General features: G+C 36.3%; 1 pseudogene; it reads right to left on the reverse strand.

The window, feature by feature from the left end:
• Window positions 1–8,330: 8,330 nt before the first annotated feature.
• On the reverse strand, window positions 8,331–50,760 carry LOC123586646 (annotated as a pseudogene).
• Between the last annotated feature and the right edge of the window lie 21,329 nt (window positions 50,761–72,089).

A 72,089-nucleotide genomic window follows, 5' to 3' on the forward strand; every position in this document is an offset into this window, starting at 1 on the left:
TTTGTGTTGATATTTTAGAGACCAGAGACTTTTCAATTTGCCTTTGTCTAAAATAGAGTAAGAATAAATTAAGATTGTTCCTTAAGAAAATCGAGACATCTTTAATGACTTTAGTGGTTCAATTTTCCTATTATTATTGTTATTGTTATTATTCTGAGACCAAAACCTTTAAATAAAGAATTGTTACTACTCTGGCATATTTTCAGATAATGCAGAGAAAATATGAATAAGTAAATCAATGAATTAATGCATAAGAACAAATAGAAGAATTCCAGGGTCCTTCTACAAATTATAGAAAAAAAAGATTATTCCTCTTATGAATGTGAATATAATTAATATAGGTTTTGCTTTAATATATATATTTTTTTGCCTGGTCTTGGCACTTACGAAAATCACTTAAGCTTTCAATGTTTGGGATGACGATGCTCACAGGACTAATGGTGTCAGGCTCCACCTTCTGATAGTGATATCCTGAGGTCGTAAGAGAGATTTATAAAGACTTTGAGCTCCCTAGAAGAAAAGCTGCATATGAATTCAAGTGGCAGTCACTGCCAGGACTTAAATATACTACATCTAAGAAAATCTTTGGTTTACTCTTTTCTTAAATTTCAGGAGAAAAAGTTAAGAAAACTCATATTATGACAGGAGGCAAAAAGCCAGAAGTAGTTCAAAATGGTTGATCCAAGAAAGAAATTGTATTGAGCTGTGGTAAATGAGCAGGGTAAGAATAACTTCAGTGAATTTCATAAAGGTCAAAGACAGCTTTGAAGACAAAAGTCCCAAGCTGTGTTCTGTAGCTCCTCATGAATTTTTTGTTGTAGAATCCCGTATATGTGGACCAATTTTTTCTAGTGGGTTATAATAAAAGCCACCAAGGCAAGTGTGGGCAACTATACAAATTAATAAGTATATCTATAGATAAATAGCTCCATAAATGCCAAATACATACACATGTGAGAGACAGGTACAGTTTGTGATTTTTTTAAATTCCATTTTACAAACTTATAAACTTTCTAGACAGAGTGAGAAAGATATGCAGATAGTATGAGACTGTCAATGTGAGAAAGATTAATGAATGAAGAATATTTTTGCCATGGTTTAAAACAGTCATTAGTTACATGTCATTTAACAAAATCCAGCTACGTAGTCAATTATAGACTTTGCTCATTTCTTTACATTGTGTCTCCTTTTTCTTCTAAGATGGTTTATTAACAAGATAAACTCCTTGTGCTATTTGAGAACAAAGGAGGTGAAAATCATATCTCACTGTGTGCCTTGTGTCTCTTTTTAGTATCACTAATGCCTGTGCGCAGTGTTTGGGGATTAAGTATTTTTTATTGAATTGAACTGAGTGCTGTCCATATGCTCAAGAAATACCACCAAGATGGTTTCTCAAAGGGAAGGTTATGCAACTTTAGTAGCAGCTTAAGAGAGGCATGGACATCCTTTAAACTATTAGGGTAACTATGGTCTGCATTAATCAATACATAACAATGAAATGTAATGGCATACCTGTTCTGGGAAGACCACATTTGGAGGAATGCATCTATTTCTCAATCATGCATTTTGGAAGGTCACTTGTGTACGATGTAGTTGGAGAAAGGTTTGAGGAAACTGGAAAATTTCAACCTGGAGAAGCCTTCTGGGGGCGTTTTCTTTCTTTTAATTTTGTCAGTTTCTTATGAGACATGATTATATAATGTTTTGTGGCTCCAGAGGAAAGAATTAAATGAGTAGCTACAGTTAGAGAGAAGCACATTTAGTTGTATCTAAGAAGGAAATTTTGATTTTTCAATATTTTTAGTAGTTAAATAAAAATAAATACATAATTCCTTCTGCTATTACCGTTTTATAAATGTACCAATGTATTCACGCTAAAGTAGAACAGACATAATCTCATAGTAGAGGATATTCTGTTAATATGAATAACTTTAACTTTAAGAAAAACTCAGGGCATTCTTCTTATTTCTCTCAATCTGTCATGGGCCAATAAAAACATCATGATTGGCCCTGATCTAAAGACTAATTTTGGGAGCCATTGGCCTCAATTCTGTGAATTCAATGCAAGGGCAAAAGACAACTATTGGTAGTAGTAGTTTTAAAAACAAATATTTGAAAGTTACTTTAGAGTATGAAAACATATTTTATCTTTTATTAATGGCTAAACAAAATATTAATCCTTCTAGAAATGGAAGAGAAAGATAGGGTTAAAAAAAAAGCCTTCACTTGCGTAGAGCCCTCTAAAATGCGTCTGGCTATTTCTTCTCTTTGCATTAGGCTCTATTTAGATGTTGGTGCAAATTGGTTAGTGAAATGGACTTTTCTGCTTCCTCATTTTCTCTTCATTCTTTTGATGGGCCGACTGGTTTCAAATATCATGAACTATAATGATAGGCCATAATTTATATGTCAAAGTTAGCAAACTCTAGATGAATGGTCGTAAGAATGGCAGAATGTAGTCAGTATTTTTCAAATGTCCTACAGCCTTTTTCAGCTTAAGAAAGAAATGTGAAGCTATACAGAGAGCTAATAACTTCTTCCACTGGAAAGTAGCCACCTTTCTATCCAATTGTAACTAAAAGAAAATGTATTTAATTTACTATTTCAATTTACAGAAGTGCATCCACAGCCCAGACCTCAGTGTAACATAGAGTATATATTTCATTTCAGTAAGGAAAGACTGAACTGAATCAATATTTGAAGGACCTGGCACTGTATGGAGCTCAACAGATTCTGGATCACTCAGACAACCAGGCTATTGGTCTGTTGGAATGCCTGAGTATGTGTTCCTCACTCATTGCCCTACATATTTAAAAATGACACACCTATGAGTGTTATTATCTGAGTGCACAAGAGTCCCTATGAAATCTGATGCGTAATCAATTGCTAGTCATCGCCTCCATCATCACACATGCAGCTTGCCTGATGCTTAAAGCAGAATCATTAATTTCAGAGCCTTATTCTTTAGTTTCTGGGCTGAACAATTCCCATATTCAAAACAATTCATTTATTTCCAGATTGCAGGCTAAAGTAATCTATTGGAACAATGTAAATAAAGTTCTAAGTTTCTTCAAAACATTTCTTTAGAAGTATTCATGCCCCACTTTTCTTTTCTTTTCTCTCTCTCTCTCTCTCTCTCTCTCATTTTTTTTTTTGAGTTTCCATGAAGTTCTAGGAATTTAAGTAGTAGCAGTATTACTCACTACCTTTGTTTAAGCACCCCCAAAACCTTGGTTTCTGTTATGCACTCAGTCAGTCAATCTTGTTTCTGTGTTAAAAGTAACGTACTTTTTCCCATGGTCATCACAAAAGTAACATAGTGGTTCCAGCGGAAGAAAAGATAATCACTGTTATAGAGGATCATCCCAAAGCCACTGCTGATAGGAATCTCTTTGCTAAGTTAAGCAAAAGGAAATAGCACAAAATGAGTCTTCTATAAACAAAGACATTCTGAGATCTAACTTAGAAACTTACCTTCAAGATCAATCCTCCATCATGGTACCCTGTTTTGTAAGTGTGTTTTGTTTTTGTTTCTGTCATCCCATCCCCCAGTTCTTCTCAAAACTTTCCATATTCTCAGTAGTGTGTGTGTGTGTGTGTGTGTGTGTGTGTGTGAGAGAGAGAGAGAGAGAGAGAGAGAGAGAGAGAGAGAGTGTGTTTTCTCCCTTCTTAGAATCAGTTATACCATAGCATTCTGAAGGGCAGTCTAAAATATGTCATTGGAGTTCAGGGACATGATCAAAGTCGTCTATGTAAAAGTTTGTGAAAGGCGTGAGGTAGTCTGAAGGAAGCATTCCATGATTCTTTCATGGTTTGGCACTGGAGCTCTGTGATAGGCATCCAGAATAGGATTAGCAAAAATGAAATTGTCTCCAACTGAAGGGTGTATACACTTACTTTCATCTTTATCTTAAGACTCATTACTTTCTGATATTGGCTAAGGTATAGCCACACTGTTGTTTGAGTGCCAAACAAAATAATGTGCTAGCTGCTTAGTAAGAAGCCTCAAACACAATCGTGTCTAGAATGGAATTTTATTGCAAAGTAATTTCTAGGCATTTATTTGGAATGAAAAAGAAATATTCTAATAAGTTGTTAAAAATATCATTTTAAATTGTTATTTCTTTTTTGAGAATATTTTGGTATTTTGGACATTTTAGCTGATCTATGTCATTTTCCCTTCAGTTTAGGAAATTTTCTAAGATTTGAGGCATAATTTTTTATAGCAGATGCTTCTCTTTGTTTTCAAGTAAGGCATTTGGGTATTTCAGGAGAATTTTTTATTATGCTTAATCACTTTCATGCTCATTTGATTCTAGACCCTAAATAGACTCTAGTTTAATCAATGAGCCTTAGGCCAAAAGAACAAATGGAATATTAAATCTGCACAGACAGAGAGGAATGGAGAGACCGATTAAGAAGATATGAGGAACTCACTCATCAGAAAAGATGAAGAATGGATTAAGGCACTATCTGGAGAAGGTACTAGAAAATTACCATTGTGGGGTCAGTAGAAGCATTTTTGCAGTATTCTAGAAGTGCTTTTGTTCTAGTAGGAAAATAAGAGTCTATATGGCAGAGTCACTTCTGTGGCCTTACTCGCACATAAAAATTAAAATTCCAGAGATAACCTACCTTATTTTTATTATTTCTAAACTATAATTAGGCTGGGAGATAAATTAAAATATAACTATCTAATTTTAACTATTTTACAGATATTCCAAAAATGTCTTTCTCTCTCCTAAAAGATTATCTTTTTATATATGGAAATATTTAAATAGCTTATAATTTTTCTTTTACGTATAAATCGGTTACCAATTGTTAATTTCTTTAGCATTGTGAATCGATTTGAGAAGCTCAACGAAAGGTTTGGACCCTGCCCCAGATAAATGCTTACATACTCATACAATCTTAGAAACAAATTTATGGCCTTTACAAAATTCTTGAAGTTCATCCATGAATGTGTAAGAAGCCCTACATTAGAATAAGATAAGATTTCAGGTTAGTTGACAGCTTATCATGCTTATCATGACCGAAAAAAGTTTTGTTGGTGAAAGGAGTAAAAACAGCTGACAAGGCACAGAATCCTGGTTGTAATCTTTAGAAACGATTGGGTTTATTAGCTAGCCTCTAATGAATGTTCAGGGTTTTTGGAGTTTCACCACTTCAGTTTTAAAGTGAAACTTCACTGCTATCCTATGCCGCATTTATTTGAGAAGTGAGAATAATTACCAGTGTGCATTCCAAATAGAGTCCAAGTTAATTTCTATTAGTGACAGGACGTGCAATATCATATGTAAACAACAACAACAAAAGACTACCTAATTAAAAGATTTCAGAAGGAGATTTCAATTTTCTAAATGTTGGTGCTCATACTAAATAATATGTCTCAACTGAGCCAGCTTATATCTTTGCCAAGTTTCTGTCATTTGGCAGGTTGTTCCAACATTTAAATTCAAATATTCAATGAAAAGAGCTCTGAAGAAAGGACATTTTTTTTCTGAATGAACAGTCTTACCTGCCATCCGTGTATAAAATGAACTCTTGCCCCACCCCTGTTATCATTGGACAGCCAGTCATTAAAAATTGATTGAGTGCCCACTGTGTGCTAGGTATTGAAGTATAGCATACAATTTTTATCTTAAAAAGCTGTGGTCTACTGAAGAAGCAACTAGGATTTAGTGTGATAAATGTTATCATGGGGTAATATGGGGCAATCTAGGTTCTCACACTTAGTTGTTATAGAAGATTTATTGATCCTGAGTATGTCTAAATTTAGACATAAAGATGAGTAGAACATAGGATGAGCAACACAGAGGTATTTGGAAAAATGAAGGTAGAATGGGAAAGTGACTTTGGGACCTAAGAAGAAGATATAACAAGTTTAGAGTACAGAAAGCTAAGGATTTTGATTCCAAAAGCAATGTGAAACTAGTAGGGAATTTTAAGCAGAAGAATGACATACACTATTTTGAAATTTAGAAACATCACTCTGTAGTAGAAAATAGTTGGAAAGTTGGATGCCACTGAAAAATTGTAGGTAAAAGATATTGGTGACCTCAGTAAAGGTAGCTAATGGACAGGAATGGAGTATTAAAAGATTCATCAAAATTAACATGGGAACAATTGTGGGGGAGGGGGAGCAAAGAGTAAAAAATGACTCCCTCACTTCTGTTTTATGTAATTTGGTAGTTTTAACTTCTGTTTTTATGTAAATGGTAGAAAAATCTACAGTGAGTGGCAGAGGAGGTTTTAGAAGGAAAGAAGATGTGTTCAGTTTGAAGTATGTTGCATTGTAGTTGAATATGGAAAATCCACAGAATGTCCAGCTAGTAGGTAGCCATGTGGACTTGACTTAGGCTATGTATGTAGGTGTGGATATTACTCATATAGACACAAGCAAATTATGGTGTAGAGAGGTTGAGATCAACTAGGGAGAATGGAGATGGAGAAACAGAGACAGCGATTGGGATTGAGAGAAGGCAGGGAATGTAAGGGAAGAGATGAGATGCAGTCAGATTTGAGGACAGAATTCCTCAGATGCCAAGTCTTTAAGGGATGGTGGAGAAAATGAAGGCTTGGAAGAGGCAGCAAGCAAATGTAAACAAATCTATCTGGTTGCCCGGCTGCCAGGGAAAAGAGTTCATCAAGAAGGCAAGAATTACCAGCAGTGTCATATCCTACAGAGGTGTCAAATCCCAATTAAAGTACAAATGAAAATGAGTCACTGGATTTCTTGACAAATGTCATGAACGTCCCGACAAACATGAGCTTCCGAGAAGAAACTTAATAAAGGTAAATGTATAAGCTGAAATATTGCAGTTTGAGAAATAGGAAATGAGGAAGTGAAAGCAGTGAATGGAAGCTACTCTCTCAAGTAGATGGCTGCTAGTTGGAGGGCAAATACCATTAGACAATGCTCACTTAAAAAAATCTCCTATTTTGCTCATATGAGCTGCACTTTTTCATATATGTTAAACAAAATTCTACCAGCTATGTAGTATTGTTAAACTAGAATTAATCCACTAAGCATAGGTTAGAGATTTATTAGGCTTGGTATATTTTATTTTCCTTCCTCCGTCAGGAAAATCAGGATGTTTGCAATCACTGTGAATACTATTTGGCTTTTATTTTCATGTGTAATGTCAAGTATGGGTATAAGAGTCAGAGACAGATAAAAAGAAGAGAAACCCAAGCATATTTCTCTTGGGTTTGGATCAGCTGAGGTTCTCCCTGAAGGAAGGAAGGAAGCTTATTAAAATGAAAGTGCCTGTTCCCTTTTAATTATTATTTCAAAATGTCAGATCACTGGCTTGAAGGCCTGACTAGCTGAGCATTAGCCCTTGAAGCAGTCAAAAGGCACAGGCTAAGAAAGTAAGTTCGAGTGTGATGAAATCTCCCTGTTCTATTGGATTCTAGCGATCAGAGCCATGGTAGCTGCCATGGTAGAGAGCTGTCCCCGAGAAAGTTCAGCAGAATCTGGGTGCCAGTGCATTTCTGTAGAACCCACCATTAGCTTAGAGTGCAGAGATATTGCATATCAAATTTACACAGCACAAGGATTCTGATCATAGGTCCTTCATCTTTGTGAGGGAAACAATGGACTGAATTTCGCATCCAATGTTGACCTGATGCTGTAAACGTGTAAGTTGATAAGTTAAGAAATTTGTCAGACTCACGATAATTATTTTTAAGCATGTAGTGATTCTGATTCATTGGTCACCTTGTTGAGAGTGCCATACCATGCCATGACAGCAATGTACTGATAAGGTAATTAGGTGAAAATTCTTTGATCATTTGAGTTGAAATAAGGGAAGTGATCTAAAATATTTCAAAAACTATTTTCAATATAATTGGTTGAATTAGTATCTAAATCTGCTAACTCATCTAATATACATCATTATAATGACATTTACTTGTCTCTATTTAGCTAGCAATTTCCTTCCCAACTTATGGGGGATGAGGCTGCACTATAGGAGTTAGGAGGTTGGGATCTAGAATCAGACAAGCTTGGGAGAATTTCTGTTCTAGTATTGACTAGCTGGGCAGTCTTGAGTGAACTGCTGCTTTCCTCTGTGCCTCAGTATCCACATCTATAAGAAGATGATAGGAATGGTAGTTCTTGCCTTGGGATATTGCGGGGACTGAATGAGGTGACTCAAACCTCGATGTAATAAGCATTCAGTAAGTGTCACTGAGTCTGACTTTGGTATTTGCTGCATGCTCTGATTCCCAACAGTTCATAAATAAGTTACCTTGCATATCTCACAGGTTGAGCTGGGGGAGCAAGCAAAATAGCCATAGCCTCTGAACGAAGGAGCAGGGCAGCTTCACACTGGGCAGGCGCACAGGAGGACACGATCTGCCTCTTGCTTCAGCTGCTGCCAACTCTCCCCAGCTGTGCGTACAGATGGGGCTCCTCTCTCCTGCAGTGACGGGGCTCACATTGGCACAGGCTGGATTGCTTGTTGCTGCATGTACTCCTCTTGCTGAAGTTGCTGGGCCAGCTCCAAGTCGCTAAGGCCCAACAAGCCAGGTGGCCGCTCCCACTTTTTGCTTCCCGCCAACTTGCTCAGGGAATGACTTAAGTTCAAGTCAGAGTCACAAAAGCAGCTGTCACCAGCCGCATTGTGCAACTTTCGCACACTACTTGCTCCTCCTATGCAAAGTCCTGGTCTGTGACCATTCGGTACAAGCGACTTTCATGTTTAGTCAAAGTTTAGAAAGAGACACTAAGTTCACTTTCCTGGGCAGCTGCCATTGGCTCACAGAGACTATTGTAAGTCCTCGCTGTGTCTCAGCGGTCTCCAGGAACTCTCCGCAATCAGGCTTTCTGTTAGGAGGTTGGTATCGCTGGCAGGTGAAGATCTTCTCTACCAGCTGGTTATAACGCACTTTCCAAACTGCACTCGCAGCCTCAGAAGTCCGGGGATCAACAAGCTAGCCGTGGTATAGATATGCCTAGCAAGTCAAAGGTCCTGCACTCCGATGCACTCCGATGCACTCAAAATCTGAGACTCCTGTGAATCACACATTGCCATCCAGACCTGTGGCCGGTTTAGGCAGCATTGTCACTGCACTGTCCACACTCTGCTGAAAATAAAGCTGAAGTCCCTCTGATTTTTGGGGATTGGTGGATTGGAGACCATCTCCAGGATGAGCTAGTGGAGCTCATTTTATATAAAGATAGTATCTTTACCAACGATTGTTGTTTTGGGTTTTATTGGCCCTTACGATGTGCTCAAAGAGTTCTTTTAAAGTAATGCTTTCAATGACTTTTTAAATAATCGTCTAAAAAATGTTGTGCGTTCATATAACTTATTTTGATTTCTAGCCTCATTATCTTTCACATTACCTTTAAAGTATAGTGAAGTGAAAATATTTAACATTTGAGAGAGAGAGAAAATAGAGAATATTTCATCTTCTGCTATAGAAACTAAAATACATGTGTGTATATTTATGTATGTGTGTTTGTCTAAACACATACATATAGACATATACACGTGGGTTGTATATACATATATGCACATGCATACAGACATATACACATTTATGTATATGCATACATATGTATGCATGTATATATGTGTGTAAGTAAATTAACGTTATAGGCATATTTTATGCTGCGTGAAATAGAGGTTTTCCCTTATATTTTAACAATGGAAATGTATAAATTTTAAAATGGTAAAATATAAAAAGACAAAATGACTTACTTAAAAGTAATTATTATCTTGGACAATAATTTTATCTTCTTCTGACAACTAACACTAAAAGACTTCAAATCTGGGATGCCAGGGTTGCTCAGTCAGTTAGCAGTTAAGCATCTGACTCTTGATTTTGGCTCAGATCATGATCTGAGGTTTGTGACTTTGAGCCCTGTGTTGGGCTCTGTACTGACAGCACAGAGCCTGCTGGGGACTCTCTCTTCCTCTCTCTCTCTCTCTCTCAAAATAAATAAATAAACATTAAAAAAAGACTTCAAATCCATCTCGATGTCACGTAAGTTATATATGTGACTAACATATTCTGTGTTTCTCCTGAAAGAAAAATGAAAGAATCTCTACATAATCTGATACTAACTTCATAATGGGCTCAAGTGAAGGAAATGTGAGAATTGGCAATTCTGAATTTCATTGTTATGAAGTTTGCTTACTCTTCTCAGCCCCATATAGTTAAATTTCACTATTGAATGTTACAAAGAATTTTGATTAGAATAATTGAAATGACTTTTTTCTATAAAAATATTGTCGACAATTTTTAATCACCTTCGACAAAAATTATTCACAAATGTGCATCAGACCATCATCAGCAGAATTTCAGTAAAGACAAAAAAAAAAAAAAACCTCTGTGTGTGTGTGGGGGGGGGGGTGTGGGTCTATGAGTGTTTTAATCCATTAGAAGATTTAGTCTGGTCTGCCTGACATAAGGGTGATAGGTTTCTATCTCTTAGTCTAATTAACACCTTTAATCTTTTTTAATGGTTAGGCATTCTCTCTTTGGTTTTGAGGCATGCTAGAGATAAAAGCACGGGAGGCTGGAGGTTAATCCTTCCTGTACTTTATTTCTTAATTTCTGCCACAGGGATTCCCTTTCTATCATGGCTATTTATTCAGGAACCCTGATGATATGCTTTGAGTAAGAGACAACAGATAGTTGGTTTAGAACTATCATTCAATATTCCTTAGATATCAAATTACAGGGGCTGTAATTAAGAGCTGTTACATGAACACAACTCCAATTTCTTATATGTCTTTTTTATTATTATGTCTCAGAAATGAATCAAATTAGTGCTTTTAGAATTGATATTGAAACCAGATAGCACCATACCTTGGATTATTCCAGCAAAAAGGTAACAACGGTGGCAAACACTCCTCAGATTTAGTTAATTAAGGATGTTATAGATAGATACTAACATATCGATGATGATTTGCTTTTTCTCACTAAAATGAAGAGTGTTGAATTTCCTAGTATTGATAATAGAAATCTAGTAACTCAAATTTGGCAATCAGTACATAATAGAGATTTGACTTGTCATTTTAGAATTAGGATTTTTTAGGGTTATATCTTAAGTTTTTTTTTTAAGCTTATTTATTTATTTTGAGAGAGACAGAGAAAGAGAGAGTGAGCGGGAGAAGGGTAGAGAGAGGGGGAAAGAGAGAATCCCCAACAGGCTCCGTGCTATCAACACAGATCCTGATGCAGGGCTCAAACCCACAAACCATGAGATCATGACCTGAGCTGAAACCAAGAGTCTGTTGGATGCTTAACCAGCTGAGCCACCCAGGCTCCCCTGTGATTAATATGTCTTACATAAGGTAATGTTTTGACCATTTGCCTCAGAAGCCTTAACATCTTTTCAAGACAAACTTTTTTTCAGAGTTTTTGAAAATATACTGAGATTTTATTTGTAAAAATGCATTCCTCTTCAAAATATTCCATTTGGAATTTTAGGCAAACTATAGATTTTTAAATATTTTCAAATTAATAAAAATCTCTTCAATAGAGTTATATGACTTGCGATTTCAGCTAAAATATTATATACTTGATATATATACTTATATATCTTTAACAAATTTTGCTGTAATTGAACCAATATGTCATCTCTTCAGAACTGTAACTGAGGAAGAGTTTTTGAAAATGGACCATTTCTTGAAAAAAAAAAGAATTAAAATATTCTCAATTTGACTAGAATTATTAATGTAATATTCCTGTATCACACACACACAGATTCTAAAGATCTTTAAATAAATTTAGGTAGAAAAAGCCAGGAGTCAAGGAGTGCTAATTAAATATTTAAAAATGGGACAAATTCCCTGGCTAACGTACAAATATAGGAAAATTATAAATTAAAGCACTTTCAGAATTCTCGATTATGAGCTATTTAGAATGTTTGGTAAAATATATGTGTGGAATACATTTGCAAAGAAAAGTATAATGACCAGCTCTACCCTTACTTCCTGCTATGGGCAATGTGTTTATATTATGCATATATGACTATATAAGGTACAATATATTGATCTAAAAGAGATTTACTTTCTTTCCATAACATTCTCTTTAGTGATTTGTGAGGGAAGAAAAGAATGATGAGTTATATAAGAGTGGTCTAATGAATTTGTGCATTACCTGCTTTGTGTCTTCATAAATGTAACTTGCCCAGTACAAATAGATGATTAGTATTCATTCTAAATTTTCTTTACATTTTTTCGGACTAGCAACTTATGTGCTTATTGAGGAAAATCTAAGTACAAAATGAATTTTTTTTTTGTCCTGTCTCCTCTCCTGCCATTCTACTTACTAGTTACTTGTTCTTGACCAGAATAATAATTGACCTAGAGTAACTGTTGAATTCCACATCTTTAACTGACAAATGAAGATAATGTCTGCTTTAAATATTGTGTTGTGTGTACACTAAATATAATGTTTTTCAAGGTCCTAGTATACAGACTGCACTTAACAAATATTAAGGATGCCTTCTCATTTGAGAGATTTCCTATCTTTTAAGTAGCTTCGTTCATATCACATAACCTAGTTTGATAGTTAAATGGATATAATATGGCACCTTTTGCAAAGCCAGAAAACCGTGATTTAAATAAGTATTACCTTTCCCAGGGAAGATTGCCTTTGTTCTCCTTTTTACTTACCTTCATTATTTTTATTTATTTCCTTTTTAAGTTTATTTATTTATATTGAGACAGAGAGAGAGAGAATGCCCATGTGCACATATGAGTGGGGAGCGGGGGTAGTGTCAGAGAGAGGGAGAAAGAGAATCCCAAGCAGGATGCACACTGTCAGTCCAGAGCCCCAGGTGGGGTTCAAATTCATGAACCATGATATCATGACCTGAACTGGAGTTGGATACTTAACCAACTGAGCTGCCCAGGTGCCCCCTCATTAGTTTTTATTTTTATTTTTAGGTGTCTGAACCAAACGCTTTGCTATCTTTCCAGCTTCTTTTCCTTTTTTTTTTTTTTTTTTTTTTATAAATCATTGTCTCATAGCACTATAGCAAGTTAATCTGCAATAGAAAACAGAAACCACAGCACATGTTAAGTCTGCAGGGAGATTAGATAGTGCAGTTGGATGTGTTGTAGTGATGTGGGTCACCCACAAGAATAAACCTTTGTGCTCTACCCCTCACTGTCCTGTCAGGAGCTAAAAGACCTAGCCCCTGGCTTTGTTTCCCTTTGGAGGTTTCCCTTTGGAGGCCATCTTCATGGGAATGGTCACACACATGCAGGAAGGTCCCATTGTTGGGGTTTAATGCTTTGCTCTCCAGTCTTAAAATTCTTGAGAATTTTATCTGTACATTTACAGCTTGTAAGTGAAGTGATATGGGACATTGGAGCATATGGCCAGAACTTAGAGCCTGGCTCACACACTCTGCTCCTCCTCAGGATGGGTTCTCAGGCCAGCTCCCAACTCCTTGTCCTCTGCTTCCTCAGGCCCTGGGCCCTCCTCCTGCCCCTCTCCCATGACTGCTGTTGCCCTCTGCCTGGGGCAGCCACTCATATAAGACTCTCATTTCTCTTTCTTGCTTTGAGCTCCATGGGGCCTGGGCAAGGACTTGGGGTGGGTTGGGATAAAGGGTGCCCACCGATGTTTCAGGGCAGGCAATGGCAGCAGCATCCCTGCTCCAGTAGGTGACTCAGTGGTGTTGATCCTGCCACTCATGGTCCAGGGTCCAGGGGCACAGTGTGTACAGATGTAGGAGTTCCAATCTCTAAGGATGCCGGTAGGTCCTGTCTATGTTGGGTATCAGTGGTGAGAAGGGGAGGTTGACTTCCCTGTGCAGTCAGGTCTGCAGGTCTGTCAGATGGCTTTAGGTAGGCATCCTGGAAGTGGTGGCTTGCATGCCTATCAGGTTCAGGTGGGGTCCCTGGGCTCCTGCAAGGATCTGTACTTTGTGGGTGAGTATTTCTATGGCAAATGAGTGTGACATTAAATAGCAAATAAAAGCAACGTGAGAGGTCAAAAAAGAAACCACAGAGAAAGGGACACGTTTTATATTTTATTACCTTTAATGATATATATATATATATATATATATATATATATTTTTTTTTTTTTTTTTTTTTTTTTTTGAACAAGAGATTTTCATTTTTCACCGAGCTGAAATTACATAATAGGTCCTACCTTTTGGTTTGTTCTCTGAATCTTCCATTCACCTTCCCTCCCTGTTCTCTCTTTCAACCCAACGGGTTACTTTGAATCCTAGCCAGAGAGAGCTAATCTGCTGAGGGTCATGTGCAGCTACATTGCCCTGTGACTTTGCATGCCCTAATGGTGCCTGAGTATTTGTTCCCTAAGAAACAGTGCCTTGAGTCAAATGCTAACTCCAAAATTTATAGTAGTAGTTCTAAGGGGTCCTTAAAAGTGTATTGGAAATATTCACGCATATTCCTACCTTTGACCTTACGATGCTAATTCTTAATGTTTGTCATTTATTGTTTTTTACATTTAATCAATATTTCTTGATTGCTTACTAAACACCATGCACTCTGCCAAGTACTGGGGATACATTCATTTATGCAACAGCTATTTATTGAATGTTTACTAGACTCTGAGCTCTATTCTAGAGATTAAGGATACAGTGGTAAACACGAGAACCAAGACATTGGTTCTTGTGGAGTTTATATTTTAGTGGAATGAGAAGCAGTAGACAGACAATAAACAACTAAATAAATAATGTCCAACTTTTATAAAGTTTAGCAATATTTAGAGATTCCTGAATTGTTTGAATTTTTAAATTACTTTTATAGACGTGCACACACACACACACACACACTTGTTCTTTTAGTTACTAGAAAATATAGATTGATTTTTCTAGCATGAGGAATTACTTTTTCTATGTATCCTGTATTATCAATAGCCAATGGAAGTTAGTGATAGATATAACCAATAAGTCCCATGTGTCTCAAGGAACACAGGTTAAGGAAGACAAAAAAGTTGAGCAAATTATGAAAAAAAAACATAGGTATTAGGCAAAGAATTTTTGACATTAGTTTGTAGATCATATAAGACACTAAAAATCTGGGGGAGACATGGTTGGGAATGAGACTTCTTAAGAAATTAACATAGTGGTAATCTATTTGGTGGCTTGGCTCACATAAAAAGTAAAGGTGAGGGATCAGTTATGATGCCATTGAAACTACACAATTGTTAAGTGACAAAAGTTTGAATTAGGACGAGGACATTTGGATTAGACATAAAATGTGGGTTGATGTGTTTTGGGATGGGTGCTATGGAAGACAGAAGAATAAAAAATGATTGACATTTTGGGGCGCCTGGGTGGCGCAGTCGGTTAAGCGTCCGACTTCAGCCAGGTCACGATCTCGCGGTCCGGGAGTTCGAGCCCCGCGTCGGGCTCTGGGCTGACGGCTCGGAGCCTGGAGCCTGTTTCCGATTCTGTGTCTCCCTCTCTCTCTGCCCCTCCCCCGTTCATGCTCTGTCTCTCTCTGTCCCAAAAATAAATAAACGTTGAAAAAAAATTAAAAAAAAATGACTGACATTTTGACCCTCAGTGATAAAGAGAAGAGTGGAAACTTTCACAGAATCAAAGATAGATGATGAACTTAAAACAACAACAACAACAACAACTAACTAAAAACCAGTGTGTACCCCTGGCATCCCACCACCCAATGTTGTTAAAAGCTGGAACCTACCATTTTCCCTCTTCACTAGCTCCTTGACTGTGTCAACTCAAAATTTGACAATGTGGTTGACAGTCCCATTTGCCCTAAGAGGCCAAATAGCATTCACTGTCATTGCAAATAACAGCATTTCCTCAGTGAAGGTTGAACTAAATTACTTTAACAGGGCTAAATTAAAAATCAAACATGTTGATGCATTTAATGTGAGGCACAGAGGACACAAAAGATCATCAAAAATGAGTGACAGTATTGATTGTCATAAACAACCCTTCATGGAATAAAATAGATTCAGTGCTGACCCCTTGAAATGCAGTTACCCTATTTCTAGTATATTTACTCATGGGTTATATAGTTTAGGAGAATTATTTCTTTTTTGGCCATACTTTACTTTTAATGTGTTACCTTAACCTTTCTTTTCTTACCACAATCTATTTTTCTCTTAAATGAGGATAGTGGTGATAATAATAATTTCATATTAAAGTTTAGAATTATATGAAAGCCTTTCATTCTTTTACATTAAATGTATAAAATAGGTGAAATGTATCTAATTATACTGGCTTCACAGAAAAAAATCTTATGGATTTTAAATATGTTCTGACAAATAACTTGGATATTATGAAGCAGCAACATTTTTATGACTCTGCCCAACTTTTACTTATTTCCATCCATTTTCTAATGGAAGTATGTGCCATACCTCTGCCTTAATATTTCAGAAGTTTGAATTCTGTAAAACAGCACAGGATGGTCTCTTAATTTGGTTGTGTTATAAAATATTGGAAAACATCACGGGATTATCTGAGATTTGTTTAGATTAAATTTTTACAGAAGACCTTCTTAGATTATATCCAACAATTCATTTCTAAGAAAATTGAGATGAAGTTAAAAGAATTTCTGGCAGAAATTCTGGGCATTAATATAATTCATTATTGAAAATTTGGTGGTCTTCTTTCACAAATTTATAAAAAATGTTTTTAATATGTATTATTTATTTTCATAGACAGTTTCACCAACTACTAGAATAACATGTTATCATCATAAGGCTCTAGGTAGAAGAATTTAAGAAAATTCCTACATACAGTGTCAAGCTGTGGAAAGTATTGCTCCAAGAGTTTAAATATGAACAAGTACAACTTGGTTTCATAAATTTGTGATTGATCCAGCCATAGTAGGGTATTATAAGAAGTTAGGAGTATTTTTTTAAATAAATGCCTAAGTCTTTTATGTGTTTAATTACTATAAAATGTGTTAATCATGCTTTCCTACCTAATATCTGAATTGCATTACTGGGTAGGATATGTAGCAGATTAAGAGTTCTTATTTTTTTTCTTACTGTATATTCAAAATGTAATTCAGCCCTGGCATACAACATTGCATGAATCATATCCCCACTCTTTAGCCTAATATCCCAGTAAATCCATAATTGTGCCTCCAGACATTTCTGCCAACCCTACAACAAATATATCCCATCTTTAGTCCATCAATTAATTACTTTACCCAAGTTTTCTCTCTAACACATGGATTTGATTATATCCCTCCTATGCTTCAAAGCTATGTCTATAGAATAAAATTCCTTTTTGTGATATTCAAAGCCCTTCAGAATCTGGCTTTGGCAACCATTTTATTCCCTCAAAAAATAATTACTACACCCTTACTCATGCTGGAAACTGTGTGGCATCAGGGTTTCTGGGGACAGGGGAGGGGAAGACTGGTCTCTGCCCCCATGTAGTACATCGTGAACAAGCAGTTACAATCCAGTATGGTCAGTGCTTTATCCTTGTGCATATGTAAAGATCAGCTCAAATTGGAATGGTGTCCAAGACTTGTTTAATGTTCATCAGAAGGAAAAGAAATGAAAGGATCTTCTGGAAAAGGCAAATCACTTACACAAAATCGCCAAGGCATTACCAAACATAATGTGCTCCAAGAAAGGCAAATAGTTCCATACATACACTGGTGGGTAGGGTTTCAGGAGAGCCTTGGACAGGTAGGATGTTGGAGGGAATGACAAGTAGCTTTCTGTTCAAAGGGATGTTGTCTTTATCAATCTATGGAAGGAATCAGTAAAGGGTTTTTGAAAAGGTACATGAAAGATTGTCTGTGGGGAAATAGAACAAAGGAGAATATACAGAATAAAATGAGGATCTGTGCAGAGGCGAGCAGGTAGTTGATCTAGAAGGTGTCAGCTGATAGGATATAAAGGCAGGGCAGACCAGTGTAATGTAATAAAAGCAGCATTGTCATAATTTCATGATGAGGAGAGGGAAAAGGAGGAATGCAAGATGACCTCTCTGTTTCCAGCTTGTGCAAATGGGTCAATGCTGCTATAACATTCCAAGAAAGAGAATGCAGAACCAGGAGGAAATCTGGATCAAAGTAAGGCAGAGAAGAGATAAAAAGATTGGTTTGGATCCTGTTGAGTCTGAAGTCCCACTGGGGATGTGAGTGGAAATGTTGTACCATATGTTACTGGGTAGAGATGCCTCTAGTTCAGGAGATAATTATGAACTTAACTATTGCTCTGGGAATCATTGGGAAGCAGCTGAATAGGGGCAAAAAGTGGCCAGTGATAGTTCAGAAGCCATATTCAAGACAAATTTTTTTTTCCAGATCCGATTTATAGGTAAATTTGGTGCACCCTTTATTTGCTCCTAATTTTCTCTCCTTTTTCTGTTTATAAAGTCCTCAATGAATTTGCTCACTTTTCCTTTTAGACACATTCTCCACTAGCAAATATATTGCAGCTGCTACATGATGTATCAATGAAGTTTACAGCTATCGGGTTAAAACAAATTGTTAGGATAAGGTTATTATCATAAGGTTATTATTGTAAGATTATTATCATAACTTTCAAAAGTGATAGCATGTTTTTGTCTCTTGTTTAATTAATTAAGAACCCATCTTATGATGACCTTTTCCATTTGAGTTGCAGCATTCATTGAAGGTGTACCAATTTTACAAAACACACCTTCAACACATTGTAGCCCTCAAGTCTTCACTACTTAAAGTGAGAAATTTACTTCAAATGCATATAGTTTTTACTTTGATAATATGCCTGAATTATGGTATGTATTTATTGTTACTATAGATTTATTCTTTGTTCATCCCCTTAATGTCCACTACCACGTATTAGTCTCTATTTGACCCAATTCCACAACTACTTCAGTTCATTTACTTGAACGCCCTAAATCACCCACAGTGTAAAAAGAGAAAACAATTCCAAAGGATTAAGCTAAAGCTGATTTTAAAAAATAGGTAACTATACATCAAATTCTCATTCATAAAATCTAAAACTTTGGTAAATTGCTCTCAGGAGATGTAGACAAAAATGCAAATCTCACTGGCATTCAGTGAAGAGCAACATGAACATTTTTTCTAAAGATAAAATTCTGATAAATATTCTAATATTTTCACAAAGACAACGTCATAAATAATAACATTATAAAAATAGTATCCAAATACAAAGAACCCACAACATAAGATATATAAGTGTAAATAGAGGGAACTGTATTTCTCCTTGTCTAAAACTACCTAATAAATCAGACAAACAAGGAAACACTTCAGTGATTCTTACGTGTGTCCCTTCTTTCAGCCATGAATCAAAATGTTACACAGTAACATTTATCCTTCAGTAAAAGAGCAGTTTTAGGTTTACAGATAAACCAAAGAGAAAGTACAGAAACCTAAAACTGGTGACGGATGTTGAGTTTTAATTCTTTCTTAAGACCTATATAAAGTCTGTTGATTTGTGTGGGCATCCATGTCAAGAAGATTTGAGGCATTGCAGAGCTGTGCCCTTCCTGTGCTCGATTTGCCCATCATAAAGAATACAACTTCTTGAACTCAGTCATCCAGGCTTCCATGGGCTGACACTACCATGGAATTTAGGAGGAAGACAAATGATACCATAGAAGTAAAACCTGAGCTTGAGTCTAAAGAACAATGCAAAGAGAGAAACAACTTATATAGGACCTTTCCCTGCAACATGAGAGCATATCCCCGTATGAGAGAGAGGACTAGACTCAGGGAAATTGGACTAAACTTGTCTCATACACTCACCGTAAATCCTTTATATATGTGATGATTATTTGCCTTTCAGAGTTTATTTTGAATTTTTAGGGAAGAAAAATTATTCTGTGTGATAATGTAATGATGATACATGACATTATTCATTTGTCAAAACCCACAGAATGTACAACACAAAGAGTGAACACTAATGTAAACTCTAGAATTTAGTTAATAATAGTGTGTCAATATTGGCTCATCAATTATAAGAAATGTACCATACTAATGCAAGGTTTTAATAATAGAGAAAAATGTGTGAGGGAGGAGAGAGGCATATTGGAACTCCATACTTTTTGTTCAGTTTATGTGTAAACTGAAAATTGATCTTTTTAAAAAGTCTATTAATTAAAAAAAATCAAATCACTCTCTGTGAGAATACAAACTCAAAAAATTGTAAGGAAGGAAAAAATTACCTAAAATCTTACAACTCAGAGATAACTGCTCTTAAGATTTTCTTCCTATTTAAGTTTATTAATTTTGAGAGAGAAAGAGCATGAGTGGGGCAGAAACAAAAAGAGAAAACCTGAAGAGAAAATCTCTTAGCACAAAGCCCGACTCAGGGCTCGATCTCACCAACCATGATGAGATCATGACCCGAGCTAAAATCAAGAATCTGACACTTCATGGACTGAGCCACCCAGGCGCCCCTTACGATTTTCTGGTCATCATTATTCATTGTCTATTTCTGTCTCTCTGTGTCTCTCTCTCCTTTTCCTTATCCTCTCCCACTCCTTCTCTACCTTTTTCCCTTGTATTTTATTATTTTTCAGAATTCAAGGTAGAAACAGAAAAATACTGCCCCTGCCTGTGTTTTACGCCTGGTTCTGCTTCTAAATAAATGTATGGACTTAGGCAGGTTATCTAACCACTTGTACTTCAGTTACCTCTTTTGTAAAATAGGAACAATTGCAGTTTTTACCTCATTGGATTGTTGAGGGGATTGGACATAATACTTGATAAAAGCTGATCTTGCTGCCTGGGGCATAATGAGTACTTATGCTATTCTCTTACTCCTTCATATTCTTATTCTTAATACAGTGTTATTCCATGTCAATGAGATGGAGTGTGTATCATCGTTTTTAAGGCGGCCAACTCCATCCATTATTTTTTATCAATCCCCTTTTAATGAACACTGAGTTTATTTCCATGGGCACAGGAGCATGGGTGGCCTTTATATTATGCTGTAGTAAATATCCTGATCCATGAATCTTTATTGATTTATTATCTCCTTAGAATAACTTTCTATTCATGGAATTGCTGAACTCCCAATTAATTTTAGGATCAATTACCTTTATGTGGTGTATTTGGCTCTCTGTGAACTTTCACTTACCTGCTTCTCCAGTTTCACCTCTGAGCTGCTGCTTCCATTCCTCCTTCACCTTCCAATCTTACTGAGATAACTTGCAGTTCCTCCAATGCACTATACCCTTTTTTTCTTCTTTGGGCACTTGCATAAATTGCTCCCTTTGTCTAGGACATAGCATGCTTTCTCTTTATCATCTATTTTCTTATGTATATTTCTTACTAGGCTGCAAGCGTCATGAAAACATCTATTTCTGTCTTTACAGGGTATCTCATCTCACTTTTGACACCAACGGAAGTAATGCTTCTGGTGTTCCAGACCAGAAACCCCCTGCTGTCCTGAAATAAATTAAGATCCTGATTTAATTATCCATATAAATGAGATTTTATAAAAATTGGTGTGGTTATGTTGTGTATATCTCACTTACCAGTGTAGCTTCCCATGGCTTATTGAGACTCTGAAAGCAGCACATAGTTTCTGGCCCAGAGTAGGATCTTGGATTTGGGAGGCTCCGTTCCGTAAGAATTTATGCTAATAATCTACATGTTTGTCTTTATATTTACCGCATCAATTTCTCCTGTTCTTGAACCAAAGTCAGCATCAGAAAGACCATGGTGGGGATGGCTTTCAAAACTTTCTGTCTTCCTTTCTCATGTGTATGAGTCCTGAATAATCCCTAGGACTGTGAATATGATGAATTTTATTTTTGTGATGAGCTTGTCTTAAATGCCGCAGTTGACCTTAAAGAGATTATCTGCGTGAGACTTAGCTAATCACAAGTCCTTTAAAAGCCAAGAGTTGTCTCCATCTGGTTGTAGAAGAGGAAGTCAGAGATTGGATGTATAAGGAGTTGACACACCATTACTTACTTAAAGATGGAGAAACCATGTGACAAGGAATTTTGATGATGTCTAGCATCTTAGATCAGCCCCAGACAGCTGGGAGCCAGCAAGAAGACAGAAACTCAGTCCTATAACTGCAAGAACTATATTGTACTAATAACAGAAATGATATTGGGACTGGATTTTTCTTTAAGCCTCCTCCATGAGAACTCAGTTTATCCAACACCTTGATTCTAGCCTTGTGATAACATAAAGCTTAGCCAACAGATTTATACAGTGATAAATGGATGTTGTCTTAAGCTAATAATTTTGTGGTTATTGTGACACACTAGAAAACTAATACAGTGGAGGTGAGGAGCAGGAGTGGAAAAGCAGAATAAGTGCCCAGTTGTCCCTGAAAAATATCTCTGGTTCCTATTTTGAGAATTCTTGAGAGTCCATAAGTATTTGTCCGGTGAATGAACAAGAATCACATCAGAGGGGGACATAATAAAGAAGACACACACTGGGAAAGAACTGTGGCCTGCAGTGGGTGGTACCAAGGCTCTGCACAGCTACAGAACCCCTGATTTCCTCTCAACTGATGATAAATGACAAGGTTCTATTCATGAAGCTGATAATTGGGAGCTCGAGACTTTTAACCTCATTTTTTTTTTTTTTACTTTTAAACTTAATGACTGTTAAAGTTTTCTTTATTGACTAAAAACATTTCTGCAACTGTGTAAAAGATGTGATAGGGACTGGGATGAGGAGAGAAATCCCCTCTCCAGTAGCGTAAGGTATTATCCTGAATACCAATGCATGTTAATGGTAGGGAAAAGACCTCCCCACTGGTAAGGGAGTCCTCACCTAGTAAGAAAGTAAATTAAATTCAAAGATTCAGAAATACTTATTAAATACTATTAGACATATAGCAAAAAAATATGCATATTTGTGTACTTGAGAATACATTTATAACCATAGATTGGAAAGAAAGAACTAAGAGAAATATCTGATGCCTTATACCAGAGGCATGAACTAGCTCACTAAAGACATTATTAAATAGTCAGGGATTTTGTGATCTAGTGGTCAAGCCATTGGTGGCTTGAAATCAGTCTTTTACTTTTTTTCCAGCTCTATCAAGATATAACTGACATATAACATTATGTAAGTTTTAAGGTGTATAATATGATGATAGAAACCAGTCTTGTTGGGAGTAATCAGCAAACACTATAAATCAGGGCTTTTTTGGAAAAAGTTGAGCCGTCAGCACCCTAACACTTCACTGCTTTGTTTCCATATAATGTGCCACGTGCCTTCCATGTGTAACTTAAAATCGAATGATTGTGCATAGGTAATTCAGATGCTAGTAATATGTAGATGGCGTAAGTACATTCTAAAGAAATCTCCAGTCAGAATTAAAATGACCTGAGGATGGAATTAGTGGGGGGGGGGGGGGAACTTCTTGAGGGTATTCGTATGCAGGCAGGACTTCCTGTGTCAGCACTGAGGGAAAGAAAGGGATTTCCAGATAAGTAGAGAGTATTATTCAAATCAGAGATGTGAAAAGAGCAAAAAAATCATAGTGATATGACTGCATGGGTGTATTCATTTCATTTCCTATCACAGCTGTAACAAATTGCCACCAATTGGCTTAAAACAATACGAATTTATTATCTTACTGCTCTGAATGTCATAGTAAAAAAACATGGGTCAGCAGGGTTGCATTCCTTCTGGAGGCTCTAGGGGAGAACTGTTTCCTTGCAACTTTTGCTTCTAGAGGCTGCCCACATTCCTTAGATTGTGGCGCACGTCACTTTGACCTCTGTTCCCTTTGTGGCATCTTTTCTCTGACTCTCCTGCTTCCTTCTTTCACTTAGAAGGACACTTGTGATTACATTGGGCCCAACTGGATAATCCTGGATAATCTCTACATCTCAAGAACTTTAATTTAATCATGTCCGCACAGTCTCTTTTGCCATGTAAAGTAACATATTTAAAGGTTTGGGGATTTAGGCTATGGACATCTATCTTTGAGAGGCTTGTTATTTTGCCTAACACACTGGGTAACACTGGCCAGTTGATTATGGGCCTTACATGGCAGACTGCAGAGATTAGAGATTTATTGATATAGAGCAAGGGAGTGATTTAGTGAAAATAGTATTTTAATAAAATTAATATTGCGACAGCTGGCTCATCAAAACTGGAAACCGTTTCTGTAGTAGATTATTCATAGTAATCTATGTAAGGGTGATTAGAGCGTGCACTAGGGGCTAGCACTATTGTTAGACTTTGGCGTGGATGGATATAAAAAAAGTTATCTGCTTTTTCTAATATATATGTAACAGCTTTTTTGAGACAGAACTCCTATCTCATACACCTAGTGCATTTGAAGTACATCATTCGATGGTTTTTAGTATATTCACAGAATTTTACAACCATCACCAAAACCAACCGTAAAACATTTCATCACCCCTAAATAAACACCTGTTCTCATTAACAGCAGTTTCTCGTTTCTCTCTAATACCTCAGTTGAACACAACTGCTGACCTCTCTGTCTCTACAGATTTGGGCATTTTACAGAAATCATACAATATGTGGTCTTTAGTGACTGATGTCCTTCATTAGGCTTGTTTTTAATGTTCATCCGTCCTGTAGCATGAATCAGTTTTTTGGTCTTTTATTGCCAAGTAATATTCCATGATACAGAGATGCCATATTTATTTATCCACTCATCAGTTGATAGACCTTTGGGTTGTTTCCATTTTTGTGCTAAAATGAGTAATGCTTTTAGGAATGTTTGTGTACAAGTTTTTGCATGGACATATGTTTTCATTTCTCTTGGTATATACCTAAGAGTTGAAATGCTAGGTCTTATGGTGACTATGTTTAGAGGAACATTTTGAGGAACTGCCAGCCTAATTCCCAGAGTTGGATGCAACATTATACATTCCAACCAGCAGTGTATGAGAGTTCCAATGTTTCATTCCCTTGCCAAATTTGTCAAAATATGTCTTTTTAATTTTAGCCATCTTAGTGTGTGTGAATTGGTATCTCATTATGGCCTTGATCTGTATTTTCCTAATGACTAATAGTGTTGAAGGACTATCATTGTGTTTATTTGGTCATTTGTATATCTTCTTTGGAGAAACAGCTATTCAGATCTTTTGCCCATTTCAAAATTGTGGGTTATTTATTTTTTTACTACTGGGTTGTACATTTCTTTACATACTCTGGATACAAATCCCTTATCAAATGTATTATGGAAATATGTTCTCTTGTTCTGTGAACTGCCTTTTATTTTTCTTGGTGCTATTCTTTGAAATACAAAAACGATTTAATTGAATGAAGTCTAGTTTATCTATTTTTCTCTTCTCACTTTTGCTTTCATGTCATATTTAGGAAGACTTTGAATAGCCGACGTTCCTGAAGATTACTCCTGTGTTTTCTTCTAAGTTGTAACTCTTACATTGAGGTTTATGATACATTTGTATGGTGTGAGGCAGTGCTCCAGCTTTATGATTTTGCACATGAATACTCAGTTATCCCAACACCATTTGCCAACAAGACTATTCTTTCACGATTGGATTGTCTTGGTACCTTCGTCCAAAATTAACTAAACTGTTCATGTGAGAGTTTATCTCTGGATTCTCAATTCTGTTGCATTGGTTTTTGTGTCCACCCTTATTCCAGTACCTCACCCTCTTGATAACTATAGCTTTGTTGAAATTGTGAAGTGTATCTTCCAACTTTGTTCTTCCATTTCACGACTTTTGCCTATTTTGGGTACCATGAATTTTTACATGAATTTTAAGAACAGCTTGTCAATTTCTAAAAAAGAATACTGCTGAGGTTTTCAGTGGAGTACATTGAATCTGTAGAACAATTTGGGGAATATTGCCATTTTACCAATATTAAGTTTTCTGATCCAGGAACTCAGAATGTCTTTGAATAAATAAGTTCAAATCTAAATAAAGATCTCAGTTTCCTTCAACAGTGTTTTTTACTTTCAGAGTATATGTTCTGTCTTTATTTTAAAATTTTATTCCTGGGGTGCCTGGGTGGCTCAGTTGGTTAAGCATCTGATTTCAGCTCAGGTCATGATCTCACGGTTTGTGGGTTTTCCCCTTGCATCAGCCTCTATGCTGACAGCTCAGAGCCTGGAGCCTGCTTCAGATTCTGTGCCTCCCTCTCTCTCTAACCCTCCCCTGCTGATGTTCTGTCTTTCCCTGTCTCTTGAAAATAAATAAATGGTAAAAAAATTAAAAAAAATTATTTCTAAATATTTCATTCATTTTGATGACATGATAAATGGAATTGTTTTTTCTTAATTTCATTTTTTGATTGTTCATTTCTAGTGTATGGAAGCATAAGTGATTTTGTATATGATGTGAATTCTGAAAGTATCTAGAATTCACTTATTACTTCTAATAATATTTTTAGCTGCTTCCTTATGATTTTCCATATATAAGATCATGTCACCTGTAAGATTAAAGAGTTAATCTTAGTTTTCTTTTCTAATCTGGATGCCTTTTATTTCATTTTCTTGCCTAATTGACCTGGCTAGAAACTTCAGTACAATGTTGAATAAATGGGCTGAGACAGGACATATTCTTGCTTCCAACCTTAGGGAGAATTCTTCAGTATTTTATTATTAAGTATAATGGTAGCTTTTTGTAGGTGCTTTTGTAAGGTTGAATAAACTCCCTCCCATTTTCAGTGCATTGAGTGTTTTTGTCATGAAAGGATGTGGGTTTTGTCAAATGATTTTTCTGAAACTATTGAGATGATTATCTGGCTTTTGTACTATTTTCTATTAAAATGATGTATTATATTAATTGATTTTCAGATGTTAAACCAACTTGCATTCCTGAGATAAATCCCACTTACTCATGTTGTATAATCCTTTTTATATGTTGCTAGAATCTATTTGCTGGTACAATCAATCCTCATTATTTGCAGTTTCCATATTTGCAAATTCACTTACTCACTAAAATCTACTTGTAACCCCCAAATCAATGTTTGTGGCACTTTTGTGGCCATTTGTGAACATACACAGAGCACTGAAAATTTTGTTAACCAATGTGCACATTTCAAGTTGAAGTTGAAAAAGACAATATTCTTTTCTTTTTTTAAATTTATTTTTGAGAGAGAGAGAGAGAGAGAGAGAGAGAGAGAGAGAATGCATACAAGCAAGTGGGGGAGGGGTAGAAAGAGAAGGACACACAGAATCCAAAACAGGCTCCAGGCTCCGAGCTGTCAGCACAGATCCCAGTGTGGGGCTCAAACCCACCAACTGTGAGATCATGACCTGAGCCAAAGTCAGATGCTCAACGGACTGAGTCACCCAGGCACCCCGAAAAAGACAATATTCTGCTTTCTATTTCATCTTTCATATTTTAAACAAGTATCCTTTTGTGGCCTATTTAGTGTCATATTTTCCATGCATTTGTGCCATGCATTTGTTGATGATTTGGTGTTTAAAATGGCTTCCAATATTAGTTCTCAAATGCTATCTAAAGCTTCTAAGTGCAGGAAGGTTGTGATGTGGCTTACATAGAAAATGTTTGTTAGATAAGGTTTATTCAGGCATGAGTTATAGTGCTGTTGGCCACAAGTTCAACATTAATGAGTCAGCAATATATATTAAATAAAGTGCCTTTAAACACAAACACACATAAAACAAAGCTATTATTGATCAATTGATGAAAATGTTATGACCAGAGGCTCTTGAGAACCTAACCCTGTATTTCTCTTATGAGCAATGGCTCACTATTCACTTATTCAGGGTTCTCAGTGACTCTATAGAACATAACTTCTGCAAATAGTAAGACTCGACTCAAAGGATTTTTTGGAGAATTTTTGCATGTTTATTCACTAGAGAGTTAATTGATGATTTCTGTTCTTGTGATGTGTTTTTATAGGTTTGATATCAAAGTAACCTTATTAGGTCCTAACCTAATGTACTGGGACATGTTGCCTCCTCTTTTTTGGAAGAGTTTGTGAAAATTTGTTATTAATGTTTTATCTATCTATCTATTTATTTTTAGTGCTTGGTAGAATTCACCAGTTGGTGGGGGGAGACTGGATATTGACTTCACTTTGTAGAAAGTTTTAAAATTTTTAGTTGTGCAGAAATTAGAAAATTTCTAATTGTTCAGAAAAAAGTTAACATAGCAGAATTAAGATCCTTGGAAAGGCTAATTTATAGCCTTTGGCTGGTATCTGGGAACTTGGATTTGGGGAGGGTTCCCACCATTCTCAGAACTGATAAAGAGTGGCTCACTCTGCTTTACCTATTTGTGCACACAATGTGGTTTATGCTGAACACCTGTATTTCTTCTGGGAGTCTAGAATTTTGATATGTACTAGGCAGATGCTGTCTAAATGGCCAGTCCCAGGATGTTGAGTCTCTCGTGAGCTTTTATTAATCAACATTTCACATGCGTTGTCACAACTTTTTATTGGGAGAATTAAGCATGCACTTTGTGACTTCCGTGAGAGATGACCCTTGGAAACTTATGCCTTGTTTTCCTTGGACTTTGCCACATGTACTTTTTCCCTTTGCTGATTATGTTTGGTATCCTCTCACTAGCCATGGTATCCTCATAGCCACGGATACAATCATATGCTGAGTCCTGTAAGTCCTCTTAGTGAATCACTAATCCTTAAAGTGGTCTTGGAGATCCCCAATTTTTATTCAATCTCTTTACCTGTTGAAGGCTAATTCAGTTTTCTTATTTCTTTAAACTTCAATATTTTGTTTTTATTTTTCAGGAATTTTTCTATTTCATCAAAGTTAACTAATTTATTGGCATATAACTATTCATAGTATTACTTTATAATCCTTTTCTTTCTGTAAGGTTAGTAGTAATGTCCCCTCTTTCATGCCTCAATTGAGTCCAACTAAAGGTGGTCAATTTTGTGGATCTTTTCAAAGAACCACTTTTTAATTTCATTGATTTTCTCTATTATACTTCTATTCTCCATTTCATTAATTAACACTCTAATTTTTATTATTTCTTCCCTTCTGCTTGCTTTAGGTTTAATTTTTTTTTCTTCTTTTTCTAGTATTTTAAGATAGAAAGTTAGCTCACTGATTTGAGACCTTTCTTATTTTATTGTTATTTTCATTGTGAAAAGGTCTTTATATAATTGGATAACTAGAAGTTAATATTTCTACTCCTATCAGATGCCAAGTCCTGTACACAGCAGCAATGAAATATCCCTTAAATTAGTTACCTTACCAGTTACCAACACTCAAGCCCTGCCATGCTATTTTTTTTAAAGGAGATATAATTGACATATATTATTTTTAAGTGAATAACATAATGATTCTATATACATATATATTGGAAATGACTACCACAATAAGTCTAGTTAACATCCATCAGTATACATAGTTAACAATTTTTTTTCCTTATTGATGAGAAGTTTTAAGATCTGTTTTAGTAACTTTCAAACACACAATACAGTATTTGCTGTAGTTATCATGCTGTACAGTATCTGCCCAGGGCTTGTTTGTTTTATAAGTGGAACTTTGTACCTTTTGATCACCTTCACCCATCTCTCCCACTCTCAACACCCACCTCCGGCATCAAGCAATTAATCTCTGTATCTATGAGATTTTTATTTTTCCCCCAGATTCCACATATAAGTTAGATCACACAGTATTTGTTTTTCTCTGTCTGACTTATTTCACTTAACATAATGTCCTTCGAGGGAGCATTTTCAAGCTAATTGATTCTTTTGTCTGTTTAAATCTACTGTTGAGATTTTTAGAGAATTTTTTGTTTCAGTGATCTTGTCAACTCCAGAATTTCCATTTGGTTCTTTTTAAGTTTCTTTCACTTTGTTGATATTCTCTATTTGATGAGACCTTGTAATGATGCCTTCATTTACTTGAGGGTGATTTCCTTCGGTTCTTTGAACGTATTTATGATGACTGCTTTGAAGTCTTTGTTAAGTCTGACAACTAGACCCTCTCACAATTAGTTTCTATTGCCTGCTTTTGTTTCCATGTGTAGGTCACACTTCCCCATTTCTTTGCTTGTCTCATAATTTTCAGTAGTATGCTGTAACAACTCGAGATCCTATCTGCCCTCCTCTTAAGGGCTTTTTGTTGTTGCTGTTTGCTTGCTTGTTTGTTTGTGGACGTTCCTGACCTATTTTAGTAAAGTCTGTTTCCCCATAATATGAAGTCTCTGGTGTCACTCTTTAGTGGGTACAAAGTTGGGCATGCACAGTCACCCTGAGATGACAGTGGTTTTATCAGGCTGTCTTAGACTTTTCTTATTTTTCTCTGGTCACTCCAATACTAGGTTACTCTAATTGCCAACTAATTGTGCTACTGTTTTTTATGACACTCTGGAATCAAAGTGCCCACACAGGCCAATTAAATTTGAGTCCCTTTACAGGGATAGTTTTGAGACCAACCTTTAAGGTTTATTCTAATCCCAGGAGAGTTCTTCCTATTTTTCTCTTACCCTGATTCTCTTTTATAGACTAGCTGGTGTTAGGTCTTGCTTGTTGCTCTCATGGATTTCTTAGCCTCTTCTTACTGATTACTACCAAAATCTCCCTTAGTTTTGAGAGCAATCTTAGGCTTGAACTTTAGTTCCTTTAAGAGAGATCCTTGGAGGTCTCTGTCATGGCCTACCTCTCCCCTTGGAAAAAATCTCTGAGCCACTGCTCTAGAACTGGAAGTGGAGACGGTAGCCCACTTCTTCAGAGTGACATCCCTGCTTCATTGGTGGGGTACTAAGGAGGAGAAGTAGCCTCTTGTCTTTCCCACTCGTCTTTCCCCATGTGAAATCTCCCCCATATAAGCAACCTGGGGTGTTAAAAGGATATTATTGTCAGTCTGCTATATCTGAGGTAAAACATCTGACCTACAAGTGGGGGCTTGGTGGAGAAAGGGAGTCCTTGAACTCTTAGATGCAGTCATTTGGAATTTAGTTTCTGTAAAATGGAGCTAGGGGAAATGAGAAATGCTGGTGGCCTGCCCCTTCCAAGGAGCTATCCTAACCCTTGTCTAGGAGCATGGGGGAGTGGGAGTCCTATCTTCTTGGCCATCCCTGCCCAAGTAGACCTTCTGTCATGCTGAGCTGGGAGTGCGAGAAGGAGGGAGACAGTAAAGGCTCAATAGCCACAGACTCTTGTTATTTTTTTTTTTGTCTTTATTTTTTTTTTAATTTTAAAAATCTTTATTTGTTTTTGAGAGCGAGAGAAACAGAGTGCGAGCTGGGAGGAACAGAGAGAGAGGGAGACACAAAATCCAAAGCAGGCTCCAGGCTCTGAGCTGTCAGTACAGAGCCTGACGTGGGGCTCAAAATCACCAATTGTGAGATCATGACCTGAGCCAAAGCAGGACGCTTAACCAACTGAGCCACCCAGGAACCCCCCCCCCCACCTTTTTTTGGTCAAATCTACTGTTGCAGTACATTTTCTTGAAAAAGAAATGTTTTTGGATTTGTTGTAATCCCTGGGACAGCTTCTAGATATTTAAAGTTCTTTCGTGTATGTGTATAATTTCCATCAGTTGTTTCACTACGGAGGGGGTCTGCAGAGCATCTCTTGCCACCGTCGCCAAAGTGGTCAACCCTCAGTGTTAAGAAACTTGCACTGGTATTACTTTGGAATGAAGGAAACACAATATGAGAGAGAAGAAACAATAGTTGAATAACCTCGAGTAAATTATTGAACCTCAGTTTGGTCACCTGTAAAAATGCACACAATAAGAGTTCCTACATCATAATGTTATTTCATGAATCAAAATTAGACAGTGAATATAAACATTTAGCATAGTGCCTGTCACACCCCACATACCTAAAAAATGTGGTTGAGCAACTGAATGAATAAACATTTGGAACGGAATAGGTGTCTTCCTTGTTAATCAGTCCTGCTCACAGGTCATGTTCCCTCCTTCTTCCCTAACCATCACCACTTTGCAATTTTTATCATTAGATTATGCCAATGTCACTGTTTGTAGTAGTCATCTCTACACCACACTGGGTCACTGTCATGCTCTCTAATATGTCTTCTTTGATAGTTCTTAATAATTTCAATGTCCACACAGATAAACTTTTTAATGCTTTGGCTCCTCAGTTCCTTGACTTTTCCCCCACCAAATGATGGTGTTTCCTTCCCTACCTGAACCTTACCTCCATGTTTATTCCTTTGACCCTTTTTTCCCAATCACAATGACTCTCCATCAACTATATTTTAAATATCCAACTCTCTGATTCTCAACTCCTATCTTTGAGTCACTACCCTTAAAATCCCAACTACAACATTTCTCAGTGCCACTGAGACCTTGTTAGCATCAACCCTGACAGCTTTATACTTTCCCTCATCTCCTAATAATCTTTCATTTCCTCCATACCGACCTTAGATTTTGTATTCAATCATTGTAATCTCTCCTTTGCATATATCGTCAGCCCTCATGGCTCTCTTGTTTCATCATGTTATCCTGATGAAACTATAACTCTAGTAAAGTAAAACTTTCTTTCTGTGATGCACTTGTACATATACAGTTCGATGACATGGAATACACGGCTATGATAACTGATCTCACTTTAAATTAGTTATCAATAGCTTCAAGGGAGTTTCTTTTTTTAATTTTTTTTTTCAACGTTTATTTATTTTTGGGACAGAGAGAGACAGAGCATGAACGGGGGAGGGGCAGAGAGAGAGAGGGAGACACAGAATCGGAAACAGGCTCCAGGCTCTGAGCCATCAGCCCAGAGCCTGACGCGGGGCTCCAACTCACGGACCGCGAGATCGTGACCTGGCTGAAGTCGGACGCTTAACCGACTGCGCCACCCAGGCGCCCCTCAAGGGAGTTTCTTAATGTAAGCATACTATATTTTCTTCATCCACTCTCCCTTCCACTCTCCTGGAGGATTTTTCATGATTTCTTCTATTTCTTCAACCTGCCAATACCTCCTCCTTCATTCTTATTTCCAGCTGATGTCTTAGCATTCCCCAACAAATGCTATTGTTGGAGCATTTTAAAGAGAATTTCTGTAAGTTCCTAGTAATGCATCACCCACTTAAGAGTACCTATACTATTATATTCCAAAGTACCTCCTTTTACCGTGTTCATTTATGTTTCTACCCAGGCTCTGTCTCCATCTGTGCATAAAGACCATACTCTTTTGCCTGTTCTGGATTTCTCCATACTTCCAACAACATCATGTTTTTTCTGTCTCATGCCATATTGGCATACTACTAATTCACTCATCATAACATCATCACTTGATAACACTTAGTTCTACGGCTATGTTCCCAAGTTTTACCTTTTTTTTTTTAACGTTTATTTATTTTTGGGACAGAGAGAGACAGAACATGAATGGGGGAGGGGCAGAGAGAGAGGGAGACACAGAATCGGAAGCAGGCTCCAGGCTCTGAGCCATCAGCCCAGAGCCTGACGCGGGGCTTGAACTCACGGACTGTGAGATTGTGACCTGAGCTGAAGTCGGACGCTTAACCGACTGAGCCACCCAGGCGCCCCAAGTTTTACCTTTATAAACAAAACTTCTCCAGGAGTTTCTCAGTCTGCTGTTACCAGTTTCCTTCTTGCCATTCTCTTTTGTATTTACTGTAATCAGGTTTTTCTCTCCTAGTCCATGGGAATTGCTTTTGTCAAGGTCACCAAAGACATTCATATTGGTAATTTTAATTGCCAGTTTTCATATTTGTACTATCTGTAGCATTAGACACAACTGATATCCTTCTAGAATCACTTTTTTCTCATAATGTCCATCACTTCTCTGACATGTCTGACTACTTCTCATTTACTTTGCCGGTTCCTCCTTATTTTTTCTGAATTCTATTCTAAACTCTGATTCTTTGACCTTTTTTTTTCCTACCTTTATTCACTTCCAAAGTCATATGATTTTCCTCTCATGAGATTTAAATACCATTTTTAGGGGCGCCTGGGTGGCGCAGTCGGTTAAGCGTCCGACTTCAGCCAGGTCACGATCTTGCGGTCCGTGAGTTCGAGCCCCGCGTCAGGCTCTGGGCTGATGGCTCAGAGCCTGGAGCCTGTTTCTGATTCTGTGTCTCCCTCTCTCTCTGCCCCTCCCGCGTTCATGCTCTGTCTCTCTCTGTCCCAAAAATAAATAAACGTTGAAAATAAAAAAAATTAAAAAAAAAATAAATAAATACCATTTTTATATTTATGACAACAAAATTTGTATTCTGCAGCTGGGATCTTCCTCTTAACTTCAAATCTATCAATCCAACTGCCCAGTCAACATAACATTTATCTATCAGACAACTCCCACAGAAAATGCTTCAAACCCTACCACTAGCATGCAGTTTCTGCTCACTTACCTATATTGGTTAGTGGTGGTGACATATTTCCAGGCATTGGATCAAAAACTTTGGTATTAATCTTGATTCCTTCTTCTTATGTCTGGTCCATGGTTTCATCATCTCTCTCCTGAATCATTACAGCATTTTTAAAATTGATGCCTTAGCTTCTGCATTGGTCTCTGTAGTGTATAGTTGACAGCCTTTAAAATTTTAAGCCCACCTCTGAGATTTCACATATCCCTTCTTTGCTTTATGTTTTCCCGTTAACACTCATTTCCATGATTTTAATGTTTTACTGTTATCCTGTTTATTATCTCTCTCCCTCAATACCAGACATACTGCATGAGGGCAGGTAATTTTTATTTTTATCTTTTTCACTACTCCATTTTCAGTGCCTTTAGGAATGCCTGGCATATAGGTAGAAGTGTGAACAGTTCTTTTTTTTTTTTCTTTTTAAATAAATAATGAAGGGCCCTATAATAAATTTTGGAGAATGGAACAGGAGAGAAAGGAGGAAATAAGATGTCCAGGAGGCAAGAATTTTGGTATAGAGGAGATAATTAAAACACTTGAATGGAAAAAATATGTAAGCGTAGAGGAAAGTCAGCAGATAGACAGCAAAGAGAATCACTAAATTGGAGCATAGAAAGAAGAAAAAGCCCAGTTTGTGAGACAAACAGAGAAAAAAAATCACAGACAATATCATGGAAACTGAAAATGAGATAAACTGTATAAAGTGTAGTGGAGAATTTGAAGAGGGTCAGAATAAAGAAATTCAATTCCATTAGAAAAATGATTTAATTGAACAGTGTCAGGATATTGATGGGTCCATAAATCAGATGACAGGAGATTAAGGAAGTAAGGGATGCTTGTAAGAGCAGTGGGGTCTGGAGGTAGGTTGCTTGTTTAAGGATCTTAGCTGTAAAATAATGTCAAATAATAGGACAGTGATTAAAATGGATCAGTAGTTTCAAATAAGAAGAATTTTCAAGGTTTTGGAAATTCAAACATATTTCAAGGAGAAATAAGAGTTAAAGAAAAAAAAACTAAAATAGAGTGAGCACTAGTAGGGATGTGGTCTCTTTGAAGGATGGATCCCATCCAAGACAAAGGAGGTCAGGTTTTACTCTGAGAAGGGTGTGTGTGTGTGTGTGTGTGTGTGTGTGTGTGTAAAGGGCATCATGGGAAGGGAATTGCTGTGTGAAAGTGAAAACAGTGAACTAACGGTCAAAAGTACTCTTAGATATTGATTAGAAAATTCAGTATAGGGAGAACATAGTTTTAAGTGTCTAATATTAAACTGACATTGTGAGTTGCCCTTCACTTTGGTGGGGGCCTCTCATGAAGTCAGTAACTCTGACTCTCAAGTAACCAATACGTGTGCATAACTCTGCAAGCATGTAGAGAGATTTTGTGGTCAGTGCACACATAATCCAAAGAGTCCGAAAGCTCTCAGGCTGTGAGTAGATGTTAGTCTGAGGCAACCACAGTCAGTGCTTGCTTGGTTAATAAAGTAGTGGGGTTCTCCCTCTGGACTATCTGCTCCAGGCAAACTCCTCCTTTGACTCTGCCTGAGGCAGGCCTCAGGTCTGAATATAACCTGGGAGGAAAGGAACTGCTTGAAAGCCCTGGTTCCACGACTTTTATTTCTCTGATCTTGCCCCCTTAACCTGCTGATGCCCCAGGTTTTTGTAATCTGTACCTTACCTTCCTCATTGCCCATCCTGAGAGCTTAATAAGTGAGTAGTTTTTATAGTATCTAAAAAACATAAAATTTAAGCACTGCCGATGTGGGTTAAGATGGAAGATTACTCAGTTTATGAAAAAAAAAATCCTAGTGATGATTGTGATGTTGAATATGCTGATTTACTTCCAAAAATATATTTGTTCGTTTTTGAGTTCTGTCGCAGTAGTTATTTTAATACAAAATTGAATGCTATTCCTGGCTGGGTAGAAAAAAAGTCTGGTCTTTGAGGGGGTCAAGAATAATATTTTGTGGTGAAGACTGATGTTGGTTTAGTGCAGTCCATTCATTGTTATTACTATTGTTATGTTATGTAAATAAAACTGGCCTTTCTCTTCAGTGTGGTGGTGTCGTGGATTTAATTAAATTTGAAATTAGGGAAGGGCAGGGAGGCTTATCAGTTTTAAAGAAATTAAAAATGGGTTCTAACAATTTAGAGTGTAAAGCATTGTCGTCTGTTTAAAGTTAAGATATTAAAATAGGTTCTTTAATCAACCACTGTTGTATTAACAGATTCAATCCATTAAAAGCATTCAATAGAACTATATTTCCTACATAAAATTATCCCACATCAGCATTGCTGCATGGTATGGAATTGACCAATGAAATGATTTTTACTTAATTGAAGGTCAGAATAATTCGGATTTTTGAGTAGGATACAGAAATAGTTTCTGGTCAGCTATAATATCTGGAGTAATCTCAAGTAACATAGTGGGATAATGACCATTTTGCTATTTAAAATCTTTCTATTAAAGGCAGTTTGGTTTTCAACTAATAAAAATTCCCTTTTTTTTTTTTTGGTGGTACTTTTCTGAGTTGAGTGTTTTACCTTCCTGGAACATGGAGTTTCTGTCCAGAAAAGGAGATAAATGTGGGGTTTTTTGTTGTTTGTTTGTTTGTTTTGTTTTGTTTTTGCTTTTTGGGTTTTTTGTTTGTTTGTTTGTTTGTTTTTTCACTTGAGCCCAATGTCGGGGCATCTGTGTTCAATATTCAGTACTTACATATTAAATACAGTTCATTCATTACAGATTATTTGCCTCCCTTTCTAATTACAGAAGATTTGTACCTAGTGAAAAGTCATTATTTATAATCTTTGGCCTATTTAGTTAGGGCATTAGTTAAATCTTTATTCTTTCATATTATGAGGAAGTAATTATGATAGAAGAAAGAAATGCTGATTTAAAAATAGAGGCATTCTTACGTGGTTTTTTTATGGGAACAAAAGGGTTTTAAAATAGTTTTAGTTTAGATTAATTCATAATGCAGTGTACAGCTAAGAAAAGAGTTCATGTTTGTGATTAAAATGTGAAAAATCCATAAGCACTAACAGTGAAATTATGATGCCCAGTTGATCATGCAAATTTGACTTCACTGGAACTTTTGTGTATTCCTATAAAACTAAAAAGACAGTTGGTCATATCAATTATAGTATAAATAATGATCAGTATCAGCTGAGTACAGCCAGTGAAATCCATTGTTTTCAGTTAAGAGAGCTAGAAATTTTTAATCCACATTATAAGAACTATCTTTCTTTCATTATAGTTCAGTAACTATCACTTTATTTTCTTTTTTAAAAACAGCCTATGTTTATTTTTTCACAATTAAAAAAACATTTTCAACATTATTTAAAGTAAGAGAACAAAATCTGGGATTAAAACAGAAACAGCTGCCCATCTGTCCCATCCCCACACAATTGTTCCAACTGACAAGCATTTATTCTGAGACTTTATTTCAGCAAATGTGGAAAATTGTGCATTTGCAAATGACTAAAAAATCATACTGATATGCTGGTAGCATTTTATGCTGCCTCCTTCATAGATGAAATATGGTATTCTTTTCTTAGAAAAAAGAGAGAGAGACCTTACTGTGTCACGTGATTGATTGCTGTAGAGTTTTCCTTTAAAAGACATATCTGACAACACAGAATAGCAGATTGCATAGATGGTGTTCATACTGTTCTGCTTTATAACAGAAAACTTGTTAGTAACGTACATTTTAAAAATGGGGATTGTGTGTTGGGAGCAGAACAGTGTTGCAAAGGTAGCTGGAAAATAGGCAATGTGCAGTTGTCTTTTGAAGAAAGCAATAATATGGCTACTAGAAGATTTCTGAGACCGTCTGGTATAAATTCCAGCCTCTGACCATGTGACTGAGTCTAAAATCAGCAGAGGGAAAATTCCTTCTGTGTTAACATATTTCCGCTTCAAACATTCTGAATAGACAAACTCACCTTGCTGGGGTATCTCATGTATGCGATTTTATAAACAGAGGAAAATTACAGAGTCCAAGCCCCAACTTGAAGATAAAGTGTTGAGGATATAATTCCAATATCTTGCAGGTACATGCGCATGCCTTGCTTTTCAACATGCATATAAAATGGCTACATGTAGAAAGGCGTTATAACCATGGTAATTGTCGGGATAAATGAATACCGAATGTAAGAATTGTCACTATGACATGTTTTACACTACCTACATGTTAAAAATCCTTTTATGCCAATAATTTGCATAACATGCTTAGACAAGCATATGTTGTCCCTCAATTTCTTAAAAAAAATGACCCCAGTTAACAGTGCAGTAAGAAATGTCTTCATATTTCATTATACACAGATCGTGTGAGCTATGGACGATCTCACACTAACTAGAAGAAAAAAGAAATAAGAAATTTAGAGAACCGTTAAACTGGTAGCTTAACAACAGCAATGGATATATATACATACTTTGTTTATATATGTATATGGACACACAAACACATATACATATATACATATATATTGCAATTTTAGGAATTTATCCTTATGAATATCCTTCGTGTTCTGTTTCTTCTGAAGATAATTCCAGCCTAGATGATCAAAACATACATTGAATATTTATATTTGCAATACTGTGACAGTACCCACTTGATGTTTAATCTGAAAGGTTTAAATCTATTAATCTAAGTATCTATAACCAGTACAGTAGTTTTCTAACACATACATTAAAGCCAATTGTCAAATATGAAGAAAAACCAGGCTCTGGAGATTCTTGCATATTTTTTAGCAACTGATAATCAGTTTATTAAAATAATTGGTTTAAGCATCCGCAGTGGTGACTTTAACCTCGACCCCTGGCTCTATCACCTATCATGTACTTTTATTCCAAATGTCACCTGCTAAAAAGTAAGCATGTTACTGTAATAGACCTACTCCAGTAATATAAAAGGTGTTGTAAAAAGACTTTCTGCACAGCAGTCCCGGCTAGCTGTGCTGCAGTGAAGCCTTCACACAGTCTGCAAAATAGCACAGCCGACTTATGTGCTTGGAGATTCACGCCCAGTGGAACAGCTGCATTTACCTTCTTCTGACTTTCACTGTTTACCTGAACTGCAATATAAAAGTGCCATTTATCAACTTTAGTTTGACGTTGTACACCACTTTAGTTGAAGAAGGGTAGCAAACGCAAATAAGGACTTTTATCAGAAATAGGAGCGTCAGTGTCATTACTTAATAGAATGAAATATCATGGGAATGAGAAGGTTGACCTAGATGCCATATTTTTGCCAGAGATTTTCTATATAATCACCTGAGAAATAACTAATGAAATATAGGGAGATAGTTCTGTGTTTCGTACATTTTGTTCTCAGATATTTCAAAGCTGGCTTCTTACTGCACAGATTTTGGGTCAGGTAAACTCTGTTGTGAGGATTAAAATGTCATATAAGGTATATAAAGGACCTAGTTGCATACAACACAGAGATTTTTTAATAAATAATAAATTCATTCCCCCCTTCACCACTTTGGATTTATCTGGAATCTTGTAATTGTGACACCTGTAATCCTTAGATTTAATTCAACAGTACTAGATTTTGTGTGAATTCCCCTTTTCTTCTAATGAAGCTTTGACTTGTAAACTTCTCACTAAAGCTCTCAGTAAACTACCTCTTTCCTAAATAGGGGTCATCTGGATAAAGACTCATGAGTGATCCTTCTCTTCCTCTCCACTTGGGATGTGAGCAGCAACCATCCCCACTCCCCATATTACTCCCACTCTACCTAGATACCCTGTGTGAATCAAGTTTATCTTTGGGGCGGGGGCAGGAGGCTGAGATGAGATTCATGGAACTGAATGACGAGCTGAGGAGGAAACATCTTTTCAGTAGCTGTTCTCAGACAGCTGAGGTAGATGTTACCTGTTTCATATGTCCTAGGCTATGCTCCATCCATCCTATATGCCTATATTAAACCAACAGATGTCAGCGTCAGGAAGCGCACTAGCAGTGTTAACTCCTTGGCAAGGCTGCAGATAAATCAGTGGAAGGTACTTTATTTGGTACCTATTTTAGTACTTCACGATCAGTTTCTGTATAGTCAGAAAGAAAGAACTTTTATAGTGTGTACACTGGTATATTAATCTACATTATTTTCCTTCTTTGTTGTAGTAAAGATAGAGAGTAACTGGTTGGATTGAAATGATTATCTCCTCTTTAGGATCTGCTATCATGTGGTAGGTCAAACAGCGGACTAAGCGTAAGGTTCTTGGGGTCTGGTATCATCACGGCCTTACCTTCTCATTCAAGGCAAGTTGCTCACAGTTTCGGAGACTGTTCCCAGCCTATAAATTGGGTTAAAATAGTATTTTTAATTGCCCGGAATACTGCCTCTCACATAAAATATGTTATAAATGGGCAGTGAGATATTATATTAACTCAATAATCCAGGCCCTTTCAACCTTTTTCTTATAAAAATTCACATATATATTTTCACATATACATGTACATACACACATACGTACTGATTTAATATTATAATACCGTATACTGTACCTTCCTTTTGTTTCCTTGACAATAGTATGTTGTGGCTGTAATACAACTTCAGTTTTAATTTTAGTATAGTATTTCATTATAGGTATACACTGTGATTTAATTAATTGTTCCCATACGGGTGAATGTATAGACTGTTCTTAATTTCTTATTATTACAAATAATGCTGCAATGACATAATCATGCCATCCCGGTTTTCCATTTTATTTGCTTATGTTTGTCTTGTTTTTCAAAACACAGTTTTTATGTAATCAAATTTGTCCACATTTTAATTTTTCTTTGCAGGTTTTATGACATCGTTAGAAGGCTTTCCCTAAAGTCAGTTTATAAATATTTTAGACATCACTTTCTATGGGTAAATTCATGATTGCGTTGATGCAAAGTGAATCATTACTATGTATATTCTCATTATTATTGTTAGGTGGAAGAAATGAGGAAGAGATCCCACTTTATTTTTTTTTCCAAATGGCTAACCAGTTGTTCCAATATCATTACTGAATAATCTATTTTCCCACTAATTTGAATATTTTCTTATATACAATTGCACTTATTTCTGGATTGTCTATTATATTCATTTGTTTTGCTAATGTTTGCACTGGCACTACACTTTTCAAAATACTGCAGGTGTTGTGAATAAAATCATTATTTATCAATTATTAACATAAGGATTTCATAAGGAAAATTCCCAGCTAAAATTGTGACTGGAAATACTGGTTCTGTGATTTCAGGACTTCGAATAATGTCTGGAAAAGGTAGGTAGGAGCAATGAGAAAAGTAAAAAAGGAGGGGGGCTGAAGAAAAATATAGACAAATAGCGTTGCAATTCCAAAGGCAGTTGGAAACCACATGTATATTGAGGTACTGACTTGTACTTTCCCATACAGTACTGTGTGTATTTGTATGAGTGTGAGGAAGGGATATGATTGGATTGTTCCAGCACTGATATGGGCTCAAAGACACCTACAAAAGGCTAAGTAAAATCATGACCTATGGGGCCGATGCTAGTTTCAGAAGGACAGAAAACCTAGAGAACACTGACATGTTGGGAAAAGAAGAGTCTCATCATGACATTGTAGGTGTTGACAAAATTCAAGAACATGTTCAACATAACTGAGAGTAACAGAACTGAGTGGGTAGAGTCGTGGTCAGAGACAAGAATATTGAAGCTTATGTGGCTGTGACCAGAATAAGGAATCCATTGTTCTTTCCTTTGTGCTGCCTATTTTTATACAAGAAACCCATCAGAGGGGTGAGATACAGCTTGGATAAAATGGGAGAATAAAAGCTTTATGGACAGAGAAAGTATAGAATTCTTCTGCTGTAATAGGCAGGAAAAGGTTTAGAAGAAAAGGAGGGCAAACTATACGTTTTTAAAAACGAACTCGTATTAGGATTTGGTGCATGAGCAATATACTTAATAGAAAAGGGGGAATGGCAAACATTTTGGAAAAAAATAAAAGTGGACCTGATCTAAAATGTGGTGCAGAATTATTGATGATATGGCAGGAGGAGAAAGAGAAAGTGGGTATAAATATTTGAAAGGAGTTCTTCAAGTTCAATTAAATGCTTAGGCAAGTCCCCAAATTAAATTAGATGCCAAGAAATAGTTGGCAAGCAAAGTGTAGTAATTAAGTGCCATAGGGCCAGGAAGTGCTGAGCCTCACCACATTATGCCACCTTTTCGTGGCCCTGTTCACCATTCCGTAATGGGAAACTTAGTAAATGAAACAAACAGATCAGAGTCCAAAATGGCACACAAAAAGATAACTGAAACTAGATACTAAGGATAAACACAACTGTGGCCAGAGATGTGGATTCCAAGGACAACTTTGCATTGGCCAAATGGGAATTTAGTCTCTTGTATAAAAAACGTGCCAGGCTCCTGGGGTCCAGCCTGAATGAAGGAAGATGCAGTGTTCACAGATGAAAGAAAAGCAGACTGTAAGTTAATAAGCCATTCATGTCCTTCAAATAAAGATATCCATGGATTCATAGCCTAGGAAATAACAAGAGTTTCCACCTTTTGGTGTAAGTTCTAGTAGACAGATACTGGGTTCATGCTGCAGGCTAGCTGGCAGCTCTAAAGTACCGACAGTATAGGCCCATTCTCAGATCAGAATGTAAACATCAGCCTCTCGAAATATCTAAGAGCTCCTACCAAAGTTCCAATGTTAATTCACTATTTGTAAACTCTGTAAATACATATATTTCACACATACTTTGCTTTTATTTTGATTTGGATGTTATAATGGGGTTTACAAATTAACGCAAGCAATCCCACCTCCAAGTCATTTATTTTGGTGTTTTATATAGTTGTTTTTGTATAGTAGAGTGGCCTTTCTGGTGGAGTTGAGGAGGGATTAAAAAAGATTGCAATCGGCAGAGGGAAGTAACTTGGAATTTATTTGTGCCTTAGATCAGAGTATCTCGCAGACGCAGTGAATTACTTCACCTCTAATGGGTAGCATTAGTTTCACTGTTTATGAACACAAAGAGGAAATTGTAGCAGCTGGAGGAAATTTCTATTGCCACCCAAGCATTTTGCAAGGATCAGAAACCAGTTAATCCAATGAATTAGAGTTGTACATATTATAAAAAGTAGACATTCAGAAATTACTTTTTACTTCTTCTTAAAAACCAGTAGAGGATCTACAGCAGAGCAAGTCCTATGCATCATCGGTATAAAATAGGAAGTGTTTTTCTTTTCTTCATTTTTGGAAGACAAATGATTGCATCCATTCACACAACATCTTTTGAATGAAGTAGATCTAGGGACCATGACCTCTAATTTACAGATGTGCGAGTGGGTGCAGAAAGCTCTCTGTGAACTGCCCAAAGAAGTGCAGCCGGTGGCAGAGCTGAGACTAGAGCCCTGCTACCGATTTAAATGTTCTTAAAACTGGCCCTCATTCCTTTATACTCCTTAAGATATATTTTTTTAATGTTTATTCATTTGAGAGAAAAAGAGAGAGTGAGAGTGCATGAGCGGGGGAGTGGTAGAAAGAGAGAGGAAGAATTCCAAGTAGGAAGAATTCCTCTGTGCTGACAGCACAGAGCCCAAGGTGGGGCTCCACACTACAAAACGTGAGATCACGACCGGAGCCAAAATCAAGAGTTGGTTGCTTAACCGACTGAGCCACCCAGGCGCTCCCTCCTTAGATTGTTAAAGCCTAAATGGTCACTGGAATATAGTTCTTTTATAAAGCAGACTGGACTATTAGAATATCATAGAAATTGTCATATGGGATTGCTCTATACTTGATAAATGTCACTACATCACCAACAATATACTAAATTTCAGGTTATAGCCTCAAGTATCTCTAACTGAGTTGCAGAAAAGCATAGCAAGCAGAAAAGTTTTCCAATTTTATAACTGACAACCAAGAATACATGTAATAAGTTTTGTATAAAAATTACTTTTGAATGGCATTATGTGTTAGAGAATTTTGCCTAAATAAATAAATTATCTGTGAAATGGGAATAAAGCCTATGACTGCTTTGCTTTATATAGAGTGAGGATTAATGAATAACCCTGACAGACTGCTCTAAAATGATTGGAAAAGACTTGAAAGAGGGATTCAGGGTATTGTCAAAACACTAGGATTAATGGGGAAAGAGATTTTGTCCAAGAGGAAATGTTAATTTATTTATAATTTAAGTAGTAAATCCAGAAGACACTTATGTGTACTCTCCATTAGAACCACATCCTAAATATAAGGTTAAAGCAGTTTTATTTCATCTCCAAAGAGAAACAAATAAGAGAGAAATTCAAATTTAAGCAATAGAGATTAAGACTAGATATTTTTAAATCTCATTACTTCACAATCTGCTAATTTATAATTTGTTATAGCTCAACCAGGAATGGATTGAGCTTTAATGTAACACTTATCCTTTTTTTTTCTTTTTTTTTTTAAGAGACTTCCTAATTAAGTTAATAAACAAAATTGTTCTGTTCTTCTGAAGAGAAATATTTATCTTACTTAAACATTCAGGCTGGTTTTAAGTAGCTTAATAGTACCTACTGGCTACAAATAATAATTCTTCAAATGTTCATTCTAACAATCCAAACATTTTGTAGAATGTCTGCTTCTCAACACTTTATTTCCTAGTATTTTTATGTTACTACCTGTAATTGAAAGTCATTCAATTGCCTTTCAATTTTTAATCATAAACTTCAAGCTTTCTAGTGTTCAAACTGACCAGTCTCCTGAGAATCCAGCTTTTCCATAACAAGTCTCATATCCTCTGCTTCTCTCCCAGCTTTTCCTAACGGGCTCGGTTTAGACCTCTTGATTACTCAAGTAGATTACTGCAAGCCTTCTGTATGCCATAGTTTCTCTGGCACAGACACTGTATCTCACTGGTCTCTCTCTCAGTGTTCATCTCAATACACTGTTGCCGTAATATTTGGAAACGGCAGCCATTATTACTACCTTAAAAAGTTCTTTAATGATTCCCTTTTGCCTAGAGAATAGTTTGACACCATCATCATGTCATGCATAAGGCTCCATGCCTCACCCAAGTGTTCTTTTACATTTTCATCTGCTAGCCACAGACGCCATTCACAGAGCTTACACTGAGGGTTATTTGCTTTTCCTGGATCCCTACCCCTTCATTTTTCATGCTTCATTTTCTTTTCTTTCTTTTCTTTTCTTCTTTTTTCAAACTGGTTATTCTTCTAGAAATGCCTTTGGTTGCTATCCTGGTCTTCTCTACAAATAGGTGAAGAGTTCATGTATCCAGATTCATTCAAGCTTTACCATTTCTGTGTTGACTTTCTCAACCATTGTTTTTATGCATGCCTCTTGAACTTTGTAAACACATTGGTAAATAATAATGATAGCAATGTTTATGGAACGCTTTCACCAGTCACTTCATGGATTATCGATTTAAAACTCACCTCAATTATATGAGAATGATCCATATTAGCTCCTGTCACTGATGCAGATCCTAAGGCTTAGAGAATTTAGGTAATTTGTTCAAGGTAATTTAGTTAGTAAGTGAAGGAGCTGAAGTCAGATCCATGCACTGCTATCATACTGCCAATGGTATTCATTTGTTTTAGGTCTACCTCTGTATCCTAAAGCAAACTCGTAGAAAAGAAACAATGCCTCTCCAGTATTTCCCACACCCAGTAGACATTGTAGAATGAAATATAAGAATATAACAATAATTAAATTGTGACAGGAACAATTCAAAGATGTACTGAAATCATTAGTAATGTGATTGTAAGATTTATGATTATGGTCATCCTTGGTTTCCTACTGCATTTGTAACATTTCATTTTAACAAACGCCACATCTGGTTTTCTATCCAACCATTATACCTTGCCTTTACTTCTTTGCTAAAAGAAGTCTTGTTTGGGCAAAGGTGTGAAGGACTATATAGTTTAGGAGAGACTTCAGGAGTCAATACTAATTAGTCTAAGCCAATCAATTATTTCTTCTTTGCTGGTGATTACTTTAGGAGTGAGCATGTGATACCATTCTAGCTGGAAGAACTAATGTTCCAGGAAGTTTCTGGGAAGATTTTATTACTCTTAATAGGGGATATAAGAAAGAGATCCTCACTTTTGGCATTTGGATGTGTGCAGTGATGTGTTTCCTGGTACTCCTGTAAGCATCTTTGATCACAAGGGGGAACAGACTCTGCTAAATATTACAAAAAGGAAAGATGGAAAGGGTATGGGTTGTTGTCCTGTGTTAGATGCTGAACTAGTCAATTCTGGATCTATTCCATTTCCAGACATTTTATGATGTGATGATACATTTTCTTTTCTGCATATGTTACTTGATTTTTTTTCTAATTATTGGCTCTTAGTAGTTCCATTATAAAATGCCTAGGTGTGGTTTTCTTGGTATTTATCCTATTTGGTTGGGATTTTTGGGTGACGTATTTCAACAATTTTGGCAAATTCTTGTCTATTACCTCTTCAAATATTCTTTCCAGCTTGATTTCTCTCTTCTCTCTTTCTGCAATTCCAATTATTCATACATTACATTGTTTGCTGTTGTTTCACAGATCTTAGATGCTCTGTTCTATTTTTTTCCCTCTTTGTTTTAGTTTGGATTGTTTCTGTTGGAAGTGTCTTCAAGTTCACTTATTCTTTCTATTCTGTGACCCATCTTCTGATAAACTCATCAAATGATCCCTGATTTCTGGTATCTGATATCATGGTTTTTATTTCTACTTTGCCCATTTGGCTCTTTTACAAAATGGTTTCCACAGCTCTGATGACATTTATTCTCTATTTACTTATATTGTCCACTTTTCCACTTTCATTAACATATTTGTCATAATTATTTCAAAGTCCTTATCTGATCATTCCAATATCTATTCCATTTCTGTATCTGCTTCTATTGATGGGTCACATTTCCTTGCCTCTTTTTATGTGTCATCTTTTTTATTGCATGCAAGGAATTGCATCTAAAAAATGGTAGAGACTAAAGTGAATAATAGTAAGACTCAGAAGCATGAAGATTCATTTTTCTTTCAGGCCACTAGGGTGAGGGGTTGAGTCAATCTAATCTCTAGATGAGCTGAGATTGTTGTTACTATAGTTGGATCCAATTCAACATTGGCTTCACATGATTTGAGATGGAGATCAAGACATTTCTTTCAGCAGGACTGGAGATCTAAGCACCAGGAGACTCTTGATACATCTTGTGCTTTATAGTCCACCCCAAGGTTTCAAGCCATGTGACATCTCATGTTCACAGCAGGTTACTACTTGGTTGGGTTATTGTTTGTATTCCTAGCTCTCCATTGTTGATCCCAGCTTTTTGTGCCTTAGGACACTGCCCCCCCCTACACCTCCCCCTCCTGCTGCCATGTACCCAGGTTTTGGAGGACTAAAGGGGTAGATTCTAGGAAGGCCTGAATTACCCTTCAGGAATTTTTCCTCAGTTCTTTAGCTCTGCTCCCAACTTTGCTGGCTCTGCCTGCTTGGTCACCAGGAAGTGGTCCCTCTCAGCTCTTCTGCTCTCCCCCAGCCTTGGGCAGCCACTGATTCATACTCTGTGGGGGATGGGATTGCTAACCCTGCTCTTAACCTCCTTCAGGCTTTTGGCTCTACTCAGTCTTATATGTGTACTTAAGAAAGGCCTACAGGAAAGAGTTTGTGGGTGGGTGCAGATTCTGTATGTGATTGTTACCCACTGAATTCTAACCTGTCATGCCTGTCCATATTGACCTTAAAAGTTTCTAAAAATTACAGTGATTTCTCTTTACCTTTGTCCTTCTTCCTTCACTGCTCCTCCAAGAATGACAGTGGTTGTGGGAAGAGCTTGTCACTCTCTACATTTCAGTTACTTGGGTTTCTTTGCATCCTCATTCTTTGCATCATGATTAACACACACACACACACACACACACACACACACACACACACACACAGTTATGATTGTATAGATTATCTGGGTTATTCTCATTGTTAGGATGGAAGGACATTATCCTGTAACTGTCTTTAACCTAATTGAAAGCAGAAGTCTCTTTAAGACACTTTTAATTGAGTTTTCTGTTACTTGCTGCTGAATTTAGCCTAATCAGATCTATACTGTATTTGAAATTGTTCTTCAGGATGAGAAAACCATAGATCATTTAAATTACTTTTTTCCTCATTATAAAATTAATCTATTTTTGTGGGATGCCTGGGTGGCTCAGTTGGTTAAGAATCCTACTCTTGATTTCAACTCTGGTCACAATCCCAGGGCCATGGGCTCAAATCCCACATGGGGCTCCATGCTGGGTGTGGAGCCTGCTTAAGATTATCTCTCACCTTCTTCCTCTGTCCCTCCCCACTTGCACTCTTGCTCTCTCTGTCAAAAAAAAAAGCAAGCTAAACTAAACTAAAATTAACCTATTTTTGATATAGAAAACATAAAAAATACAGAAAAACCACAGAGGAAAATTAAAATTACCCATAGTCACTTTTCATAGATATAAGCATTAATATCATTTTGTTGTATATTTTTTCAACTTTTTGTAATATGTATCTATTTATCCATAGCTTAAAGCAAATGTGCACTTTTATAAACTGCTTTCTATTTATGCGAGACTATATCACACACATTTTCTGTATTATTAAATATTCTAAGAGCATGACTTTTAAAGCAGTGTTATATTTTATGATTTTTCAAAACTTTGTATTTAATCAATTACATATTATGGGGCATTCTGAATGTTTCAGATTTCTCACAATGCCAAATAGCCCTGTCATGAAAACTCTTCTATTCTGGAAACTTGTTGGTGGCTAATCCTGCACCAGTTGTGACGTCCATGCCACTGTTCTTTCCTCTGCCACTGCTCTTGACTCTACCACACACATTACTTGTAATGGAGCAGTAGGAAGTGTACAGGTCAAAGTAAAAATGAAGATCAGGGAGTTTATTATGGTAAAAATTAGGACCTAGTCTAGGAGACCAAAGTGTAAGGAGTCAGCAACTCTGGAACTCAGTATTTTTTATTACTGCAAGAGCATCCTCATTGCATTTTTCAACTGTGGTCTGGTCTCTATCTAATTTATCTAATCATATTATTCCCTCTGTCCAAATCCTGTAGTGTCTTTTTATAGATTTTAATAAAAATCAAACTCCTAGCTTGCTAGGCCAGACCCTCCATGATTTTGTCCCTGCCTAGCATGTTGGCAACATCATTGGCCAATACCCAATATAGACCTTTAATCCAGTGAGCTTCTAGTTTCCCAAACAAATGTGCTTAATTTCTCTATGCATTTACCTATGTTCTACTACATGCCTCAAGTATCCTTCCATGTCTCATGCCAGTTGTTATTCTTGTTAATTTCCATTCATCTCTCGAAAGCTCCAGCTTCATCTTTATTGGAAATACTTGATAATTCCTCAAACTAATATAGATTCCTTCCTTTTTGCTGCTCAAATATTGTATTCATACACTTATCATAGTACCAATTATACCATAGTACAATTTCTAGTTTTGTTTTATTTTTCTTTGCATAAACACTGGTTTTGTTTTGACTTTATATTCCCAGCACTTAGCACAGAGCCTGGATCCTAGCAATTTCTTGGTCAATGTTTATTGGAATGCTATAATAATGTTAATATATCAATCAGAAAAAAAAGTGAAAGTGCCTAATTACCCAATCACCCACCCTGACCCTCTCACCTCAAGCCTTCCACGCATCAGTAAGAGAGCCTACCCACTATTTATAGAATTGTTAGGACCAAAAATCAAAAAATCATCCTTGATATGTCTTTTCCCTCCATAATCATAACTCATAACCTCCATTAGCAGGCCATGTTGGGACAAATGTATCATAACTCTAACCATTTCTCATCCTTCCATCATTGCTATCCTACACCAAGCTATTTCTTCTTGTCTTGGTTTCATACTAGTCTCCCTCTGTCTGTTTCTTTCTTTCTTTCTTTTTTTTTTTTAAATGTTTTTATTTATTTTTGATGGAGAGAGAAAGACAGAGCATGAGCAGGGGAGGCGCAGAGAGAGAGGGAGACACAGAATCCAAAGCAGGCTCCAGGCTCTGAACTGTCAGTACAGAGCCCGACATGGGGCTCGAACTCACGAACCTGAGATCATGACCTGAGCCGAACTCGGATGCTCAACCGACTGAGCCACCCAAGCGCCCCTGTCTGTCTCCATCTCCCTCCCTCCCAAATTCTCTCCCTTCCCTTCTTTTCTTTTCTTTTTTTTAACTCTAACATTTCACCACAGTCTATTCTTTACATAGTATCTGGAGAGCTCTGTTAGAAATGGAAATCATTCCATAGTTCTCCAAACAGCTTTACCATCATATTTAGGATGAAATTCATAGTTTTTTGCCAAGCCGACAAGGTCCCACATAATTGGCAACTGCCTCTCTCTCTCTCTCTCTCTCTCTGTCATTTCAAACACTCCCTGCCTTGATCTTTCCTAATTGTCCTGATTTTTGTACAGTTCCTCAATACATGCTAATCTAGTTCTCACCTCAGGGACTTTGCATTTGTTGTACTCTTCTTCACACCATTCAGGTTCCTGATCAGAGGTTACCTCCCCAGTGAACTTGAAAGGTCCTGTTGCTCTAGCCTCCATCCTACTCCCTAGTTTCATTCTCTAATCCTCTTATCTTCCTTTGTTTTCTTCATGACACTTATCCCTGGAGACTACATCATGCATACATTTTGTTTACTTGTATACCTTCTGACTTTTCACCATAATATAGGTTCCATGATTCCACAGGCTTTGTCTTGTTCACTGCAGTATTAATGATAAAAGTTTACTGAACATATAAATTAAGGGATGCATTTCATAGTCTAGGTTCTATTTTTTCTATACTTTTTATATGCTGTTTTATTGGAAGATCTTCCCAACTGTTATGAACATGATTCCCTGGAAGAAATACATAATACATCACAATATATACACTCAGAAACCTACACATAATTGATAAGTATGTCTCACAAAACAGTACTTATCTTTACTGTATGAAATGCATTCTCTTTTTTCTGTTCTTTTTTTTTTTTTATGTTTGTTTTTGAGAGAGAGACAGAGCGCAAGCCAGGGAGGGGCAGAGAGAGAGAGGGAGACACAGAATCCGAAGCAGAGCTTCGAATCCAAGCTGTCAGCACAGAGCCCGACGTGGGGCTGGAACCCATGAGCAGTGAGATCATGACCTGAATCTAAATTGGACACAACCAACTGAACCACCCAGTCACGCCTCTCTTTTCTGTTCTATTCTATTTTTCATAAAACTGATTTTACTACTGGGACACCTGGCTGGCTCAGTCGGTTAAGCATCCGACTTCGGCTCAGCTCATGATCTCACAGTTCGTGGGTTTGAGCCCCACGTCGGGCTCTGGGCGGACAGCTCAGAGCCTGGAGCCTGTTTCAGATTCTGTGTCTCCCTTTCTCTCTGCCCCTCCCCCACTCACGCTCTGTCTCCCTCTGTCTCAAAAATAAATAAACATTAAAAAAATTTATTAAAAAAACTGATTTTACTACTTAGAAATGGATTATAAACAGGGTTACTACTTATGGCTTTGCAGGCAGTATCTGCCAAAGAGGTTATAGCCATATTCATGAATCTATCTGTGTGAAAGTAAGAGTGTAAACATATGCGCATATTTGAAAGTATTATTACATTAAATTTATTTTCAGAATAACAGAGTTACAATAAAACATAAATTTAGTAAAACATTTCCTAGAAATTAGGATTTTTATTCAACTAGCCATTTCTTTTGAAATATTGACTTAGCTTTGAGACAATATTCATTTTTTTAAATTGGGTTAACCATAAAATTAGTTAAAACTAAAAATGATTAAACACAATATTTTCTACGTAAGGAAAACTGTTAAAAACAGGGAAAATGTTTATAGTTTTGCTAAGAAAATATGTGCAACAAAAATCTAAAAGTAAATATAAGAATAAATGAAAGTCATTCTCTTGAGTTCTGATCTTGGCCCCTTTGGACAGGAGTCCAACTCCAGGAGTAAGGAGATAGGTGTACCCTCTCTGTGAACTTGTCTTTAGAATTTAAATCTGGCAGCAGGGGGAGTACACATTTAGGGGCTCTGTGGAAAAATGGCACTGATGAAGGAGGGTCAGAAAAGTTGGAATTAGGTCAAGGAATTATTTCTGTATCTTTCTTTTTTTTTTTTTTAAGCCTGTAAATTTCACTTTGATTTGTCATGTTCATTCATCTTGTTGCATTTCTCAGGCAGAACACTGGGGAACAGCAAAGAGAATTTTATTTATATAAATTAATGTGCTAATTAGCAACAGTCTCACAGCTCTTGGAAAATTGCCATTTCATTTTATTGCGCATTAAAGATTGGGTATCCCAACCCTTGTATGCCATTGGAAATGAAGAAATAACCCTCCTAAAATATTTTTGCCTCTCCAAAGGGAAATATTAAATATAGAGGCCTCATGCTCATTTTCTGAGTGCCTCCTAGTAGCTTATTTTTTTTTTTTTTTACTATTTGTGCTTTTTCTTTAGACAAAGAATCTTTTTCTTTTTTTAATGTTTATTTATTTTGAGAGAGGGAGAGTGTGTGCGTGTGTGTGCGCACACACACGCACCCCAGCAAGTGAGGGAGGGGCAGAGAGAGAGAGAGGGGGAGAGAGAGGGAATCCTAAGCAGGCTCCACACTGTCAGCATAGAGCCCGACACGGAGCTCAAACTCACAAAGGTAAGATAATGACTTGAGCTGAAATCAAGACTCAGACACTCAACTGACTGAGTCACCCAGGTGCCTGTCTCTCTCTCTCTCTCTCTTTTTAGCTCTTACATCTTATTATATCAATTAACAATTGCATTTACATATAAAATAGCGTATGTGTGTATGTGTAGTGTGAGTGTGTGTGTGTATCCTGCTATACCCAGAAAAAAGTATTATGCTAACAAACAAATAAACCATGGAAAAATGCATAAAATATGAATCTCAAAGGCTGGAATATTTTAATTAATATTTAAAATTTTTGGATGCCATCCCTTTAAAGGATGAGTTCCAGAAGGTTGTATGCTGTGATCTATCCATATTGAGCTGAACGATCTTCATCAGCTAACTGGACTTTTTTTCAATTTGATGATTGCACAATGAGTGAAATAGTTACATCCTTCCTATTTCAGAGTAATATTATGGGAAGAAATAAAAAGTGCTTCGGCTTTCTTGGAATATCTCTGAACTTTTGTAAATTCAATGGTATACACTTGAGATATTCACTACCACCACATATACCAAAAAACTCCAACCGCACTAATATGTGTAAGCATTGGTTATTAATTAATGCATCATTTAATACTAAATTCATACAAATGTCCTCTTTGTTTCTGTCCATCCTTCTTATATTTAAGATTTAGAACAGCCGGCCTGGTTTTCTATTTTATTTTGTTTCCTTCAAATGCTGCTAAAGGAGGATTTGGTTTTTTCCTGCATCTCTTATGATTCCTTTCTATCAAAAGAGGTATAAGACTGGTTTTAACAGATAGGTAGTTTGTGAAGTTCATTTGTGAAGTTTAATCACAAAATAGGCTAGGCCTTCTGGAAAACTCTACTCCTGGTTTTCTTCCCACAGGAAAATCTCAATGACTGCTGACAAGGATGTCCTATCCTTTCTATCTCCTCTACGTCTTCGAAGTTGAAGAAATGTTCTTGGGTTGAAATAGCTTAAATTGTTCTCGTGTATCCTAGAAAAAGAACAACAGCATTTTGATGATCCTTTTTATCTTCTGTGAAATAGAAAGAACACCAAAGAAAATGTCATGCAAAGTGTAGGGGATGAAAGCAATGATTGTGGAACATAGAAGTGTTACATGTTGCCATAGGGATATAAGATTATGAGGGACTCAGCAGAATGCAAAGAGGGTAGGTATGCTTCTTAAATGGCCTGTTCTCATTCCCCTTCCTGCCAAAAAAAAAAAAAAAAAGGAAAAAAAAAGTTCCAGAAAGGTGAAAGTATAATATAGTATAAAGAGCACTACAGCAATCAGCGTGTTATGTGACCTTGGTTCTGGTCTTGGTCCTCCTGCAAAAGAGTTACTTCAGTTCGGGCCAAACTGTGTTATTTTACTGGCACAGTGGTCGTTCACCTGTTGAGTGAGATGGCTGGACTCCGGAAGTCAAGTCCATTCCAGTTTCATAATTCTGTAGCTGTATTTTTATTTTTCAGAGACTATATAACCTGTTGACAAACCTCTACATACTGGCTATTGCAAACCATTAAATAAATTATGAAAAGCAACCGTGGAAAAGTCTGCAGTGTTAAATTAGGCAGAATTCTCCAAAAACATTATATAATGAAAGTGGTAAGGTAAACAAGTAGTTTGGTAACTCTCAACAATTCTTGTGTTTAAAGTATTCTGGAGTTGAAATAAAGCAGCTCCCATCTGCTAATATCTATGTGCAGTATATAACATGTTTTACTATGAATGCTGTCCAGGGAAGTAAAAACAAAGGAGATCTTACAGAAGTGATAAGTGATAGGCTAGCAGCTTTTTAAAAGCTATTGCATACTTTATTCTGTTTTAAGTCTTTTCTCTAAAAGCCAATCAAATGAGGACTATTTGGGAACATCAGCATTAGCTCACCAGACAATGGCATTTGCATCTTGAATTATTCTATTAGATTCTAACCTTGGCACAGTGTAACCCTTTTGCTGAAATATTTATAATTGCCTAGTAACATGGGAAATAAACAATTTATTCCTATTATCTGTGTGCATGTTTTGATACAGAAGAAGCAAACTGTGAATGACTAGATACTAATAAGATCAAGGAGTGTCCCCAGCTTGTCATAATGGCTAGTAACAAATATTTGCACCAAGCCTTGGTTATCCAAATATTCCTCGTGAAGAGTGGCTGAGTGGGTTTGATTTCTCTAACCTTGCAGAATCATTTTATTCTATTGTTCCTGTGATAGATATGGAGGGTAATGCAGTCCAAAGCCTCCAGGCAATGCATGAATTGAATATTTGCTATTTGTGTAGCATGTTGTTTCTGAAGCATCTAATTTGGGAGTGATTTAGTAAATACAATCATCGAGAATGTGGTGATGTTTTCCCTTTAGTTTTGCACAGGGAATTTTGAAAGGGTCTCCCTCCCCCCAATCATTTGTAAGAAAATGAGAAAAACAGCCTAATTTAACACTTGTATTTTGAAAAAAGAGATGAAAAGCAAGATATATGTATTTTTGGCGTTAGGGTCACCAAGTTTGAGGGAAGAAAATAGTTTCAACTAAATGCATGGATCCACATTATGAAATAGCCACAGTAAAAAAATTTAATGTTTATTTTTGAGAGAGAAAGAAGGAGAGGGTGTGTGTGCAGGAGAGGCAGAGAAGGAGACAGAGGATCCCAAGCAGGCTCCGTGCTAATAGCAGAGAGCCCGACGCCAGGCTTGAACCCAAGAACCATGAGCAGAGAAGTCTGACGCTTAACTGAATGAGCCACCCAAGCGCCCCTAAAATAGGTACATTTTTATGTTTACTTTCATACCACCAACAGAAAACCCCCGAAATTGTTACACAAGAGTGCTAACACTACCTCACTTGGTTTAAAAAATCATCTTTGCAGGGCACACATGTATTGCCACGGACAGTATATCTGCAAACCTGAGCTTAGCATCAAAAAGAAATGGCTTTATTGCAAGTCAGAGCTGCTTTAATTTAATGAACTAATATTAAAAAGATTCACATAATTTATCTCTCACCGTCTTTCAGCTGGAAAGTATTCATTAAGGAAAATATGTGCTAATGTTAGCAGCATAAACAGAATTCCAAATAAGGAAGAACACAATGAACATACTGAAAGCCCTGTGCTTTCCTGAAAGGATTCACTGCTTACCTTGTCCTGTGGCAGTGGGCCACCCCCATCACAGCCGCCCAAGTCCCTCACTGCCATTACTTTAGTGCTGATGAGGGCTCCAAAGACGAGCCTGTTGCTGGCTTTCATGACACTGCTGATAGTGAGGGGATGCTAACTGCTTTGGAAAAGTTTTGAATCAGTTCCAGTTTGGTGGTTTCGAAGCTTGATCTATTTTAGTATTGACTTCCTTTTTATTCCCTCTAGAAAAATGGATCTTTGAATTATTAGAAAAAAAAGTCAGCCTAAGTGAGTTCCAAATCTCAATCTAAATAGCATTGAAGCAGCTAAATACAAACAGATCAAGAAAAAGAGACTGTATTTTTCTTTCTACCACCCATTGAGTAGGAGGTGTGTCCTAAGACATATTAGAAAAATTCTTCACATTGCACGTGGCACATTTGCACCAATAAACTAAGTGACCTTGAGCAAAGTCTCATTCTCCTTCAGCGTCTTGGTTCCTCATATACAGGATATGGCATTAGATGAAATTATTGCTAAATCCCTTCTTACTCTGAAAATTAACTACTAATCAATCATATTTTTATAACTTTGCCTGATAATGTTTGATATTATAGGAAATGTATGGGAAATCTGAAGGAACAGGGAAGCTTTGCCTAAAATGTTCAGAAAATTCTTGAGTCGTAGAGAAGTTGTTCTTAAAGTTGGCTTTTAAGCATTAATGGTTAGGACGTGAAATAGCATATTAACAAATTATAAAGAATTTTCACAGCACATTTATAAAGATTATCCTCAAGTGAAATCTGTAGACTCCTCCATTTAAGTAAAATAAAGCTATAGAGAATTAAAAAGAATTAAAATATTCCACATATTTACTTTTTAAAATACCCAAACCTACACATAAGAAATTGGCCCAGGGGAATATATTAATCGATTTGATGGCTCCCTTGCCAGACAATGTCCTATATAATCTATGGACATTTACCAAATTTAAGTTAGTCAGTAGATAAAATGTTCATAACTGTATATTGATACATCTAATATTACCAAGGTTTTTTTGTTTGTTTTGGAGGGTTTTTTTTTTTAATTTCTTCTCCACAATGCATTGAAATATATTAGTTCTTTCATATTTCAAACTTCCCTGGTCAAAAATAACAATTTCTCCCAACAACACATCCTGGAATAGGAAGAGGGGGAGAGAAAATAAAATATTACATCTTATAATGATTTTATTTTACAATTAAAGTTAGTTTAGTGTACCTTTTAATCCAGCTTTTTTTCTGAATTGATTTTAACCCCTAAGTAAGAGATTATTCATATAGGAAGCATGTGATTTACAGTCACTACATTTACATGTGATTTACAGTCACTACATTTAAAATTTTGTAATTGTATGTTTTGCAATAAATAGATGGTGAAAATTAATTTTGTGGAAATGTTTTAGATGCACACATCAAAAATTAGAGACTCGGAGTGCTATCCTCTTCAAATAGTAGGGCTCTTAAGCCAATGAGTGGGTATTGATCAAAATAGTACTAAAAGTAATTTTTGGAATTTTTTTCACAATCTGTGACATGTTCCTTAAACTACACAGACTGCCATCAAAATCTGAAAACGTTTTTCCTTGGAGAATTATTTTGGTTCGAGAAACAATGAGAATTCATTCCAAGTCAAGTCTAACGTATAAACTGAGGATCGTATAATGCCATTTTGGGGGTCTAAAATAGTGATGCTAAGATAAAAAGACTGACCTTCTTGTGTGACTAATAGAAGAAATGTCCAAATCAAGGACTCTGTAGGCAAAACCCAATGAGTTGGAACCAAGTGTAAAATCTCTCTGTATACAAATGGCAAACCTGGGAGAAAATAATCAACTGGCTGGGACCCAAGCTTCAGACTCTCGTCTTGGTCCAGTTTCTAACTACTGAGTTCATAATTTTTCTTCTCTTTCAAGATACAAATGCAGGAAAAAAAACAGAAAAGTGTTGCCATAAAGTAATGAGTATATAGTATGTTAGAAAGTAGCCAATTAGTGTGGATAGACCCAAATGTGTAATGTCCTTCAAATGGGCTGGCTATCTGGGAGCCCATACATCCAGTTCACCAATACTACTCTTTGTTAAAAACTTATTTTGAAACTCCTTTTTAGAATGATCTTCTGAATACGTTCATGAACCACACAAGAAGTTTAACCACATGGTTATATCACCCAGTCTCTTGTAATTTTTCTCTTCTTTTTCTTCCTCTTCTTTACCTAAAACAAGCCGGGTCATGTATCTTTTCACCAGTATTGGCACTGAATGATAATACAAATCCTCTCAATACACAATAATTGGACTTCATTGCAGATTTGTAAATAGGACGTCCATCAAGAGAGTAATTTTAAAGAGAAGAATGGCTACACAAATGGAGTAAATACAGACTCTTGAGGTGATGCCTTTGAATGAAAAGACTGATTTGAAAATGTAAGTTTGGGTCTGTTGGTTAGATTGATCTCAAACTTTATACTCAAACCTGATATGTTTTATAACATTTTGGTACCCCAAGTCAGGAGGCAATTATATGGTGCACAAATGGAATTTGCCAGTGGAATTGCTTATAGCATCTTAGAAGGAAGTAACTAAATGGAAAAAAAGATATTTAGTGAGTATTTTTAAAGGATTGGATATGTTCTACTAGATTAAGACATGAATTTTTAATTCACACATATGTTCCCTTAGAAAGACAAAGATTATATTCTCAAGGAATTAGCCTCATGTGAAAACACTAGCATTTCAAAGAGTTCTATCACATATCCTATGTGAGATACAGGGAAAAGTGGGAAGTGGAAACATTCCTTGAAAAGTTCTAAATCTATGAGGGATAGAAGGTAATTAAATTATCCACAAAATAAAGTTTAACTTCCTGGTACAAAACAAATTGGAAAAGAACAATCTCCTTTTACACCCCCAAGGAAAACAGGAAAAAACATCTTTAGTTTTCACTTTCCTTCAAATTTAGTAGTGCACATTCTTCAGTTTGATGATTTGCTGGGGAAAAATGGAAACTATTACTTTTTTCATTAACTGAAGAATGAACACTGTGTAACTTTACAAAATGAGGGTTGCAATAAAATGGATACTCAAGCTTAGACCCTTCCTTTGTGTTTGGGTTCATAATTTTTTCTCTGCTTTTGCATGTCTGGAACTCACACGATATCAAGTGTATCCTAATTTTAGATAAATTAATACATTACACAATCTTCTTAACAAGCAGAGATTTGATTATTTTTTTCATATTAAAATAAACCAGCACAACAATTAGGAAGGCACAGCATAGGACATATTTATTTTTTATAGAATCATTTAAATTAACCCTGTTCCCCTTTGCAAGCATGGATATATCAAACCATATTTCTAAATATATCCTGAACACTTTGCTTTCAAAATAAACTCCAATGAGAAAGAACACAATTAATACCTCATTTAGATCTTTAACATGCACACACTATATATTTTGGCTTTCTAAAGTAATGGAGTCAGGATCATTTTATAGTTTAAACATGTGAGAAACATTTGACACTTGTAATCAAGGCTTCAGAGATGCCTGCGTGTGTTATTTTAAATACTTTCTGCATCTGTGATCATTTCTACTTCTCCTTAGGCATGAAGCTTTCCTGCCCATCGTTCCCTCTCTCTCTCTCTCTCTCTCTCTCTCTCTCTCTCCCTACACACACACACACACACACACACACACACACACACACACTGCATCCCCCAAAGTAAATAAGATGATCAATTAAGCAAAATAACTGTTCAATTAAATACAAAAAAATCAATCAACTTGTTAAATTGATCATTACACTTATTTCAAGATATTCCACCATATCTTCAGCATCAAGTCATTTCAGTCAATTAGAATGATCAGTGAAAGGGAAAAAAAAATGTTTGCCCATATGCCAGAAATCCTATGTAATAATGACTAGAGATTGTGTTGGTTTTTCGACAAGATGTTCCTAAATAACTCAAAAAAAAAAAAAAAAAAAACTATTGATATAAATGCGACCATTTTGCTTTCTTTGGGGGAATTTTTTTTAGTGAGAAAGTTGGCAAGAAAAAGAGATCTTGATGTTACCTGAAATATTCTTAAGTATACTAAAATGGGCACCTTGTTCACACACCTCATTGCACATTCTCCTCATTATTTCATTTAGCCGTTCCTGTGACTTTGATTCTCACTACAACACTTTAAGGTGAATGTATATACATCGCACACACAAATATCATCTCAGCATGCAAAACAACAAGGTTATCTGAAACAAATATGGAATTCATAGCTATGTGTCCTTTTAGAATTATATTTGCAAATGGTCACATTACACATCTGTGATTTGCTCCAAATAAGTTTAAGATGATAGCATTACCTTTTTAAACCTGCAGATTCTTCTTTCTGTAAGCTTTGGCTCCAGCAAATCTCAGCTATTCTTATTACAGCCCTTTCTCACATGCTCCCAAGTGAGGAACGATTTGCAAAGCTTTTTGGCAAGGCGTGTTGTTAAAGCTGAGCTCTTCATCTGATAAACATTTTCGCTATAATACAGTGGTTTTTTTTTTTTTATTTTAATCTTTTGTTTTAAATAACTGACAAAATTCTAAACTATACAAAGAAAAGAAAAAAAAAAGCCAGGGGTAATTATTATCTTCACCAAAATATTCACCGTCATATCATTCAAATAACAAATTTCCTTTCTTGCTTCCATACAAGTGGTCTAGCTAACATTTTCATATGATTGACTATCCTATAACCTTTACAGTTTTGTTTACAAAGGGCATACAGTGATGTGGGAATGTTCTAATAACATGCTTTGGAACAAAAGAGCCAAATGCCAAATTATATGAAATTTTTAATATAAACTTTTATAAGAAGTAAAATCCTAAGAGGAAAAAAAAGACTGGAAGGAAATATTTTAAAATATATCCAGTAGTTGCCTACGGTTGTTAGGATTGTAGATAATTTATTTTCTTATCACACATTGGTCCTATTTTTCCAGATTTTACACAATGGGTTAAAAAAAGGAAAAAAATAATTATGAATGTGTTTATCTTTGAACAAAAAGGACTCAGTGAGAAACTTTTCAAGTGTTACTTCTCTTGCAAAGTCAAGGGAGTCATAAAAGCTTTTTTTAAAGTCACAAAAAAGTTTTCTTAACAGATTCAAACAATTTGAGTAGAGGCTAGATCATCTGTGTGATTTAAAGCCTCTGAGAGCAAATTCCTAATTGTATGGAAAATTGTATCAACCAAATACTACCAAAGGAGAGTGTGTTGATATTTTAGAATTCTTGTTTGACAATGCCATTATTATCCTGCGATAGTTTTGTTATTTAACCAAACTATTTGTGTCACAATTTAAAAATTTTATATATAGCTAAAGATAATTTTAAAAATACTAAAGTCTTTTCCAGGCTTATACTTAAAAAATTCCTAGTTGACCAGCAGAATTCTCTCTTTCTTGCATTACATTCTACACTTTTCTAATTTTGAGGTATCATCCATATATTTGGTAAGCAAATTGTTAAGGGACTTTTTTCAAATAGAGATAATAGTATTTTGGGTTTTTATATGATTAGCAATTCTTTCGATACTACTTTCATTAAAAGAAATCAAAGTCTTAGGCCAATTTAATTTTTTACAGGAAAAAAATGTTACATCAATCTTCCTCATACGTGCTTCTTGATTCTTTTACATAGACTAAAATGGAATTTCTAAACGTTAAGTATTGATTATATTGTTTAAAGGCATACATAATAATTTAATACTCTCTCCCCAAATTGTATGCAGAAAGTAGATGAAACCTAGAGAGAAAGGCAAGTGAAAATGTTCTGGGGTTCATTTGTGTAGTGTGTACTCAGCAATTTTAAAATACTAATTTTGTTCCATTTAATGGTAAAGAAATATTTCTTTCCCCTCCTTTGCCTAAAGGTCATCTGTAATTGAAGACAAGTTAGCAACAGTCCAGAGGCTGAGTCTGGCTTTGATCTAGGTGTCCAGCCTTTCTAAGTGCAAATCATTCTGGGCAGAATGGGAGGAGTCACATCAATGAATTGGTTGCCTTACTAAAGGTTATCAAGATCCCCTCTTCACCCTTCCCTGGCCTCCTCCCTCTGCCCACTCTTTGTGAACACCTCTGCATTTCTGTAGCAGTTTGACTTTGTCTTGCAGAAGTTGTATTCAGGTATAATACTAAGTCTTAATTCTGTTCTTCTTTATTTATTCTTGGTTACCCCGATTTTACTCTGAGATTCATGTTGTGTGTTTTCATCTCCAACCACCCTTATCAAAGCATTTAAAAAATATATATATATATGGCATATATATATATATATATATATATATATATATATATATATGTATATATGGCACGTGTTATTTGATTTTGGATAAGCAGAATATTCTCATGCTCAAAAAAAGAGTATGGTATCATTTGTGATTCATTATAATGCTTTCATTCAAGCTTTAGAGCAATAACATTGATACTATGGGTTTTCTTTTGAAATAAAAGGAATAGCACTAAGTGTTCTGAATTAGAATATATCCTGGAAAATGTTAAACCCATACATGTATGGACCTTTTTGGAAATGTTTTTATTTATAAAAAATTAATAAAACCGGGAAAAAGATTAAAGTTATTCTAAATAGCCTTTTACTGATTATTTAGACTGCCTTGTACAGTTTGAAAACTTGGCAGTAATTTTATCAAACCTCTTATAAATCATTGTCAGAGTAATGTTGAACAGTCATTTTGCATTACACTATATCCAATTATTTTTATAATCAAATATTTCATCAATTACAACATGCATTAATCTTTTATCCCATTTAGGTAAAAATAAGTGAGCTATTTCCAAAAGCATTGCTTCTTGTAGGTGCTTTTGCATGGCCAATTTATGTTCACAGAATTTTGCACTTTTTCCTATTACACAAACATCTTTTTATTGAAGCATTGATAGCTTTACTTTCAAGTTACCTACTATTTAATAAACTAGATGTATTTACAAAACACTTTAAATATTTTTCTAAACTTAAAGACATTAAGATGCTAGCCATATATTTCTTTCAAGTGATGTCGTAAAGTTGTAGGGCAAATTCTTTTGGAGAAGAATACATTCTTGTGACAAATAGTTACAGATGCTTCTATTTATTTCTTCAGTGATTCAATTGTCTCAAAGAGTTTAGTACAGATACACTAAATTTTGCATTTCAAATGTCTATAGAATTTTTGTGGTATAAAGTGAGTGTTTACTATTGCCTAACTAGAATGACAATATGTATTTTTTATATTACATACCTTTCTTTTGGGGTAATTCCATTTCCTTTAACACACTGATTCTGCAGCGTGTTTTAATAATGACAAGACTCTAATTGCTCGTCTGTCTGTACTATATGGTTAAGATAAAGTGAAATATAATTTAATGGAGCATTGTGTGTCAACTATACTTCAATAAAAAAAGCAAAATATAATTTGAGTATATGTTGAATGGATTTAGTTTATAGGTTTATAATTTTTGCACTATTTACTATCAGTGTGAATATTTTTCTATTATGTCATGTGCTATGATCACTTTGGTGGTAGCATCATGAAACACCAAAATAAGTTTATTGCCTTTAATCAGTTGTGTAAAAGCAAACCTCAGGGTACATAGAAAATAATTATATTTATACATGACTCTGTACTTATTATATTTATATATAATTTTTGTTTTTAACATTTTGAATAACAAATTCTTTTAAAAAATCTATCAACATAGAAACATGCATTTACTTTTTTAATCATGGCAGGACCATTTTCCAGAGCACTGTATCTTACAATTGAACCCAATATTGCTATTGAATAATATTAAAGTTAATAATTGAAAATAAATTTTCATTTTGAAAAATTCCCTGCATTTTCCTATTTTCTAATAAAATATTATTTCATTTTTATGGCACCATAATTAATCACCTTTGCCTGTGTAGCCTGATCATATATTATATCACGTAGTCTTAACACTTGCTTTCCTGCAAATATCCAATCCTAATGCTAACAAATAGAGAAAGATTTTGAGTGTAATACTTTATCCCCAGGAAAAATTCTTCTTGGTTTTGTCTGAATGTCATCTATAAAGCAAGAGATGGTTATTTTTCCAAACATGTGATCAATAAGTGTCCATTTTCGTATCATTGTTAGTAATAGACGCAATCTCATTTAGGAGCAAGGCCATTTTAATGTAAGTGTATCCTAGTATAAAAAGAAGCTTGTCACACTCCTCCCTAAGAGTGAAGGATTTCAGTTCCCCTTTATGCAGACATGTGCACCTAGTATTTTCCAATTCTGTAATGCAAACATTCACGGAGAGGTTAAATACAATGTTGGCTTTGCAATATGTAGCAGAAGAGCTGCACGCATTTTGCACAGGCTTCGTTGAATTTAACCCTGGGTCAACAGACATGTTTAAATGTGGACTTGAACATAAATGATGTCTACCAAAAGAAAGTAAACGAGTGTGAAGTTTTTATAAAATGTCACAATTGATATAAGAGCAAGATCTCAAAGCGGGGCGTGGGGGGTGTGGGGAAGGTGGGGAATGATGTTCCAAAATCACTGGGTTGAACGCATATTTCATCATTTTAATTTGGTTACTATACCGAATCACAAGTAGCCAAATTGGAGTGACAACTATCCACTAACATCCCCTCTCCTACGTTCCTGATCTGTTCTCTCACTTTCCACCTCTTCTGTTTCCAGGCAGTTGTACCATATGAAACTGACAGCAATTGTTCTGATTCATGGTTTAGGAGGAGTAGCTGATTAATCCCATGTCAGCAGTCTTGACCCTATGTGGAAAATAGAACCTCAGACGGCCCCCTCAACAATCTATCAGGGAGTAGAGTGCTGTTGCTTCTTTGCTCTCAAATGTAATGAAAGTTTAGGGCAATACTGAACAGTGATTTGATCGCCCCCCACCCCTTTTAACCTATGTTTCAAAAGAACATCCTGGCGTGGGGTGGCAATGTAATGAGGGGAGGGAATGAACGATTTAGATTCCGAGGCGAAATCTTATGTTTCCAACTATTCATTTGCGTTTTCCACGAAATGCCTTGAAACATGTTTTTTCCCTTAAGCATAATTACTGATTAAAAAAAAAATAGCTGGTCGTATGTGTTTCTTTCAAATCTTTACATTTTCAACCTAGCCACTTATTTTCCCCTCCAATGACTATAGAATGTTCTTCCACCTTTTAGGGAGAGATCTAATTGTATTTATTAGAAAATAATTGCAAATAAACTCCAAATGTTAGAGCCACGTGCAATATGACATGCTCAATTTTAAAGAAAAAATATACATGTTTTATTTTAAAAACACAAAAGACAAGCTTTGAGGAACCAGTTTGATGTTTAAGATCACATTTTTTCACAAAAGCCCTAACCTGGGCATGGATTTCTGCTATGAATTAGGAGAAAACCTAAGACTCTGTTTATGTTCTTGGAACTTACTATTAAAATAAAGGGATAAAGTGGAATTACATCTTTTTAAAAGGGGACCATGTGCACGAAGGCACATGAATTTTATTTACTACTATAAAGCAGATTGAAATGCCAAAGCAACTTGAAAATCTGTCAAATAATGCTAAATCTTAAAGCACAGGGTGCTTGCTGTAAATGGTGGTCACACCGTCCAGGTCGGATTTTAGTATTGGAAGCCATGCACAACTAGTAAAAGAAAAGAAAAAAGCCCACGACTACCCGGCATAACTAGACACAGCTGAAATGTGCTGAAATCTTCCTGTGCAAACTGCATAATAGCACTTCCAACGGCCCCTTTCTGTCACCCACCGTAACCATCAAGCCCCGATTCTGCTGCAGGCAGGTGAACGGCCGCAGAGCACTTATGGGTAGCTGCCTAGAATTCTGAGGCAAAACACATTTGTACAGTTTTTCCTTGGACAATAATAAACAGTACTTTTTGGTACGTTTAGATTTTTCCCAAATACCTTTGAAGCGAATTAGGCCGGATTTTCTTCTGCATCTTCCTAGAGTGAAGGTTTTATTTTGACCGAATCCTTCACTATCAACGTGCAGCTCTTTGATCAAATAACATTTGCATTTCTGTATGGGGTAGGGTTTTATGTTCTTTTCATACATATTGTCTACTACGTGTATCCTGTTGGTTTATGCTAGTCACCGTTTAAAACACTAGGTACCAAGTGTTGCCTTGTGAACAGAGTCCATACGTATAAGCAGAAGACAATGGAATAGTGCAGTTTAAAATTCAAAATTAATAGGTCTTTTGAATGAAACATATTTTTGGTGTGAGTATTTTAAACATTATATGTTCAGACACAAAATGCAGTATTTTGCTTCTTCAACACTCCATCTTCAGATTAGCCCTGTCTCATATGTTTAAAAAAAAGGAATGCTTCTCAAGGCTTTTCTTCAGAGCCAAGCGCTCTGCACATCCCCGTCAAGGTGGGTAGATTTCAAAAATAATAATAAAAACAAACTGCAGGTCACATTATGTTGTCCGAAGTGTTCCTAAACACGAGGTCCCAGTTTTTTTGAAAAAGTGTCTTTTGAGGGATCAGCAAGCACCTGCATTGTCTACAAAAATGGAAAGAATTTGTAAGGGCATGCGTGTGAGGTGATCTTTATCTTCATCAGTATTTTTTTTTTAAGATGGCAACAATTTTTTTTCTTTGCTGCAAGGAGAAATGTTCTTGTACTTTCCCTCAAAAAAGCTAGTAGAAAACAATGTTCCCTTTTTCTCCGGTTTTGAAGGCATCTTTCCGTAAAGAAATGGCAAAAACCCTGTCTGCTTCGTTTATCCATGTGTGGCTATTAAGACTGTGCGGATCTCTAAGGCATACAAACACCTTGTCAATAAAGTAATAAATTAAACAACTGGCATTAAAAAAAAAAATCTTCCAGCGAATTTTCTCATTAGCAGCCAACTATTTTGGGTGCTTTCAGGCTTAGAGCTTTAACATTTGGGGAGATTTAAATAATACAGGCTTTGGGTTTATGGAGAAGTATAACAGACATTGAGTGAACTCATTCATTTTGTCATTTTTAAGAAGAATATTTCAATTTAACTTAGTTTCTCTTCAAAGAACAACAGCTTTATTTACTAGGTTTCACATAGCACATTCTTCTCAAAAATATGATTTAAGTTTGCATCTTGAAGCACTGTGAAAGCGTTCATCAAAAATAAAAGCTAAGCAGAATACAAATTACATATCTCTCAATCAGAGAGAGTTTAGGCTCTAATGTCAAGAATATATTATTGGAGGGGAGCCTTTGCGTGTCTTCACTAATCGGATGGTTCTTTCTGCTTTTCCTCACCTACCGAGTGAGGCAGCATGTAGTATCGATGAAGAAGCTTGATGTTTCTTAGATAATATGGTTTGGAAGATGCTGTTTGCGAGCTTATTTGCTTCTGTGTTGTGTTCATAAGCAGGAGAATATAATTCATTTCTGCATATCTGCTAGACTGGACAAATCAAGGTGACAATCCGTGGTTAGCTCTGTCAGGCCCTTTGTCCCACTGCTGCTGTGAATGGAAGTACAATGGAAGCAAAGTGGAATATGTAAGAGTCCAGCTGCCTTGTTGTGACAGCCCAGTCCCCCCATTGCAGTGTCAGCTCATGTTTGTGTACCGGTAGCCAGGCCGTAAGATGACAATGCAAATTGTGTGAAAAGTCTTCTAGAAGATAACAAATCATGTTGGGGGTTGAGGTACAGGAGGAGAGGAAAAGGGGAGGTTGGACACATGTCTTAGAAAAATAATGACCCGTAAAAGGTTATATTTTTGGTACAGTGATTACATTCAAATGCAAGGCCCTTATCCCACTTCTGGCGTGTGTCTCAAAGACGCAGGTAGGCGCTTACACTTGAATCTATCACACCATTTCTGTGTGCAAGGTTCTGCATTAATGTTACTTTTAGGGCTGTTTATATTTCATTTACGCACGCAATTAATCATCTTTACTGTGTTGATGCTACTGGCGTCAGCAGTGTGACTTAATTAAATTTGAAATTATAGTACAGTAAATATAGGCTTCCAACTAGCCACTCCAAATTAAATGCTGTGGTCTATTTCTTACCCATGGTGTTTTCCAATTTAAGTGTTCATTTGAAAGGTTACATTTCAGACTGAAATCAGTTTTTTTTTTTTAACTTAACTGTTGCTAAACTAGAATAGCTCTCTTTCAATGAACACTTTATTCTACCTGTTATCTATATTCTTAGTATGTGAGCGCAACGCCATCTGTACTTGTTATATTACCTTTAATACTGATCTGATTAGATACCTAATGTTCTTTAAGGAATGTTTTTACCCCCTTAAGACATTTCCCTCTGATACGTCAGCCCTGAGCTGCTTTAAAAGGTCTCGCCTCCATTTTGTTTCAGGCTGGTAATCAAGCAATTAGCCCACAAAATGGAGGTTCTCAGCTCTGCTCTATATACCGGCTCTCAGATGGGTGGTTTTACCTGTCTGAAAGCTCAGGCAGCACGGTTTACTGTTGATCTTGTTAAATTGGCTTCTGAAGAATGTTCTTATGATGTCACATAAGTGACTCTTGCTTAGAAGAATCCTTAGTTGCTTGAGACCTTTATGGTATTATCACTAGAGAATTCTTCTACCTGCAAGACGTGCACATCTCTGTTCTTCTTGCTTGATAGAGTGAACATTTAAACCATTTACTCACAAATTCCAATGATATAGTGCCAAGCTCTAAATCACTGCTAACTTAATTTCTTTAAATGTTTATATATTATGCATTACAGTCTTCATCAGACAGTTCATAACATGTCTAGCAAGGCATCTGACCAGAAATGCAGCCACTCTCCCATCATATATACAATACAGGGTTTGAATACTAGCAAATTTGTCATCCGTAAAGTGCAGCACAGGACCTGTGTGTAAAAAGCACAAGTCCCCCGCCCCCTTTTTTTTTAATGCAGTGCTGCCTTGTCTGCACTTTTTGAAATTGCATATTTATCAGTTCATGAATTATTTATGAGATTGGAAAAGTGGGGGGGGTGGCGAGAGGATGAGGAAGAGCATACAAAAAATGTATGCTTGAAATACTTGGGGTAGAGATGCTTTTAATGTGCATGCTAGCAATTCTGCTCAAGGATAGCTGTATTTTGATTTTTTTCTGTATGTCATGGTTAGATTCGGTGTTGTATATCTTGGTATTTAAAAATTGTCATGCTGTGTTGTCTACTTGCTTTCTGAGTAAATTCAGAAAAGTGCAGTTGTTTAAAATTAGGTGAAATAGGGACTCAAATGAACAGAATGTTTCAAAACTTTTGAAGTGTAGAGTATTTAATAAATTTTAATCTTTTGTCTGTCAGCCTCTTTTGTCAAGAAAAAGCTGACAGATTGAGGATTAATGAAATGTTTCATAAATTAGAAATGAAACTATCAGCAGAATGTCCAAAGTAGGACTCAAACATTGCTCGGACAAGAGCTTTGGGCCAGTAGAATAGTCCATTCTTAAATCCAATCCCTTTTCAATCACCTGGGGCAAAAATAAACCTCTCATATCCACTGGCCGAAAATGTCTCTTCAGCTTCTTTCATTAAATAAATGTCGTGTACATGTTTTTAACATGTTGGTATTTTTCGCTTTTATTTCTTAAAAGCAAACTAAACACAGAAGGAACAAGAAAGAAAAATCTCAGAAGTGCCTTTAAAACCAGGAAACTCAATGCTAAGAGTTTCATTAAAGAGTATAAACATTTTAAACAGGTAAAATAACAGCAAATATAATGTGGGATCGTACGTCTCCTATTCCCAGAGTACTTTATGGTGGGGGTACATGTGTGCTGGGGTGGAAAGTATGTGTGGGGGTTATTGGGACAAGAAGGGATGGCGTATTTAGGACCATGCGGTAACCTCCTATTATATGCTACAATATAACATCATGATGAGTCACCAGTCCCCAAAACTAGCCTCACTGTTAAAGATAAATGAATAGTGTAATATTAAGTTATAAAAACACCGGTTTCTTGTTCTGAATTCCCACAGAATTTTTTATACAAAGCATGCAACACAGGAAACGTGTTAGCCGAAAATAAATAAAGAATGTGTGATGTGTTGAGCCCTGAAGATATGCTATGGTAAAAAGAAAAATATTTTGTGTGTGTGTGTGGTATGTGACAAACTCTCCATTTTGGGTTCAGAAAAATCCTGATTTAGGTATTAGCAGGTTAAAGTTGAAACAAGAGGCCATTTAATTCTTTCTCTGGCCATTCTATTCATTTGGATTTCTGCGTGGCTGTTCTGAACACTCACCTGAAGTACCTTCCCTGCTATCGACCAGAGATATATAATTTGAAAGTGGGCTAGGAGAGTGTATAAAAATGTTTAGCCTAATCACTCCCTAATGACAGCGACTTATGTCCTTAGTGCAGTCGATTTGTTTCCTGGGTTTTAAAAGTAGATTATTTCCATGGTGCAGGCTTAGTGTAAGCTGTTGAGAAACTACAAGGCCTGCACTTCAGCCTGAGTTTGGGACGTTCGCCAAGGGTAATCTGATTAAAAGGGCATTTTTTACAACACTGTGCTGCTTTGAAAATTCTGTGCAGCCCGATAGAGTGGGGGCCAAAAAAAAATTGCTTTTTGAAGATGAGTTTTCTTGAACCAAATTAAAAGCCTGATGATTCTCTTTACCCTAAGTGCAACGGATAAACAAAAGTCCTTGGTAACACATCTGTTACCCACCCAAGTCATTCCATGATCTAGTCGATGCAGCTGTTCAGCTGGCTTTGCTTTTAGTCACCTGAACTTCTGACATAGACGCACCGCTCTTTAGCCCCAGGTCCGTGCAGAAGTATGAAAGAATAAGGTTCTGGTTCTAGTTTTGTGAGTGTGGGGCCTGCATCGCGGTCTGTACTGAGAGCCGGTAACAGTTATGGTTACCTGAGAAACTTAGCAGGTCCAAGTTGTTAAAAAGTAATTATCATATCTCAAATCTTGCGTGTCTTTTTAAAAGATGGAATATAATACTAATGAGATATGTCATGTTTGCACACATCAGACTGCACTCCAAAGACCCTTTCTTGCATCACTCATTTTATTGAAGTATTTTCATATTCTTCCGTGGGATCTAAGTAGGCAGGTGAGATAGATAACTGAATCTGTTCCCATTTTCCGAACATACCCAGGGTAGGATGCATAGGAAATTCCTGTGGGAATCCATCCATTTAAATAGCATAGGGCTGTTTGCACCAGAGCATTTGTATACATGGCCTACGGATGAGTATTTGGTTTCTGTTGCTTCTTTAAATGTTTATTTATTTTTGAGAGAGAGAGAGAGGGAGGGAGGGGCAGAGAGAGAGGAAGACACAGAATCGGAAGCAGGCTCCAGGCTCGGAGCTGTCAGCACAGAGCCCGACACGGGGCTGGATCTCACAAACCACAAGATCAAGACCTGAGCCGAAGTTGGAGGCTTAACCGACTGAGCCACCCAGGCGCCCCTCTGTTGCTTCCTTAATAACTCACTCTGCTAATGGAACTTATTGCATTTTGACTTTGTTGGAGGGGCCTTTAATAGGCTTCTGCTTTCCTCCCCCCAAATCAAAGCTTTTCGAAATAATGGAAATGTAATGAGATGCCATGACACAGTTCTAAGAAAAACAAAATACATTTTAATTCCATGCACAATTGGTTCAGCAAATGTGCCAGGCACTGCGTCAGTGCTATATAGGAATCAGTTCCTGCCCACAAGCTGATCATACTCTAGTGAGGGAGAGATAGTATGATGCAAAAGGAGTAAGCATTATATTTAATCTAGAAACCAATTGCTGAGGGACCAGAGAGGAGGGAACAGAATTACTTCTTGAAAGAGACTAGCATTAGTGAACTATTGTTTAAAAAAAAAAAAAAGTATTCCTTTCAAGAGTGGAATGTGTTACAATTCCCAAGTTTTTCCTATCACAATCAAAACTAATGTCAACGAAAAGACATAGACAAGGTCATGTACATACTTCCCAACATTAAGACCTCTTATTGTCTGGCAAAAGCTTTCCTACATCTTAGTGGTATCCTAAAACATGTTGGATTCTTCTACATTGC

Source organism: Leopardus geoffroyi, chromosome C3 (genome assembly GCF_018350155.1).
Source record: "Leopardus geoffroyi isolate Oge1 chromosome C3, O.geoffroyi_Oge1_pat1.0, whole genome shotgun sequence".
Classification (NCBI taxonomy): Eukaryota; Metazoa; Chordata; class Mammalia; order Carnivora; family Felidae; genus Leopardus; species Leopardus geoffroyi.